The 72089-nt window shown below is 35.9% G+C and overlaps 2 protein-coding genes, 1 long non-coding RNA gene and 1 pseudogene across 5 annotated transcripts in view; 3 read left to right on the top strand and 1 right to left on the bottom strand.

The window, feature by feature from the left end:
* LOC140887566 (MLO-like protein 3) overlaps window positions 1–4915 on the top strand; it is a 5472-nt gene extending 557 nt beyond the window's left edge. The window contains exons 3-15 of the mRNA XM_073294889.1: window positions 19–254; window positions 1243–1359; window positions 1834–1894; window positions 2113–2201; window positions 2600–2674; window positions 2782–2870; window positions 3046–3095; window positions 3245–3285; window positions 3429–3602; window positions 3718–3753; window positions 3863–3930; window positions 4047–4107; window positions 4231–4915. Of these exons, the coding sequence (XP_073150990.1) occupies window positions 19–254; window positions 1243–1359; window positions 1834–1894; window positions 2113–2201; window positions 2600–2674; window positions 2782–2870; window positions 3046–3095; window positions 3245–3285; window positions 3429–3602; window positions 3718–3753; window positions 3863–3930; window positions 4047–4107; window positions 4231–4587 (1454 nt within the window). The 3' untranslated portion in view covers window positions 4588–4915. The remainder of the gene's footprint in view (window positions 1–18; window positions 255–1242; window positions 1360–1833; window positions 1895–2112; window positions 2202–2599; window positions 2675–2781; window positions 2871–3045; window positions 3096–3244; window positions 3286–3428; window positions 3603–3717; window positions 3754–3862; window positions 3931–4046; window positions 4108–4230) is intronic.
* Window positions 4916–5357: 442 nt separating this feature from the next.
* Window positions 5358–11569, bottom strand: LOC140888990 (ATP synthase subunit gamma, mitochondrial-like). Of its 2 annotated transcripts, none has more exons than XM_073296687.1 (9): window positions 11345–11569; window positions 11024–11060; window positions 10752–10904; window positions 9719–9832; window positions 9477–9604; window positions 8180–8302; window positions 7974–8093; window positions 7659–7780; window positions 5358–5741 (listed from the first exon to the last, which is right to left on the bottom strand). In XM_073296687.1, the coding sequence occupies exons 1-9, from the start codon at window positions 11444–11446 to the stop codon at window positions 5672–5674; spliced, it is 969 nt and encodes a 322-aa protein (XP_073152788.1). In that variant the 5' UTR covers window positions 11447–11569; the 3' UTR covers window positions 5358–5671. The 2 variants fall into 2 exon arrangements, with proteins under 2 accessions (XP_073152788.1, XP_073152787.1); XM_073296686.1 differs by having other exon boundaries at window positions 11024–11067; window positions 11349–11567.
* Window positions 11570–19071: 7502 nt separating this feature from the next.
* Window positions 19072–28689, top strand: LOC140887742 (auxin response factor 4-like; annotated as a pseudogene).
* A 3255-nt stretch (window positions 28690–31944) lies between these two features.
* On the top strand, window positions 31945–35514 carry LOC140889088 (uncharacterized). Of its 2 annotated transcripts, XR_012152107.1 has the most exons (7): window positions 31945–32149; window positions 33485–33624; window positions 33788–33816; window positions 34220–34281; window positions 34910–34984; window positions 35110–35333; window positions 35425–35514. It is a non-coding gene; the product is annotated as an uncharacterized lncRNA (long non-coding RNA). The 2 variants fall into 2 exon arrangements; XR_012152108.1 differs by lacking the exons at window positions 31945–32149; window positions 33485–33624; window positions 34910–34984 and having other exon boundaries at window positions 33660–33816.
* Window positions 35515–72089: the final 36575 nt, after the last annotated feature.

Genomic DNA, 72089 nt, shown 5'->3' with positions numbered 1-72089 from the left:
TGGTCTTAATTTTCGTAGTTTTGATGCTTTTGGGATTCATGTCACTGCTACTGACAGTGACTCAAAGATCCATTTCCAAGATTTGCATATCCAATCACGAAGCAGATATGATGCTGCCATGCCGGAGCCGCTCAGGGACCAAAACTACCAAAAGTCTCGACCATTTTTGGGCAACACTTAATAATCATCATCGTAACGACAGAGGATTGAAGGAGGAGAATTCTTACAATTCTCTAGATCATTGTAGCTCCAAGGTATTTCTTAATTCATTACACACATTTTCATTCCCTGTAATCATTAATCAAGTAGTGTACGTGATCTTTGAATTTTTTTTTTTCCCCCTTTACTCTAATTATAGAAAAATGTTTTCAAAAAAAAAAAAAAAAAATGTTAATAGGCACTCAAGACACGGGTGGGCGAGGGGTTTTTTCGTAATTTTGATAAAGTGGTGAGATATTTCATGCTCGCTTTGAATATGGCGGATTTATTATATATATCTGGCTACACAAATTAAACTATACTAGGATCATCAGTATACATAGAAGAGATCGCTTCACGAATGTAGCTAGATGGTATAGATTTGTCGCGAGGTTGTCATCATGTCGAGCATCGACTATATGATATATCCATATCTAATGTATAGTATAGAAATTGTTGTTTTCGATCTCTCACCTCTTCTTTCCCATTCCTCTAATGTATTTCGTTTTCGATATGATTGATGCATTTCATGAGACAACTTCTTGTATTTTTCTAAAGAAAATTTATTTATGCATAAAGGGCAATAAGCTGTCACTAATTTTTATTTAAAAACAAAACAAGAGTAGAATAACTATGCTTCACTCTGTTCGAGTACTGGGAATTAACAAATATTATTTTGTATATATTATTTGATATTACGAAATTACCCTCTTGTTTTGCATCAAAGTTTTTGGACCATGTATGTCTTATTATCTGTCTGGGTGGTATTACAGGATCGATCGGTCTGTTTATCTGGAAATAGACCCAAAACCATAAAAGGAACCAAATTCAAAATTTGACAATAATAAAGTGAGAATCAAAATCATATCTTAGCAGAAATTATAATTTCTTTTTTTTTAATATGGACTATTTGTAATGACCTATGGGCTAATGGAAGTAGTGGGACATATATATATAGTTAGTTTATTGAATATGATGTATTTGTCGAATAATTGACCCAAAAAATAGGAATATAATATATGTATATGATGGATGAATGGACAGGGAATGACTTCATTGATGTCGGAAGGGGGAATTAATCAGTTGAATATTTTCATTTTCGTCATAGCTGCCATGCAGATCATCTATAGCATAGCCACCATGGCACTTGGAAGGGCCAAGGTATTTTTATTTTTATTTTTATTTTTAAATTGCATCGAAATCTTCTATAAATTTTTTTTTTCTAAATCGTGTAAAATTAACCAGTATTTAAAATTGACGTTTCTAAAAAATCAGTCATAAAAATGAAATTAAACTAAAAATTTGTCACTGTCACATTCCTTGTCAAAGGGGTTGTTGATGGATGACCAATGGATGTCAATTCCAATGTTTTGAATTAGTCAACAAATGATCGATCCAATTAATCATATATATTACTGATATTTATATTAAATTCAATTATATATTTAATGAAAGAGCAAAACAATTATATATGTATGTATGCACAATCATGTACGTACGTACATGCATAAATAAAAAGAATTAGAAAAATTTTATTTATTATGTTATATTTTCTTGTTAAATTAAATTTTATTTTAAATAACAAACACATTGAATATGATAACAAGCCATTCACCTTTATATTCATATTCACAGATGAAGCGATGGAAAGCATGGGAGAAAGAAACCCAAACCGTGGAATACATGGCAGCCAACGGTACTTACCTCACAGTATTGGCCATTGGGATATTATTATATTATATGTCTTAAAAATAATTTATTATTTTAAGTTCTCTTTTTTAAAATAAAATTAAAGCAGTTTTTTTTATGTGCCAAAAGCCATGTTTTTTTCATATTATTTTGATTTAAAAAAATTCTAAGAATAGTAGGAAACCATGGAGTTAATATTAATATAATATTTATGTATACTTGTAGATCCTGAAAGATTTAGATACACGAGACAGACAACATTTGGGCGACGACATGTGAGCTCCTTCGGATCAAATTCTGCTCTACTGTGGACTGTAAGTTTAACATTTTCTTTTTTTAAAATTTTTAGGTGATAAATGTACTTTTTTTATATCTTTTCATGTTGACGATAAAATAATCAAGTCTATTCGAGATAGTTTGAAAAATGACTTAGGTAGTGTTTACAATCTTTAAAAATAAGTGATTATGAAATTTTTTTTAATAAATTTGTTAAAAAAATCTTCATAATCACTTATTTTTAAAGATTGCAAACACTACCTAAGTCATTTTTCAAACTATCCCAATTTGTTAAAAAAAAATTCATAATCACTTATTTTTAGAGGTTGCAACTTGCAAATTAAACACTACCTTAATTCTAGTAAACGAGCCAGTAATATGTATACTGAAATGAAACAAGTAAAAACTACTTGATTATTGGATTAATTTGGTGCAGAAATGTTTTATTCGGCAATTCTTTCGCTCTGTGGCGAAAATCGACTACTTAACTTTGCGCCATGGATTTATTTCGGTCAGTACTTACTACTTTCGTAATTCTTTAAATAGACATTCGTTGATCGATCTCAAAATTATTTGGACACAAGGGATTTTCTAATTCGAATGTGTGTGTTCTTGTAGGCTCATTTATCTACGAACAATTCATTTAATTTCCGGAAGTACATCCAAAGATCTTTGGAAGAAGATTTCAAAGCTGTTGTTGGCATTAGGTATATCTTGCTCGCAAAACTATTAGACACCAAAGATATTGTACATATTGAAACTAAAAAATTTATATGGACGCAACGTGTGCACGAGATTACTAGTCATCAGTTATGTCGGATCGATTCATTGATTTCGTATAGTTGATTTAACTTTCTTCATCGGTTGTGATTAAATTTGCAGCCCCGTAATGTGGTTCATAGTCGTTATCTTCCTGCTCATCGATGTCCATGGTATGACGACACATCCAATAGATATTCATGTTTTAATTTATTTCAACCTTAATATATATATTTCCAATACTTTTTGCCTCATGTAATAGTTACTTCATCAAATAATTAGTCTCCATATGCTATTTTTATATATATTGGTTTTGTAACAGGTTGGAATGCCTATCTGTGGGTCTCATTTCTTCCCCTAGTCGTAAGTTTTTTTTTTTTTTTATCCTTTATAATTTGTATATTGAGTATGATTTTCATCTGAAATATATATCTCGACAATGTCCAAAGTCGTGTCAGCACTCACAACATAATTGATTGAATTAATATATATATATATACATGTAGATAGTTCTGGTAATTGGAACAAAACTTGAAGTGGTAGTGGCAAGAATGGCAATGCAATTGACAAGTCAAAACACAGTGATAAAAGGGAGTCCATTGGTGCAACCCAACAACAATCTCTTCTGGTTCAATCGCCCACAGCTTGTCTTAACTCTGCTTCATTTCACTCTTTTTATGGTACGTACCTACTTTTATTCCACCAATCAAAACTATATACACATGCATATTCTATAAAATTTTAACAAAATTTCAAAGATATGATCAGACTAATTTGGGATAATCTTTTTTGCAGAATGCATTCGAGATTTCGTTCTTCATATGGGTTACGGTACACTCTTTCTCTATCATATATACGACCACGTTAATTTAGTCTGGTTTTTGCTCGAGTGACATGTCAGTACTGCGATGAAAATAAATCGTTACATGCATGCATGCAGTGGCAGTTTGGGATCCATTCTTGCTACCATGAGAACGTAGAAGTGATCGTTATCAGGGTGGTGTTGGCGTAAGTTTTTGGACAATATCATTAAACATATATATTTTGTACATCTTTATGTAAACATGAATTATCAAAAATTAAGATGAACTAAGTTTTGGTGGGTTATATATATATTTATGCAGGGTAATGGTTCAAATACTTTGCAGCTACATAACTCTACCCCTTTACGCCCTCGTCACTCAGGTTTTTAATTTACAAAGTCATCGATCATTTTAGCTATCTGATGAGTGTTTTCTTGACAATTCTCTTCAAAAATAAAAAAAATTACAAATAAAAATTTATGTTTTCGTCGTATTTATAACACAGATGGGGTCTCAATTCAAGAGTGCAATATTGGAAGAACACACCATACACAAAATCAAGCAATGGCATGAAGATGTAAAGCACAAGAGGAAGAAAGAATCACACTCATCGGAATTGCATGCTGGGGACGATGCATCGACCGTGCATAGCCACGGCGAGATAGTTTCACTGGATGAGGGTTCATCCCACAGACGAGTCCCCACCCTCACGGTTTTCATTCCTCCCGATGATGTTCGCGGTGATGAGATAACTGAAGTCGTCGACGATCGCCACCAAGACACGCAGCAAGGTATCGTAAGCCAGCAGATTAGCCAAAATGAACTACATATTGTCCATGATCGATCAAAGGGTTTAATTTGAATTCCTCTATCATAGGATATAGGGACTTAGGTTATTGCCGTCATGAAGAATCTATTAGAGACGATCGAGATATATTTTACGTATATAATAATAATCTATAAAAATATTTTTAAAAAAAACCCTGAGATTGAACGACCACTCTACAAGCCCTTTTGGATCTGCCACCGGGTTACAGAGCCTATACATGAATTACAATATTGTTGCCTCTTTTTTTGTATATATAGAGTGTGTATGTATCATGTTATTTCACAAAATCTAGCATTTATGAATGCAGAACGATTAACTTCTATGTATAATTCAGTAACTTGTTACTCCTCCGCACCCAAAAGATAAATTGATCCAATATATCAGTCGGTGTAAATTTAAAATCTCAAAGATACAAAAGATTTTCATTTTTGTTCAACTATGTGGCATAACCAGGGATTTTGGTTCCGTGTGCACATTTAAATAATATATTCTAGTGAGAAGGATGTAATGTATTTGTTATTTTATAAAAATAGTTATCACCAAATATCAAGAAAAATAAACTGTACATTCGGTTATTTTGTGCAAAAATATTTCCCATTACAATATCAAGTTATATCATTAATTATCTGGGAGCAGCATCACATCAATTACATTGAAATTTCGGTATATATATATATATAAGTGTTACATTGTTGAAACTATCATGACACTTAATAATAGTATTGATTATATTGAAGATCATGAAACGATAATACGTTTGTGTGTGTGTGTGTGTGTGTGTGTAAAATTTAATAAAAAAAACAGCCAAGAAAAACTTCATACATTAACAAATCTGTAGAAAATCTCTCATACTAGTAAGGTCAACAGAGACCGCAAACACATTGTGCAGGCCAGAACAGACATTTGGTATCATAAAGAACCGGAAAGCACGCAAAACAACTGACCACAACACAAGTTTGTTTCCCGAATTATAATGTTAACCACGGAGAATATTATTATTTAAAACAAAAAATCAAGCTCCGAACCGAGCGTGTCGTCGAAGAGTACGAAAATAAACGATGTTCAAATTATTTTTATTTCGCCGTCGTCTGATGAGGAGACAGAAGACAATGTGGGATTAACCCTGCAGTGCCGATGCTCCTGATATAATCTCTGTCAGCTCAGTAGTAATCGATGCTTGACGGGTTCTGCGAGTGAACACAAAAGACCGAGTTAAGAGTGTAAGAAAATGAAGATTTGAGGCTATCAAATCAACTTCAGTTTTAAGAACCCAAATTTGTATACATCACTTAATCAAAATTCAAGCCAATAGATATATGGTAATTATCTGCAAACCCCTTTATTTATTTCTTTTCGTAGTAGAAAATAAAATATTTACAATATCATGTAATATAATTATTCATCAAACATTAGATGACCTTCCCAGAGGTGACAGTACTTTTTCTTCCTAATTTATAAAGAAATAAACTTCAGTTTGAATCATAATTGAACCGGAAACGAACATGTAATTCCACCATCCATAGAGCCTCAAAAGTAGGTCTTGAAACCAGGGATAGATCTAATAATTCCAAATCATCCATGCATTTAGAGATCACTAATACGAAGCGTGCTATCCGTAGAGACCAATTATTAAATATATAAAATATAATAAAGTTCAAAATTTTGGAGTCAAAAATACAATTTCAATCATTGTATCATATTGAATTGTTTTAATTCTTGTTCTATGAGTAGAATGAATAACTGTTTTTTAAAAAACATTCTAAACAATAAAAAAGTTGGAAAAGGTGAATTTCTCTTAATCTTTGATGGCAATATTACATCTACCTCCACTTCTCCACTCGTCCTTACAATGCAGTTGTGATATGAAACGTGAAATTTTACATTATTTTGTTGTGCTTGTTTTTCTTTTGAGGATTTATGTATCTTATTACTATTTGATTTATCATATTTTGCTATTTTGTTTGTAGGGGTGTTCACGGATCGGTTAACCGTCCGAACCGAACCGAAACCGAAAATTCGGTTTAAATCGAAAACCGAACCGATTTCGGTTTTTTGTTTTTCGGTTTGGTTTTTTGTCCTGGTTAACCGAACCGAACCAAAAAACCGTTTTTTTTTATTTTTTAAACATTTTTGCATTTTTTAAATTATTTTTTTATTTTTTATTAATAAATTAAATAATAAAAAATAAAAAAAATAAAAAAATTGAATTTCGGTTAAAACCGAAAAACCAAAATATTTTCGGTTTTTAACCGAACCAAACCGTTAAATTCGGTTCGGTTTCAGATTTTGGGTGAATTTCGGTTCGGTTAACCGAAATTTCGGTTTGGTTTGGTTCGGATTAAATGAATATCCCTATTTGTTTGGTACTTCAACACTAAAAACAAATACTCATCACTTATCACTATAGTTCATAATACAAATTAATATTCTAACAAATACCAATGGACTTGTCACAACGGATTTTAGTGACGCAACTCCTATGCTTTTTATGGAGTGTTGCGATCACTAAAATAAAGTGAGTCTTGACTTCTGGCTTTGCTTCCTAGAAGCTCTCTCAAACACTGCCTTAAATCTAAATACTGCATTAGCTTGTGCTTAATTTAGTTGAAATCCAAAACATAGTGGGATTTTGATTCTGCTTCTACAAAACTGATTCCAGTAAAATATTAAAATCAATTATTTATCCATCACTATTCACGCTTTTTAGTTTTATACTTTTATTATTACCATTTTGTTTTTTAACACTAAATACTTCTGGTTTTTCTTCAATTCTTAATAATATATATATAAATTTAATCACTTCTTTTAAAATAGAATCTGTTGCTGATAAAATTTCCATGTCCTTCAATTTCTGGCAGGTGCCCATACATATTAAAACACTTAATCCTAATCCATCTTCAGTTAATTTGACCGCAAACTTTTATCTCATAAACTCATTTCTGATTTCGTCAATTTTTGTGAACATGACAACATTTAGTAAAATTATCAAAAAACAAGACAATGAAGTTGAAGCGCGTGGATATCAGGATACGCAGGTAACAGAAATAAAATGCATCTGTGTGCACAAAAAATAAATGGTCAATGGGACGAGAGATTGACGAAACCTGTTATAAGTAAGAGTGAGACGATCAAGCATTTCTCCTGCATTTCGGCTAGAGCTATCCATTGCAGACATTCTAGCACCTTGCTCACTGCAAGCATTCTCTAAGACCGCATTGAACATAACCTGACGAAATCATTAACCACCTTTACAACGTATAACATACGAATAAATTGATCCTAAACCTTCACATACCAGTTGAAGTAAACTGGAGATATGATTTATTGATTACAAAGGTAAACCAACACAAAAAACCTAGGTATAGCGGTCGAAGTTAACATTGGGGATATTGAATTATTGATTAGAAATGTAAACCTACACAAGAAAACTGGAATTCGGTAAGATTCTGAAGCACTTCTGACTTTGTTTCGCCACCTTCAATCTCATAAGAATCTAATTCCCCAAGTTTTCCCCCAGCTTCAGCTTCTCTCTCCACAACCTATATGAATGTCGTATTACAATAACATTGGTCGTTTATCACAGACAGATGGCATCATTTCAATATAAAGCTGATGCAGTGCTGACCTCGGGAGATAATACAGTTGTAGTTGTTGGCTGGAAGGATACAACTGACTGGAACTTGTTGAAAACAATTCTCAAAGCATCGTATTCAACATTCTTCAGGATATCATCTGCAAGCACAGCAACCTGCAATCAACAGAACTTACAAATCAGATGACAGAACAGATTTAAGGACAAAAAAAGCTTCTTCTAATGAATTTACATTTCCTGTAACAATCACAGATTGACAAGGTTGTTCCTACTTCCTAAACTTTCCGCTGGATTAAGAAGAGATACTGAAAATCCAGGTAAAAGAAAACTAGGTAAGCAAAAATCAAAATACATATAGATATCCAAAAATCGATTGAAATATCTAAGCTAATCTAGATAACTACTACCTAGAGCGTTAAAATGTTTCACGCAACAGAAAGTTCAGCATTGCATTGAATAACACTAGAAACAATAATTATTTCATTATACTAGCCCGTAAACTATCAGAGATGGCACATCTGCCAGAAGTAAACATTCTCTCACACACATCTATAGACGGTGGATGTGTGATTATGAATTTAGGCAAGAATTAAAATACTTGAGAGCTGTACATATCATGTAATAATATTACGAATGACTGGGACTTAACCAAACTGGAATTAAAGTGAATTTGGTGGAGTTCAGATAGTAGTCATGACAAGATATTATTGATTACATAAATACAATGTTTTTCTCAGCCAGTGTTTTAAAAAGTGTAGCATTGGCCCATAGTGTTTTTGTCTTGTCATGGCGTAGCATAGAGCAAGCTATATGTGCATGACCATAATTTAATTAATTTAATTAAAAAATATAAATATACTTGTATATATAAGTAAAAAAGTGAGATAATTAGCTCTGAAACATCATTACATGATAAAATATAGTTTCAACATCCATATAGTCCTTTTACACATCAACAAGACCCAACCTTGCTTTTTTGGGCCTTTAATTTTGGTCAAAATATGTCAATTATGAGCCTTTAATTTTGGCCCAAATAGCACTATAGTGCACGCTATATGCGAGATAGCGCACTTTTCCTGAGAATAGTGTGCACTATTCGTGAAAAACGCTAACCCAGTAGCGCTAGGTTATAAAAATGCGCTATATCACGCTATTTAAAACATTGTTCTCAGCTAATGCAAGCAAGAACCAAAAGTAGCTGAACTCAAAATAAGATATGAGCTAGAAAAAAACTCTCCAAGGAGACTCTCCTTTTTTGATTAATTTGCAAGCCTCAATTATAAAGAACAATCACCAAAACTGTACCCATAGAAAAGGCCAGAAATACTACCTGAGTATAGTTCAGTGGATTTTTCTGCAACTCAGTTATTGATAGCTCAATATGTTTCTTTGAATCACGCACAAGTTGGGCCTTAGCCTTTTCTCCCAAAATAACATATTTACTTTCCTTTTCCGGACCTGTGGTCCAAAATATCAAGATGCGTATGATCATATGCCCACTAATGATAAGGGAGGAAACAAACACGAAAACAGAGAGCTTGAGCTCCAAGCATAAGCAAAATTGTTACGTGCCTGAATTTATCTTATAAAGGCCCCGGCTTATTTTGACAGAGGTAGAATTGATTCCACCACAAAGACCTTTGTCAGAAGATACTGTCACGATAACATTCTTCTTGACATCAACACCTGATAATTGAAACACGAGGACAGATAAGTACTAAAACAGTAACTGTCTTGGCAGAATAAATAACATAATACCACCCAAGTTCCCAACAAAGTAGTCAAAGAAGAAGCTAATCATATCATATAATCTAAAATGGCTAATGCAATGGCCAGCATTCTGATGTGAAACAAGAAAAAAACCATAACAGAGATACAGAAGTTATTAAGCATTATTTTGATTTGTTTCAATTTACAGTCAGCATGAAACTGTGATACATAGGAAAAGTATCAGCATCCCCACCGTACGAAACAGAAGTACAAACACATCATGCAAACAGAAAACATATGAACCACTCCCCAACCACCCTTCCATCCACTAAAAAAATAATAACACAGAATGTGAGACACTGAACAATTCAATTTGATATTTCGGGGTCAAATTTCCATTTAGACATTACAATAACAAATTTGATGATTAAAGGACTGAAAAATCGTTGCGTGCTACTTTTTATTTTATATAAGACAAGAGATGTGCAATACAAAAAAGCCCTGAATATGAACGGGAAGCTACAGCATAATTAACAAAGGAAATGAAAAACCCTGTCTGCAATCAAAGTCCAGAAAAATAATTCAAAAGCTGAACATGGCCAATGCAAAGAAATATTCATTTCATACAACTTCATACCATCTATACCAGCAATAAACTCTACGTTTTGCGGTTTATCATAGATCCACTACAGAATTCGTGTTCAGACACAACCCCAAAGTTAAATAACCATTGTGGATCAGCAAAAAGACCATTCATGTTATGTGTATCATGCTTCCAGCGGACAGTTGCATGTTGACACAAATAAAGAAACAATTTAAATTTTAACAGAAAATCAACAGAAACAACAGCCAAAACACTTGGTAAAATTGAGATAAAAGATTATTTTGTATTTACTTGGAGTGTCACCAAGCAAAGCAGTGAATGGCTGCCATATTCCACGTGATTTTTCAGCTCTCGTTTGAATAGCTCGGAGCTTTGAAGCTGCAACCATCTTCATTGCCTTGGTGATTTTTTGAATATTTTTAACACTCTTCATTCGGTTGCGAACTGCAATATTGCCATAAGCACAAGAACATTTCTAAAATTTCTAGAAGATTAACAGACAGAATGGTTCAGATTTTGAAGTTAAAAAAATAACAAAATAAGCATCAAATGCAATAAAATACCAATTTGAGTTGAAATCGAACGAACCCCCGAAACAGCCTGCTCCCTGTCAGCATACACTGATTGATTTAGATGCAAAGAAAATTAAGCATAACTAAATGATGTCAAATCAAACTTCGTAAGTTCTTTGAGTGTAAATTTGCAAGGAGCAAACTTTTTAATGATTTTCCCTTTATTAAGATTAGACGAATAGCAAGTTCCATGCGTAGACCACAGAATCCATTGAAATACAAACGAGCAAATCGCGCGAATGTATCCATATATATATAAATCACGAAATAAATCCAAACACTAAAACCTACAATGCATTCAAAAGATATAACATACATGGTCTCGTACTCAGAAGGAGCGAGAGATGAGCGGAGAGGAGAGATAAGAGGAACGGCGAAACGCCTCCCCTCGCGTCTAAGCGCAGCCATAGCCATTGCTACTTCCTTTCGATCCGATTCAGTATTCCCTTATGCTGATTCGATCAAACAACGTGAGCTTTTAGGGTTTTCCCTTTTCAATATCGGAAATGGTGATTGCTCGCTCACTGCGATGGGAGTTTCTGAGACACGAAAAATTGTTTCCAATAGGCCCTTAAAAGATAAGAATTTGCATTTGGGTGGAATATGTTTGGTTAAAATTCAGTGTGGTCCTATATGTTATTTTTTAACCAATGATTAAACCAATGTTAATAAAGTTTGTCGAGCCCAGATTATGTATCAGACAAGCCCATAATCTAGCCCAATGGGCTTCTTCAAGCGATTGAATCAATCGTGCTCTTCCAAAACATTTCCCTTATTCTGGAGTTGTATATGAGCAAGAATAGACCATTTGTCGAATTATTAGCACATCCTAATAAAAATATATATATATGTAATAATAATATGTAAATCAGTAAATATATGAAACATGTTTCGGAATCGGACGTCCGAAAATAGTGCATTTTGATGCCATCAAATGTTCGATTAATTTTATTTGCATATTCATGCTTGAATTATATCACAAAAACTCATATAAGGCTGTGTCATTGGTCAATTTTATGAGACATATATCTTATTTGACCTCGCACATGAAAAGGTATTAATTTTTAGCCAAAAGTGTTACTTTTCATTATAAATATGAATGGGTCGAATCGACCTATCTCACGAATATAAAATCCATGAAACATACTCTAAAATGCTATTACGTACTGTAAGCTTGTTCCACAAATGAAGACATGGTTTGAATAATAAGACAATTTAACATTATTGTTGTTTTATCTTTTTATTTTATTTGAGAATTTACTAACATTCTGTATGAATCAAACAAGTCAATTCTTGTTCTGTACTTTTGAGTAACATTTCCATATTCTTAAGCTATTAAACTCCCAAGAACCCGAAGACAAAATGGGATTCATGATTATGATATTGACAAGGAAACATGCTATGTTTGAACGAGGACTAAGCATGGGACAAGGACATGACTTATATTATCAAATTGTCATTCAAAGTGAGAGGCCCGCAATTAATAAAATATTTTAGGCCCAATAAATTGGCAGGCCAACTCAGTGGCCTTCTATCAGAGGTAGACATCAATCGAATAATTAAAAAGCAAAAGGCCCACTTCTTTATCTTATACAAGACATGTCGGCCCATTGTTAGTGACAGGAGACCACTAAACTTCATTTTTGAAGACGACATTTCTATATGCAATGGAAGGAGAAGGAGAACCGGAAAGAGTTCCAAGCTCAACCACCATATGTTGTTTACCTAATTTTTCGTTTTGTTATTGTTATTACTCTTATCGATTATCCGAAACTCGGAAACCCTAATTTTTTTTCCGGACGATAAAATCCTAGTTGCGTCGGGTGCATTTTTTTTATTTTCGTAAGAACCGATCGGAATTGCTGAAAATTAAATAAAATTTTATTTTCCCTTATTTCATTTTAATTTTCAAAAATGATATCAAATTTTAATACTGTTGGCCCAACATGGGTTATACGTTAGAAAGGCTAGAATTGAATGCATTGGAATTATATATGGCCCACCCGATCCGTTTGGAGAGAGAGATCTAACGTGGGACAATTAGTACTGTAGTCATATCCTTCAGATTTTTAAAATTTAATATATATATATATATATATATAAACAAATTTATTCCAATGGTGAACGTTACAAAATGTTTCATTGCGTAAGGCCATGGCTCTAAATTTCGAGGATATATACTTTATTTAAAAAAAATAAGAATTTTTGTATTAAATTGAATTTTGGTCCTTTGATTAGTTAAAAATAGTTCTTGATACAATGTTGTCTTTTCTATTTTTTGCATTGTTAGTCATTTTCTCCAAAATGTTTACATAGCTCAGAACACATCCAATTAATGTTGTGTTATTGTTGTCGGAAGGGTCGATGCTACCCTGAGGATAGCACCCCCAAAGTGATCTGGACGGACCAGATTACACAGCAGATTAAATCATTTAATATGTTGTGTAATCTGGTCCGTTCAGATCATGTTGGGGTAGCTACCCTAAGGGTAGCATTAATTGTTTCATTGTTGTCATGTCAGCATTCTAGAGTATAAATTATTAATATTACAGAGCAAGACAAGTCATTTCACTAAGACTTGATTTTTTTCACGGACTAGTCGAATAAATCCGATCTAAACTGATCATGCATGCTTTTCGGTAGATGTATCACTACAAGTCATCGATCCGTTGGTAGACGGGTACTATCATGTCTGTCAGCATCAACGGATCCGATCACTCTTACATATCAAATCAATTGATCTGCAAGAGATCGAGTCCGTTCGATTGCCCTTCGGGCAGTGCCCCCGAAGAGCAGCATAGACACGGGCCCATCCGCCATGGATCGAGCTTCCCGTAGAACAAGGGTCACATAAGTACTACTCCTATTCGAAACGTAAACATATTGAACTCGATTCAAGATACATGTCACTCTACATATAACCTGAAACTCAGACTCGAGTTGATAGATCCATATACGAAAATCGTTCTTGGATCGATTGACGACTAAAGACCAAAGTTACGTACACGTATAAATGAATGGAAATTCCGGATCTTGTGATAAATTTGTTATCATGATATACAGCTCAATACACATAAACAAACCAATATAAAAATTACATAGAATATATATTTGTAAAATTTATGTGATACATACATTCTGAAACATTAATTAATTAGATTTGTCTCCCTAAATAACAATACATAATATGATCATGAATATAAAATGAATGATGATAGATCCAAGTCCAACCACGGGATTGATTAATTTATTATCATCCCATCATATATAGCGACAGGTACATAGTTGAAATAGGACACGATAAAAGCGGGCGATATCTATTAATTAATACATATATATCATTCAAGAAACATGGAAGCCCTACACATGCAACCCCCCGACAGAGACACGGTTCGATTAAAGCACATAAAACACAAACACACACCCCCACCCCATGTATATGTATGTGTATGTATATGTGTTGTGTTCATCAGAAAACAGTGAATTTGTGACAGAAAGATATCTAGTCTTTATCTTAATTCTGGGCTGCAGCAAGAATCTCGAGGGGTCTTTTTATTTATCTCTGCCCTCTTTGACTGGTTCGGATTCGGTTATATATGTATATATATATTGCATGTATATATGTTTCATCTCTCCCTTTCCAGCCACTGAACTCCATTGAGTTAATTGCAGTGTACGTATCTTTAATTTAGTGCTTTTTTTTCTAACAATGATCTTTCTCTGTTTTTGCCTTTAATCAATAAGTTTGTGGACATTGTGACTTTAATAAAGTCTCACTGCCATTGCATTATTTTCGACATGGACAGTCCATTGAGAGTGACGTTTCAGGTATATATATGTGTGTGTGTGTCAGATTAATAAATCCAAGTGTCTAATTAGATATGTATATTATATAGGTGCATGTGATTAGGAGAGATAATTGGTCAGATATGTATATATATATTAGCATTTTAATTTACTCATGTTATTATTATTATTATTATTGAGTATGTCTCAAAGAGTTCACACGATTCACATTCGTCGATTCATCTTCACAATGAAAAGAATATCGATTTCATATCTTTTGATTATCTTATCATACTTACCAAACAATACATTAGGGTCTAATTAAAACTATGTAATATCTCTAAGCCATGCCAATACCGAAACACAAAAATTAGTGGAAGAGATGGATCATGTGTAAATTATTATCGATCACGGTATTCTTAGGTTGTATTTGGATTAATTGAATTTCAAATGCACATATTTCAAATATATATGTAAACGTAGTTTTGTTGTTTAGATAATTAAAATCATAAACTTCAAATTTACCTCTGACGTGTTTATATATAGTATTTTATGTTAATTAAAATTGATTTCAAGTTTACGCAATAATCATATCATTTTAATTTATTCTATTTTGTATTGCTATATATAAATCAGTAATTTGGGAGTTTAACATTTATCTATTGTAATATATCATTTGCAACATTAAAAAGCATTTAACAATAGTAGAACTGAGATTTTTTTTTTAAAAAAAATAGAATTGAGATCATTATATTTAAATATAGTATAGATATATATTAGATTCCGCCCTAAGAATGGTCACATCGGAATTTATTTTATATAAATTTGCCATCACATCACATGAGAAAAAATACAGGCTTTTGAGAGACTCGTGCACCGCCGCTAATTAAAGAAAAGAATAAAAAGTAAAAAGAATTAAGGTATACAATTTCCGTAAATAGTGGGAGCCTAATCAGTGGCATTCTGGTTATTTTCTGGAGAACATCTTGGAGGTCAATTCCGTCATAATACATGTACGGTTCGTGTACACACTACACACATTGAATGAGAACCGTGTATCATAGTAGATGTATCAAAATGAGTTAGGTTTTTTGGGTTACCACGTCTCGTCATACAAAATAGTTGGATTGTGTTGACAATTTTCAGTCTAATAGCGGGTTGCAGGTTGACCCGCCAAAACCCACCAAATTGTATGTAAGTCCATCGGATTAACTCGTCCTATCGCGTAAAATAGTTAGTTGGTGGTGTTTTTTCAATCCGTTTTAAATGTGGATCGTCCCGTCCTACCAGCCTATTTTGACACCTTTGGCCCATAGCCTATGAACCATGGGGAAATTCGATTCTACAGAAAAGTACACTAAGCATGTAGGGCTCACACAAAAAATATGTGTGGTCAAATTTTTGCCACACCCTGTTGGGTGATTGAACTTCCCGAGCATAGGTGCAGCTTCAATTCTACCCATCATTATAAGCAATTTACTAGATAAATTGATCGGAATTTGATTTTTAATGATTTGATTTGATTTTTATTTTTTACAGTTAAACCCGACAACCCACTCTACATTCTGATATGTATTGAGTAAATTCCTATCAATAGTTTGTAAATTATGTTAGTCAAATTAAGATTACATTCCTTTTTTTTAAAATTTAAAATTTTGAAATAGGGCAAGTGGGAAAAAAAATGAAAGAGATGAAGTGTGCAAATTATAAATAACAATGTTGGGATATAGGGGTACAATTAACCGTACGCCATAATTTGAACATGTAATGGGGTTTAAATAGGGGTGGGCACGGGTCGGGTAGTTCGGGTTTCGGGTAGTTCGGGTCGGGTACCCGATTAGTCGGGTAGTATTTTATACTACCCGAAACTGAACCGATAACATCGGGTACCCGACTCTTCGGGTAACCGATTAAGTCGGGTTCGGGTCGGGTTCGGGTTCGGGTAACCTAGTTTTTAAAAAAAAACAAAAAAATTAATTTTTAAAAAATAAAAATAATCAAAATAAATACAAACTTTCTCTCATGAAAGAATAAGAACACAGTCCCTTCCCTCATTCACCAAATCATGCATATTTTGTACTAAAATAATGGGCCTCATAATAAAAGTCCAAACCAATAGCCCAATTAATTTTTATATTTTTAAATAAAGTAATAAAAATCGGATAGTCGGGTACCCGATCGGGTAATTCGGGTAGCAGTTTGCTACCCGAAACCGAACCGACTTAATAATAGTCGGGTTCGGTTACTACCTGAACCCGATTAAAAAACCGAACAACCCGATTTTCGTATCCGATCGGGTTCGGGTCGGGTCGGGACCCGAACTACCCGATCCGATTGCCCACCCCTAGGTTTAAATACCCAACAAGTGTGACCCCGAATTTTATAGACACGCAACTATGCAAGAATAGTTTACGCATATATTTTTTTTGTCTGAACGTATATTCAAATTATTTGTTCTTATAAGTATCCATGTAATATCAATATGGCGAAAAGTCTATGCATATTGCATACTAACTTGTAGGATCATATTTATTGTTATTTTTATCAATATTGTCGTGAACCATGACACTAAAAAATGAAAAAAAAAATTATAATAATGATTTTGTAGCTTGAATCACTTGATCGTTTTTTATTTTACTTTATTGTTATTTTTATCGATATTTTCATTAAACATGACACTGAAAAAAATAGAAAAATTATAATTATGGTAACTTGATCGTTTTTCATTTTATTCTCATAAGTTTTCAAACTGCAGTTTTAATTTTGTATGTTAACTTTATTCTCATTTGTAGTGTTTTTTTACCGGAGAAGTTGGGCGACATGGAAATTATGTGGTAGCATTGGAAATTGCCAATGCGTATTCGGGTGGCAAAATAATTAAAAGTGATAATGGATATAACTCAAATAAAACTAGATATATCCGCAATTGAAAACTTTCCAAACTAAAAATGAAAAACGATCAAGTTTTAAGACCAAAATTATATGAATAATGATACGTGTACATCTTATTATAATTGTGAAATCAATTGGCATAAAATTGAGAACTACCTAATTCGTGTAAAGTATTAATTAATTTATCACTTCTGTGTTTTTCGCCCTAGCCAGTCATTATTAAACTAATTTAGAATAAGCTAGCAAACAGCTCCCTTACATGTAATTAATGATCACAACTGAGAACACACATTGTGGGATCCAGTTTCCCTACTGTATACAGTATGTAGACTTTTGGAAAAATTGGAATACTATTTTTAATATTGATTAAACATTTTATTTTTTCTTTTTTTTTTTTTGAAAAGTTAATTAAACATTTTCATAACGTAGAGTTTCGTAAAAGAAAGTAACCCATCCCCAAATTGTCCATACCCCTTTTATCAATACTTGCTGATATACATACGAGTGCTGAGAATAAATAAATTAGACTATAATTGGCCAAATACGAAGATCCGTGCCTGCCTATCCTCGAAATCTCGTGGAGTTGTTAGGAAGTGTTTGCAATCACTAAAATAAAAAAGTGATTGTTTGCTTTTGACTTAAAAAAATTATTTTTGTGTGTTTCTTAAACCTAAATTATGTGTTAGCTTATGCTTAACTTAATTGAAATCCAAAAGCTAGTCATGAAGTGATTATGATTCTCCAAAAATGATTCTAATAAGAAGATCATTGTTAAAATCACTCTAATCACTTATTTATCAAACACTACCCAACTTTGATTTTTAGATTTTCACATTTGTTTCCAAACACTACCAACTTTTGATTTTTCTTAACTTTTTTATAATCTATAAATTAATCACCTATACAAAAGTACAATCTATTACAAACACTCCCTTAGCTATTTCCATCGATTTCGATGTAACTATGATATGTTCACACACAAAACACACTAGAGGCGTAAAAAAACGTGCACTCTATAAAAAAAAAAACAAGATAAAAAACGACAAGCACAAATAAGATGCAATCGCAAAAAATACGCATACTTCGATGATTAATAACGCGAGGTATGTATTTTTCTGTCTCATTTGTATGTAATTGTTCTCAAGTTAATATATACTTTTAACGAATGATCTATGACGCGAATCGTTCTCACTTCTCAGCACCGGTTCATGAAAAGATACCATATGATTAACCTATTCTATTCTCTTAACTAAAATAATTATACCACCAAATAAAACCAATTTTTTACTTTTTTTCCCCCCGAAAAACATAAAACCAATTTAAAGCACGCAAAGAGAAGAGTTGGGGTGGGCTTTGTGGGGGTCCTCTTTACTGTCTTCCTTTGTCCCCTCCACTTCTCACAGCTCTATCTCTCTCTCACACACACACGCACTGGAGAGAGTCTCAAGTCCAAAAAGGGGCGCCACCACGTTGGCTTCTTTTGCCTTTTGTTTCTGTGCTTCCTAAGCAATTGTCTATGTCTGCAGCTACTGCTCCCTCCTCACAGAACTGCAAATGGGGGGGCGAGGGAGGAATCATACTTTGAATTTCTTGTTATTATTTGATCCCCTTTTCTTCTTTTCTTCTCATCTTTCATACGCGACTAATCTTGGTGTATTATTTCCTTCCCACATGCCTGTTGTTTTCTGTTAAATTTCTTTTGCTATTGTTGCTTTAAAGGCGCCACCTTTACATTTCCCATGAGTTCAATTTGACTTCTTTTTCCCCCCAACATCCCATCTTGATGCTTTGTGGAAACACCATTAGAACAGCTTGCTTGTTCCACCCCATCTTCAATGTTTCTTGCCTCTTTCTTTAGTGGGTTCGTTGAGTTTTGGTTTGTTACTAGTGCTACAATTATGCTGGTGAGTGAATGATTTAGCGAGGGAAAGAAAGTAGTTAAATACCGAGGAGGAACGACAAACTTCTACTGGGTAATTTTATGGAGATTGACCTGAACCTTTCTTATTTGAGCGAGGTAGAAAATAATGTATGTGGCAAAGGAGGTGAATGTGACAAGGGTTGTGCTAATTGCTATTTGTCCACCTCTACCTCGTCTTGCTCTTCAAATGCTGCCTCAAATTCCTCTTCCCCTTGTTCGGTATTTGTCCCATTATCAATCTACATGGAGCTATGGCATGCCTGTGCAGGCCCTCTTACCAGTTTACCCAAGAAAGGCGATGTAGTGGTGTATTTTGCTCAAGGACATATAGAACAGGCTGCTTCTGCCTCACCTTTTCATCCCATTGAATCGCCTGCTTTTGATCTTCCTCCGAAGATCTTTTGTAGGGTCGTGGATGTTCAGCTACTTGTAAGTCATTAGACCAAGTTTTCCTGTTTTCGGATAATCCCTTTTCTTTTTTCATGGATTGATATCTTGGGGATGCATTTTATTATGTTTTAAACAGGCGAACAAGGAAAACGATGAGGTCTACTCGCAGCTAACTCTACTTCCTCTACCTGAGGTATGATTGTTGATTATAATGCTTTAGCCTCTCAGTCCTCTTCCCTCTTATTGCTATATTTGCCATAATTATGTGTAGTTGATGAGATATTGAGTTGATTAGTGAGAGGATTGAATATTCCACTCATAGAAGAAGTTTCATCTCGTAGGCTTCATTTTTTTCTGGATATTTGACTTCTACAGTTCTACTTTGTGGATGGGGCTCTGGGTGAAGAATTGGAGAGAATTTCTGTTGCTTGTTATGTTTTTTTCCCACCTTTAGCATTTCGGATTCTTTGTGCTGCTAATTTAAAGTTTTAAAAGTCATTCATATATTTCTTGATCCACATCAAGTTTGGACATAATTCTTGATAATGTAAATATATTCATGTAGCTGGTAGGCCTCGAATTAGTAGGGACAGAGAATGGGAACGAAGGAGTTGATGATGATGGGAATGTAGCTGGGGCAGTAAAGTCTACTTCCCACATGTTCTGCAAAACTCTCACTGCTTCTGATACAAGTACTCACGGGGGATTTTCAGTCCCTCGTAGGGCGGCCGAAGATTGCTTTCCCCCTCTGGTTTGCCGCTATTTTGGCCTTGTGCTGATCACTCCATCAAGTTTTTTTTGTTTTGCTCCATGACATATTTTAAATCGAGTTTATGTTCTGCATTTAGGATTATAAAGAACAAAGGCCATCTCAAGAACTCATAGCCAAGGATCTTCATGGAGTGGACTGGAAATTCAGACACATTTACAGAGGTATAAGTTTAAAGTCCACATATTGTGTTGTTAGAAACTCTCAACAGCGCGATTCTTACCTCGCAGGCCAACCTAGGCGACATTTGCTCACTACAGGGTGGAGTATCTTTGTCAGCCAAAAAAATCTTGCATCAGGTGATGCGGTATTATTTCTGAGGTACATTTCATTTCAACATTGGTATTCAGAGCTAGTAATTTTACGAGTTGAGCATGGAAAATATTTGATATCCTGGGTCTGTATCTTGAAATTCACCAAGAATCATGACCAATGAAATAAATCAAAGAAAACTGAATTGCAGCTCTGTTTCATTTGCCATGTATTCTCATACTTTTGAATAGTTGATAGGGGCACAAAACATAAGAAGATTTTCATTATGTGCCTTGAGATGTAAAGAAGGTCAAGTATATGAAACATGAATTTTCAACTTGGTGTATGACAGAGAAATGAAACATAATTTCTTTTGCCATTTCTGTTTTACTAGTGTTTCTTTCATATCTAGATTAGCATGCTAAGTGCCATCTTGTGAGCCATTGTAGGGGAGAATCTGGAGACCTGCGTTTGGGGATTAGAAGAGCAGCTCGACCAAGAAATGGATTGCCTGACTCAATACTTAAAAGCCAGAATTCTTATACCAATGTCCTCTCCCCCATTGTGTATGCCTTATCAACCAACACCACATTCAATGTCTTTTATAGCCCAAGGTACTTTAACACATCCTTGCTTGAGAATTTTGATTTCTCTGTTGAGCCAACTGACCTGTATCTTACTCTATTCTAGTGATCTATCGAGCCACAAATGATTTTCTGCTATCGTGATCTGAAACCTTTTGAAATAGTCGTAATACTTATTTGCGTGGATTGGTTCTATTTATTTATTTTAGCTATATGTATTTGATATTACTTGATGACTTTGCGGTTAATGAGTTATATCTTTTAAAATGACTAGTATGATAGAAAATAGGATTTGGGGCAACTATCCCAGATTGGAAAATGATTTAAACTAGTCGACAACATTAGGAGTTGATTCAAAATGCAATTAGCTGTCCAATTGAACCCATCAAGCCTCAATCATCTCTTGGCACAACCTGTGTATTTCATGCGTAATATGTTGGAAACATGAGTCTCATCTCTCAGTTTGTGCATTGCATTAGAGTTTTATGCTGTAGATTCTGTTTACCCCTTCGTGAATATGGATTCTTCAGTTTCTCATAAAAAAAATGGATTCCTTCAGTAATGATATCATTTAACAATGCTTGTGTACATGATCATCATATGAAATTTGTCCTTGCTGCATGAGGAATGTTATTTAGTTTTGCGTGAATAAAGTTCAAGAAATTATCATAAGACAGGATGCGCATGCGCATAATTATTTACCATGCCGCAGAGTATCTGAGTTAAAGATTTTAACAAGGCAACAATGTTTACCAGATCAAATGAAAGAAAGGGTAAAATAGATCCTTAATGATTACAAGAATCCATGTCATGACTGCCGTAAAATTTAGCATTACAAGTATTGTTTTATTAAGATTTAATTGATATGGTCATAGACATCCAACTAATCTATTCTATCTGAAAAAAATATTAATAGAAGATCAAAATATTTTCATTGTATCTTTTCTAGTTTGCCTTTGGTCCTTGATATGTATGTTGTCTGGATTTATTGCATGGGCATTAACTAGAAAAAGAGTGCCAAAAATTTTGGCCAAAAATGTGTATTATATTCTATCAATAAAAGTATTAATAGAAGGACAAAATTATTTTATTGTGAATTTTCAATTTCGCCCTTAAATGGTGTGACGTTTGGATTGATTGCACGACATTGGGTAGAAAATGGGTGCAAAAGTTAGGGTCTAAGATGAAATATAAAATTTATCCATGCATTGAAAATGGCTTCAAATCCATTAATGCACTTAGGAAATTGAATATACATTGATCAAATGGACTGCACTTATTTCATTTAGATTTTTATTTGGTAATGAGAGGTTGGTTGAAAGATGTAGTTTAGAATTTTTGTTATCAAATGATATTTCAACTATCAATTCATTCAAGGTTGGTTGTTTCTTTAGCTCAAAAAGTGGATATACACTTATATATATGAGAAAATGACAAGGAAGTGTATTAAGAGTAAGAATGATTAATATGCAAAATTTGGTGAAAATCTAAAATGGAATAGATGTTTGATAAAAAAAAAATACTTTTATGATATCACTAAAAAAAGGGAATATATATTTAATTGATGGAAAATTTTGCATATGATGAAAATAATGAATCAAAATATTATATGTAATTGATTAGTAATTTTTGTTTCAAATGTTAAATGGAATAGGCAAAATAGCACAACAAAGATCATCTTTGTCGGAATTCTGTTAAAACATGAATTGGGGAAGATTCGGAAATAAAGTTGAAGAGCATGTATAATTTAAAATATTTTGTCTTAGTATTTATTCATTGCTTTATATTGTAAACTTTCAGGAACTATTTGTGTTTTATATGTGATGGATTGCTCTCAAAGTTAAATAGTAAACAGAAACATTATCTAAATTGTATTATAGATCCTTGGACTATTAAAACATTTAGGCACCGTTTGATGTGAAGGATAACACATTGACTGATTAATAATCATTGCTTTGTCCAATGTTTGTCTCAAGTTTTTCCAAGGATTAGTTTCATGGACCATTGTCTAATTCAACTATATTGACTTAAAATCTTTATACTATTAATCTATCATCATCCAATCCATGAACCAAATAGTGTCTTAAGATAAATAATTAACAGTGAATATTCAAAGAGATGGGTATAGAATGAATATTCAAAGAAAGTCACATATTGAAAAATATACAAAGAAAAGATACTTCTCTATATAAATAATTTTGTTCTATTATTTTTAATAATAAAGTGGAAAATAAACCTAATTGTAGAAATATATGATCACTAACATTTTATAAGATGTAAATCATATTTCAGACTTATAAGTAGTACTTGAATTTAGTATATGCATTGGATGATTTGATAATTCAAAAAACAAATGGGGCAAATCAAATATCGGATATGAAATTTTAGATAAGTTCTAAAAATTAAGTTTATACTCATCCATTGATAAAGCATATTAAAAAAGTATATATACCGAACTGGTGACAATATAAGAGAGAATAATGATTAGGGTAAAAATATAGATCATACTTGACCAACCGTTTGTATATTAACAAATAGTGATAGATGAGATCCTACACTAAGGGTAATACCCAAATTATGCATCCAACGGTTCGTATTTTGACACATAGGAGTAATTAATGATACATTGTTGACGTGACAAATCATGAGACATTAAATCTATCAATGGATAATACCCATATGCTAGGTTGAACTCTACCACAAAGAGTGGTGACTCAATTTTAAAATAATAGCATGAATAAATATTGTATTTTTTGTGTGTACAAAACATATGTTTCAATTAATTTAAAGTTAACTTATAAAAGATCAAGAAATTATCTCTATACCACATCATACGAAGTAACAAAAAGACATGATGAGAATAATGTAGTTTTCATATTAAATATTCCTCTCTACAAGATTAATGGAGTTGATGTATGTTTGTTATATGTTTTAGGAGTAAAACAAATTTAGTTTAAGTATTGTGTTGTTGTTGTTGTTATCTGGACATTTGACCTTTTACTTTTTCACAATTTATCTTGGTCATTTTTAATTTATTTTGTTTAATCTCTAGTAAAAACTCAAAATAAATGAAGATAAATATTGTATACTCAAATTTATAGTAGTCGATATCGGGGGGCAATAATTTGCTTTAATAAGAGAATGATCAAGATGTGGCGCTCGAGTTTCTATAGAGTTTAAAATATTAAAGTTGCATCATTACCATTAACTATTATAAACGGCAAACGTTTTTTTCTACAATTGATATTTCAGGCAATCTCACATGTTTGATTATCATGGATTGCAAAATAGTGCAATATCGAGAGGAGAATTGTTGGGGTGCAATAATTGTCATGCTGGAGAGCAATCGATACGTAACGCTTGAATTGTACGATTTAAAAGATTGAAGGTGCTCTATTATCACTAACTATACCTTTTGGTAAGAAAAATAAGCATTTCTATGTGGTAAAAAAAGTAACTGTCACTAACTATATTTTAAGAGTAATGCTTAAAATGTTCTTGTGTGAATGGATGGATGACATGATAAATGTAAAAAAAAAAGTGACGGTTATTTTTATTTACTTAATACTATACAAAAAATTTCTATAGTAATTATCAGATTAAATTTTACTAATGAACTTGTCTACATAAATTTGGCAAGAGTGTTAAAATTTTCAGCCAATGACCTCTTGGTCAAATGGTATCACCTCTCCCACAATTGGGAGAGGTCTTGGGTTCTATGCCCACTAACCCCACCCCTTAGTAAAAATAAAAATAAAAAATTTCTACGTGCTCTAACGTGCAATGCACGTGTTTTTAACTAGTTCATAAACATGTAAAACTCTTTGACATTCTTAACTATGATTCCTAAATGTGGGTGACAGTGCCTGATAGTCTTGGGCATATGTTTTTTACTCTTTTCTTTTATTCTGAAATCGTATCCGTTATTGTATGTATCCATAACATTCTTATACTCTTACACTTACAATGCAGGGCGAGCCACTCTGATTTTATTGTCCCATACCAAAAATATGTGAAATGTACCACTAATCAGATACATGTTGGAACAAGATTCAAAATGAAATTTGACTTGGATGATACTCCAGAAAGAAGGTCCAGTGGAATTTAAGTAAACACCATTGATATGTTTCTTAGCTCTTTGATGCTCGAGGATAAAAGAAATATCTTTAAACAGGTTTAGCGGAGTCGTGGTTGGAGTTGGTGATATGGATCCTTACAGGTGGCCAAACTCGAAATGGAGAAGCTTGATGGTGTGTTGGAGTTTTACTAAATAAATCAGCACTTCTAATTTATTCCACCACAATGAAATTAGCGATAAACAGTTTCATGATTGCATTTACAGAATCAATTTACTCCAATCTTCCTCGGCCTTTTCATTTGCATGATTTCTGCTGCCACATCTTTTATAGGTTCGCTGGGATGATGATATCATAAGCAATCACCAAGATCGAGTTTCACCGTGGGACATTGATTTCTCGGGTAATTTTGCACCTCTAAGCATCCAGTCCTCCCCAAGAAGAAAGAAACTGAGATCCAGTCTCCAATCAACCCCTCCATTTGGCAGCCCAATTTTTGGTATGTGTATATGCTTCTTTCAATATATTTTCCAGTCTCAGTCTTTTTATCGGATATAATGATTAGCTTAACAAACGATTCAGGAAATTTCCTGTGGTTTTGCTTTTAATCAGGAGGCAGCTCTCGTTTGGACTTTGAGGAGTCTGTAAAATCCTCTAAGGTCTTGCAAGGTCAAGAAAATGTAGCTTTGGCGTCACCTCATTATATAAATAATAGGATTAGCCGCCATCTCGATTTTGAAACTCGACCCCCAGCATCTAATCCCATTCTGGACCGGATGGATAAAACTAATCACCCTGTTTTTTTGAGAAATCCAGCTCCTACCACATTCACAAGCTTTCTGCAATCCAATTGGCTTCCAGAGGTCTTGCAAGGTCAAGAAATATGCTCACTGAGATCACTGTCAGGGAAAACAGATGTAAATCTTAGTGTTGGGGAAAAACCTGAACTTGGTTGCAATGTTCTTAATGCATATCAAAGTCCTCCACTCAGCTTTTATCCTCTAGCTTCTGAAGGAGCCCGAAGCTTGTCGTTTTCAGAGAAAGGCAACTACAGAGCCAGACAGAGACCTCTAATGGTTTCCAATTTTTCCAATTTTCAAAGAAGAACTTCTGTGTTAAACCAGAATCCCATTTTAATTACGGATGTAGGAGATGCCAGAAGAATTCCATATCTTGGAAATGAGCTGAGAGCGGTAGAGCAGACATCACCTCCTCCCGCTTCTATGATGCATCTGAAAAATCTGAATGATGACAATTACTCAAAGAATAAAGCCCTACATGTAAAATTTTTGGCTTTTCATTGACTGATGATCCTGATGCAGTTAATTCACAGGGTTCAAGTAAGAGGAGCTGCACAAAGGTAAATTTGAAAAATGTGTCCACAACTAATTTACTATGCACTTCTTGAGAACATGGTGATTATTTGTGTAAGTAGGTTCACAAGCAAGGCAGCTTGGTGGGGAGGGCAATTGATCTTTCAAAACTACTAGGTTATGAGGACCTGTTGACTGAACTAGAAAGGTTGTTTAGCATGGAAGGCCTTTTGCGTGATTCGAACAATGGATGGCATATATTATATACTGACAGTGAGAATGATATGATGGTCGTTGGTGACGATCCTTGGAAGTAAGTCTCCTAAATGATGAGCATTTCTTTATCTTTTATGTTCTCTTTTATCCATAGATTTGAATTGTTGAAGACGCTGCTAGTCATTTCCTGCCTTTTAACACTTGACCAAGAAAATTTTGTGATAGTAAACTGCAGGATAGCTGACTTTTCTCTCGTAGTATTGTGTTGGGATGTAGAAATATGTGTGGTAAAATATAATTTAATAAATATGCATTTTCAAGTTTCAATCTTAACTCATAAAGATCAATTTAATGAATCAGATTCGCACATGTTCTTTTTTCCTTAATTTTCAATTGCAAGAGACTTTATCCCTAGTATGTAATCCCCACAATCTCGCATTATACACCTAGATACAACTTGATTTTTCCAGTTTCACGTGTCCTTGTACCATCGTTATGCCCCTTGTATTTGCACTGATCCCATACCTTCGTATGCTGCTCGAAAAGTTTCAACACATCGTTATTCTCCCTTTCATTGATTCCTCCTAAATTGCATTGATTTATCCTAAAGATTTTCATTACAATAGGATACTGACATCCCTGGCTGAATGGTTAAAGAACTCATTCTCGATCTCTTTCACTTCAAAAACCTTGTATTTGAATTGATGTCCTTTCATTGATTCTTCCTAAATTGGATTGATTTTATACTAAAGATTTTATTTCAATTGAAATTTGGATAATCACCTTGTATGTGGACCCCCACTAAGCATCCATGGCTGAATGGTTGAACACCCAACTCATAATTGACGAATTTGTAGATTCAATTCCTATTTGATGCATGCCAATGGGATCCTCCAAGAAGTTTTCTCATATTATCCACACCTTTGTGTTTGCCCTGACCCCTGCTTTTGTACATAGTCTTATTTTCCTTGCTTAAAGTGATCTAGTTTACACACCAGCTAAATGGCACCAAACATAGAGCTAAAATTCTATCTTAAGCCAAAAGGTGCCGATTCTGTCCATGCATATCAAGGTCTTAGTTCTTTTTCATATTTGAACTTTGACCTTTTTATCTATGAACTCAGTTGTTAACTTTGGTTGGCAGTGAGTTTGTGGAGGTGGTGACTAAGATCCACATTTACACACAAGAGGAAGTGGAGAAACTGTCCATTGGAATCAACAGTGATGACACTCAAAGTTGTTTGGACGAAGCGCCGCATGTGACAGCAGTGTCAAAGGATTCTTCCGTGGCCCGGCCTCATTCGTCTCCATCTGTGATCAGGATGTGAGAACTCCGGTTATTTCTGTAATAGTATGTGCTGCTAAATAAACTTCGGTGATTATCATGCCGAATATGTTACCGGACTTTTAAGCGGAATTATGTTATTGGTGCACATCCTTTGCTACCTTTTATGTTCATGATTGTTGTTAAGTGTTACTATAGTACTAGTGTTGCATGAGTTGTGACACCAAAACTTTTGAGTTGAGTACGCTAGAGACGTACATTTGTGGTAATGAACTGTTTTTTATTGGAAATTTGATTGTGGTATCTGGCTACCATTCTGTTTTGAGGTACTTTATTTTTCCCTTTAAAGAGATTTGCAGTTTGTTTGGTTAATGGAAACAATATGCATATGAAAATATAATTATGTTATTATTATGAAGGTTCACTTAATGTACATTGAATAATAGCAATGACGGTCACCTAATGTACATTGAATGGTACATTGACGATCATCATGTGCTTTTGAAAAATATGCTCTAAATCTATGGCGAAATTGTATCAACCTTCAAAAAATAAATAAAACAAAACAAAACAAATTTGGTGTATGAAAGGAAAATATGTCTTGGCATGCAAGACATATTTAAAAGTGTTGTTTACTAACAAAATAATAGTTTCCAACTTTACGAGACTCTATCAAATGAATCAAATCTATCTATTTATGTGAAAGTGTGAAATAACAATTGAACTACGTAGAATAGAGAAATCAAATCTATCTATTTATGTGAAGTGTGAAATAGCAATTGAACTACATAGAATAGAGAGAACAAACACAAATAATTAAAAGAATGATTCTGAAGACCAAACAGTTGAAGATCAAAAGTTCCGGTTGAAGAATTATCGCCGTTTTTTGGTGTTGCATGTGTTGTTGCACAACCTCATTACACAACATCATGATAATTGTCTAGTGAAGATCCTTCAGGCTTATCTCTCCTACTACATCCCTTGGTTTTTCTATACTTGTTTTATAGTTTTAGAATGTGGTTTTAATATCTAACGTGTTGAGATATTTGAATTTTTTAAAACATTTTTAATGTTTTTTTTTTCAATCTAATATTGATTTTAGAGCGTAGTTAATTCGGATTTCTCAAGTTGCTGAGAATTCTGAATTTCTATTATAATTACTATTATTGATTTTGTAATGAATCTTACTTCATTCTAGTAATCGTTTTTGCAATAAGACATCCACAAATGATTGCACTTGTGCATATTAACATTTGTGTTAATTGTTTATTATTTTAGTATTTATTTTGGCTGTGTAATGAATCATAATTAATTGTTTTTACTTATTTGTTTCAATTCAAACTAACAACATGTATTGTCGGCTTTGATGTTTTCAACATCATACGATAACACCAGCATTTTAAACTTCATAAGTATATGTATTATGTCATGTCGATACCTTTTAGTGTTAAATTAATTGCATTCTCGAAATATCGTGTTGTAAAATTTGGGCATAAAACTCTTACAAATAGGATAAATATGCTTTTTTTTTCTTCTGAAAACGAGACGTAAAAGCTGATTAATTTTGTACATAGTATTTTACTATTTTGTGATTTTTTTTTTCATTTTTATAACGGCATAAAAATATTGTTTGCATTTTGCACAACTTAATAAATTTAGGTCATCTCCTTATGAAAAACAAACTCAAACAAATTAATTTGTTATCAGATATATAACTCGTGAATGTATCGATTCTATCATGGAAGCGAAAAAGAGAATGAAAAATTAATAGGAGCTGAAAATAGAGACATATGAGATGATTTTTTAAATTTATAAATGATAATTTTGGGTGTATACTTTAGGTTCTATCTGAGATTATATTTTGTATGAAAAATTATATTTTTTCATTTACATTTAAGTAATGATCGTATAAATTTGCTTTAAATCCTCAAAACTAAACATAGCTTTGCTTTCAATCTCTATCATAAAAAATTATGTTTTCGCTCTCTGATCCTTAGTAAAATGTTTACGCACTACCTATGTCTATATATTTTCTCGGATGAAAGTTGTTACCAAAACATTGAAAATACAGTACAACTGTATGAAATTGGAGCATAAATTGTTTCAAATTTGATACTAATATATGATTTTTGAGTACTCAAATATGTATGTAAGTATTAACATTAATTACATATTTGTCTTTTTTAATTGAACAACGGTACAAAACACTGAAAATATGATATTGAAATATTAATTGTTTTAGATCTGATACTAATATATGATTATTGAGTATCCAACATGTGTCGCACATGTTGATATAAATAAAGTTGCTCAAATTGTGTACCCAAAATTTAATCTTTTGTATTATATCTAAACCAATAAATACTCAAACATTATATGTTAGTATCATATTTTTAATGTTTTAAATTGATTTTTACCCGTAAAAAACATGTATGTCCAGGGAATGTAGAAATTTTTGTGTGGACCAAAGAAATTAAATATATTTATTTTATGATAAGGATTAAATGCAAACATATGTTTGAGGATTTAATGCAAGCTTGCTCGAATTTTTTCCCCCTATTGTTGGAGTATATATCCATAAAAAACTATTTTGTTTTATTTCAATATTAATTCTGCATACATGTCATTGATATTTTATAATTATTATCGAAAATCCCCATATTAATTTCATGTGATTTTGAATATTGTAAAAAATCTCATATATATGAAGATAATATTTTAATAATAATAATAATAATAATAATAATAATAATAATAATAATAATAATAATAATAATAATAATAATAATAATAATAATAATAATAATGTCGTTCTTTAGAAATTGAGATATTTGACTTGAGTTTACATTGTAATCTGAATAGAACAACATTATCTGGATGGTTAACAATTAGATTATTGAAATGAAAAAACACTTTATATAATTATTTGATCATGCATGAATGGATTTTTAATCTCTAGTAATTTCTATCATCGTGTAGAGAATATTTATTCAATATTAAACTATGATGGACGTATATGAGTCGATCTTGAATATTCTAAGGCTGTGTTTACTTGCCTTGATAAATGAAGGATAATATAGATAATATCAATTAATCCTATATTTACTTGCAAAATTGAAAAATGATATAAATCTTTAAGCCCGTTAATGATAGGATTGAGAGATGATTTTTAGTCCTAAATTTTTAATAAGATTATAAAATTATGGAGTGAGAGAATGAAAAAAAATCAATTATTTTATATGATCAAATGTTTATTTTTTGTATTATTTAGTATTATATTTTCAATGTTTTGTACTGAATTTGTTCGTCTGAGTAAAAGAGTTCAAAAATATGGAATTTAATATTATGTTTGGATTTAAGATGTAAAGAAAATATGAACAATTTTATTCTTAGAAGCCAGTTCTTCATTGGGCCTGCATCTTTTGGACGATTCTCATTGAGCCTGCATCTTTTTCGACGGGCTTTAATTTAAAGAAACACAATTCTCATTTCGTTTCGCTTATCACGCAAACCCTAACCAAAGCCGATAAAAGGCGGCTATGGAAGCACAAAATTGCGAAAGAGTCTGTGAAAGCAGCAGCTGTCCGGAGGCACAAAACTTCCAAAGATTTCATGGAAGGCGTTGCCTACGGGGTGAGTAAATATTTTTTTATTTATCTGCATTAGCATTTAAGATGGTCATCCATTCACCTTCAAGAAAGTAGGAGCTTGAGTGATTTTATAAACCTTGCTTTTGAAACCAGAGTCAGAGGCATCAGGATTAAGATTAACGATGATTTAATTGTATTTTATTATTTATTCAAACACACGCGGTTATTATTATTTTGGTACTTATTATTATTTTGGTACTAATAACAGAAAAAAAGTTTCTATCGCACATGATATAATACTAGTTTAAGAAAAAAACTCTATAGTCTCACCCTACTCATAAAATAATATTATTTTTTATATCCAAAATATTATTTTTAAATATAAATATAGGTCAGACCAATATAATGTGGATAAATATGTAATATCAGACACGGTTAATTTTATCAAGGGTGAGGGAGGGGAAACGGGTATGGTTCAGGTCCATTGGGCTCATTAGGAACCCAATGACTTGATAAATGCCTATTCCATCGTCCATAGCTTGCATAGAAAGCCCAAGTTTACGATTTTATTTTTCATTTGTGAGTTTGCCCAAGTTCCTAACATCTGTTGATTTAGGCAATCGTATTTATTTTCTAGAGTTTTGTTCCATCCATCAGTCATGAGAATGAAACTATAATTTTTACCGACTACCTTGGATATAATTTTTTTTAATAATATGGTTACTTCTATTTTTTAAAATTATATAAATAAATTTCAGTTTAATCGATATATTTATTTAAAAAAGTCAAAACCGAACCAATTAAAACGACTTTACCTATTTTTTGCTAACTTCTAACAAGAACTCGATGGTTAACTTTTGATGTTAAAAGATATGCCACGTCCACTAACCACAATGAATTTTAAATGATTTCAATAATAAAAAGATCTAATAACTGTTTTGATTAAATCATTTATTGTGTATGACCAATTGGACCATTTTCTTTAAAGAAGAACGATTCAATCTTCGATTATGAGAACATCGTGTAAATAAATAGAAATATGAATTTGAAATTATTTTTGTGTAAGCTATATAAACAATGAATATAAATTTAAATTCATAGATTTCAAATTATTTTATTCAAACTCAACATTAATTTATTAATATTTTATTTATTTATTCAAACACTCACGCTTATTAATTTTTACAACTAATTACATTACATAAAAATAAGCGAAATACTTATCTATATAGTCTATAGGGCACGTTTGGTACGGTGGATTAGGGTAGGATTACAATTGCTTCTGTTGTTTGATTGGTTTTTTAGTATTTCATGAAAATCCTTTGACCCGTGATTAATTACCTTCTGAGCTGGGAAAACAAATCTTTTGTGGGGCAAGGTATTGAGAAACCCGAAGGCTGTGTTTGGTAGCATGGATAAAGATGTGACTAGCCTACAGTCCTTCGTTTGTCTCGTTTTTTCGCGCAATGAAGGATAACCTAGGGCCCGTGATTGTAGCACTATTTCAAGGATAAAACGGTACATTACAATCCAATTCATCCCCCTAGTATTGTTATCCGAATTTGAACAATAGTTTGGATTCTTTTTGGAAATGACCATTGTACCCTTCGCCCTAACATATCTACCCTTTCCTTTTTTCCAACTCTTCTCGCCGTTCTTATTACTTCTCTCGTTACCAAAGCATGGATTCTCGCGTTCGCGGTTAGAAAGGTAAGAAATCTGGTGTCTGTTCTCAATAATTTTCTTTATACTCGCTCGATTGTCCTTGGTGAAGCCATGAAAATTTTTGCTTATTACATCGCTCCAATTTTTTTCTTTTTTAAAAAACAAATCCCTATGACCTTTTCTTCTATTCCATCGTTTTTCCTTTGTGTTGGTGTGCATTTTTTTGGGTTCATTACTATCCAGTGTTAGGACACTTGTCCATTGATTTTTTTTTCCAAATTAAGGAATTGAAAAGTATGTTATTTTTAAATTCAAAATTTTGTACAGTAGGCATAAATCTTTGTGAGATATTCGTATTAACCGTTACAAAAATTGTACGATATCGTGAGTTCGAAATCTTATCAGTTATAATGTTGTTTCAATTTCACCATTTTAGTATTTTGTACAGTGGGTAGGAATGCTTCAGTCGAAATTTCATTGAACGGCCATATCTTCCACAAGATTCCTCCGGTAATGTCTGAAATTCATTATGCTATTTTCATATTGCATATACTTGTCTTTCAATTTATTTCATAAATTCCAGTTTACTTGTTCATGAAACTTTTGTGACCTGCGTGAATTTCTCATTCATATGTAGCAATTTTGTTGAAACATCCATTGTTCTTGGTTTGTTGAGAGTTTTGGCAACATGGAGAATAGGCGTGTAAAAATATTACTCATTCTCGTCATATACCAGTTGCTGGTTCGGAATGTTTTGATGTTGATCTTTTTAATTCGACAACGCTCAAGAATGTTAAGAAGTCGAAGTACCAACCTGCGCAGAGAATCTTTGTCCTACAGAATGATAAATAGAATTAAGGGTCAATTGAGCCATTTACGTAGGATTATTGACGCCGGATATTACCAATGCATTATCAATTTGAGAATGAATCGGAACGCATTTGGAAGGTTGTGTTACCTGCTCACTAACATAGGGGGTGTCGTTGATTCGAGATATGTGTTAGTTGAGGAAAAATTAGCGATGTTTTTGTCCATCCTAACTCATCACAAAAAGAACCGAGTGACTGGTCACGATTATATATGTAGCGATCAAACTGTAAGCGCTCATTTTCATGAAGTTTTAAATGACATCTTGAAGTTATATACGATTCTGCTTGTGAAGCCTACGGCGGTCGATGAAAATTGCACAAACGATACTTGGAAGTGGTTCAAGGTAATAAAAAATGTAATGATAACTTCGTTCATATATGACACAAGCTATTTTCCATACAATTGTTTTTATACTGCCTTGTCACGTTTCTTGACATTATTAATCTATTTTCTATTACTTAACGACAGGGAAGTCTTGGTGCGTTAGATGAAACTCATATTCCGGTGCATGTCCCTTCACGAGATAAAGCAAAGTACAGGAATAGAAAGGGCACTATTTCGGTGAACGTTCTTGGTGTATGTGACCGCAATATGAACTTCAAACGCTTTCACAGGGTGGGAGGGATCTGCTGCAGATGCTCGAGTTTTGAGACATTCTTTGACTCGAGATGATACTTTTAAAGTTCCGAGAGGTATAAACATATTGTGCTCGGTTTCAGAATTAAATAAACTGTGAATTCCTGTATTTACAACCGAGTAATTGAATATTTACCAATCGTGCAGGTTGCTACTACCTATGCGATAACGGATATTCCAATGTCGAGGGATTTCTTGCTCCTTATAGGCGAGTACGATACCATAGGGACGCTTGGGCCACCGTGCATCTGGGCCTAAAAATTACAAGGAGTTGTTTAATTGGAGACACTCTCAAGCAAGGAACGTAATCGAAAGAGCATTTGGGTTGCTGAAAAAGAGATGGGCCATCCTACGGAGTCCTTCTTTTTACCCCTTGGCAGTGCAAAATCGGATAATTCTTGCATGTATTCTATTACATAATTTTATCCGTTTCGAGATGTCTGAAGACCCCTTATTAGATGAATTTGAGGAAGACATAGGTAGCCCTGCTCACGAAACTCAACACGGTTATATTACTACATTGGAGTCTTCCAATGTGTGGGACGATTGGAGAGACCATTTTGCGATGGAAATGTGGAACACGTTCGAGAATTAATTTGTGTTATCATATCATTTTCTGTTATGAGGATTCATTAAGATATTCCTTGTTTTCCAGTGTATTGATGCTAAACAGTTTGTTGTAATTTTAAGTCGTATGTTTTGGATTTATGTGTGATTAAAATTTATGACTTCTTCTGCCATAATTACTTCATGGAAAGCATGCACGACATTGCTCATATCCATCTTCAAGATATTATCTACTTCCTAACATAGAGATTGTTCATCTTGTTCATTGTATTTTGATCTACAGATCAGTTGACAATGGATAGTGGAACGAGTTCTGCGAGCGGCATTGGTAAAAGGAAGACAACTGAGAAGACACGAAGAAGTTGGACTGAACGTGAAGAAGAATGTCTTATAGAAGCTTTGAAAGAAGCATGCTTAAAAGGATGGAAAAGCGAGAACGGATTCAAAGCAGGCTACTTGACGTTTCTGGAAAATTCAATGAAAAATGCCCTTCCTGGTTGTGAGCTTCGTGGGAATCCACACATCAATTCCAAGATTCATGTTTGGAAGAAGAACTATGGATCGTTGGTGACGATACTAAGCCAAAGTGGTGTTGGTTGGAATGACAGTAACCACACTATTGATGCTAATGATGAAACATGAGATTCAATCATCAAGGTATGTTCTTGATATAAATATCATTGCCTAGTAGCATTGGGTGGTCATGTATTTCTATGCTCTTTCACAGTCAGATCCATCTATGAAGACGATGAAACACAAGCAGTGGACGATGTACGATGATTGGTGTCAAATATTTGGAAACGAACGAGCTACTGGTGATTCTTGGAAATCATTCCGGCATGCGGTGCATGATGTCTTACAACTGGAGACCGAAGTGGATACTGACTTCTTGAGTCCTCATGTTCCAATCATTAATGTACAAGCAATTGGTGACGACTCGGTATCAGACACTAACACTCCCTCTTCTAAACCATTAGCAGGTGCAACATCAAAAAGTAAGAAACGGAAGCAGTCCAATGATGTTGACGAGTCCATACTTGCTGCTATAAACAACATTGCTAATATCACAAAAGATACAATGGGAGAACTGATCAAAGAATTGGCTACCACAAAAAAACTTTCAGTAACACAAGATAAAGTTTTTGAAGCTCTAGAGGGGTTACATGAATTCACGGAGGACGAAACGGTTCGTGCTGCGAAGATGCTATTCAACAATCACAATGACCTTGCACTTTTCAAGCGTCTCGGTGAGAATGGAAGAATCTCACTGCTCAACACTTTGTTGCGCAATCCTTAAGTCATTGCTTCCTGTCTTGGTATAATTATCAATCTTTTTGTATCGTATCACGATTAAAGAATATGCCATTTTGGGTGTATGCATGTTCATGTAGACTTTTATCGTCCATGTTTTTGTTATTTTTGGTCCAATGAACAGGTCACATGTAAACGTATGAATTTTGCATGCAATCCATGGTAATGTAAGTTTGAATGACATGATATTGACTTAAGTATGAATCGAAATTCGAAGTTTATGTAATGTAAATTCGAATAACATTAACCCATTATTGTGTTCTATTAACATAGTAGAGGTGGTTTTGATTTATGGTAAATCAAGTATTTGTTCAACGTCAATCTATTTATTTAATCATTATATGAGTGCTACAGTTAAACTATTTAATCATAAAAACTAAACCAAATTAAGGGTGATTCTACATAGTTTTTTCGTTCAAGTACCCGAACATCTCATACAAATAGCCCACTGTTGCATGAAGCACCGCATAATAAAAAACAGTTAACTAACTCACATGAAAACCAAAATATTTTGTTCTGCTTCTACTTTAGTACTGTTAGGCTTGTAAGAGTGGGTGCCCAGTGAGCCAACTTTGTGGCTATGGGCTTTGATGACTCTTTGTATAAACAATCTTTTGTTTAATATTATTTACACTTTTATTAATGGCAATGACTTTATATTACTTCATATTGTTATATTGTGATATACTATTGTTGTTTTGATAAAGACCTTGAATATACTATAGTGTATGTAAGATGTGGTAGAACATGGGGATGTCTATCATGAAATACATCTTATAGTCACTGTATATTCTAAAAACCGTTCCTAGTCGATTGAGCCGTCCGATAATAAGGATAAGGATCGCTCGAGTTTGAGACTAGCATTTGCGATGCGGAGTACCACGTTTCATTGGTAGGGAACATGGAGATGTTCGAAGCATGCAAATGGATATTCATAGGATGAATAATCGAACTACCCTATCCGGACTTTCCAAGTGGTTATCACTTATCGAGTGGATAAAGTCCGCGGTTTTGGTTGTACACCATTAGTCCTTACGACTTGAAACATCATGGAGACTCTATATGCTAGTACTGTGCTTTGACTCGTTTACCGACTCTGAGGGGGTCATCAGGTGTCGAGATTGGGTACAGTTACGACACATATAGGAGTCAATGCATTGTTGTCAAGGATTCACCACATACTTGCGAGTGTGGATATCCATGCGATCTGAGGAGATATTAGTGTGATAAATCTCTGGCCAGAGTAATTGATGTGATTTAAGAAATGGTTTCTTAGTAGCACATGCGATGTCACTAATTTGATCTTCAAGATGTATTACATAGTTATCGAATCTTGAGCGACTCTCGATATACCAATGGTTGTTGATTCGATCGGGATATATGGATGAAGGGACCGTACTGTACGCTAACCAAAATCTACTGGTTCTTGTAGGCACTATCAGTGATACCTAGGGAATCATGGGGCGATGTTGCTAGGCGCTTTACCATGATTCGTTGGGCAAGTCGGAAAGTGTTGTTCCGAGTCACAAGGAGTTGTGAGCCCACGGCTAGCTGTATCCCTGAACCATTGAGGGTCACACAGTGTAATGGAGTTTTAATCCCCGTTGAGATAGTTAAATTTAAAGAGTTAAATTTAATGAACTAAGGAGTTGGACTTCTTAAATAAGAGTAAGGGAGTAGGATTTCCTAAAATGACATAGGGATGGACATTTTTGGAAACCACTGAATTCGGATTCAGGAAAATTTATTTTGACTTTAAAATGTGCAGAAATGGTTTCTGTGCACATTGGTGAAATCAGTTCATCAATCGGAGTCACGATGAATTTTATATTAATTTCTGAACGAGCGGGCTTTGCTTGTCGGGCCCAGCTTATGACTAATGGGCCCTAAGGTGTTAGTGGCCTGCATTATAAATAAGTTATTTCAGTACAGAAATTACACACAACAGGTCATAATTTTGAGACAGGATTTTCGAAACCCTAGCCTCCTCTCAAAAGAAATCGGCCGAACCCTCCCCATACTCTGCCCGAGATTTTCCGGTCTGTGATTTTGAATCGCAGTAAGGAATAACGAATCAGATTCGTTTATTCTCTTCGCAGAAAACTTCTGATAGATTTTCTAGTGCAATCTATCAGAGGGATTAAACCTCTGTTCGTGGACCTGATTGAAGGAGTTCATCGGTTCCAGGGAGAGACAACAAGAGCAGATAAAATCTGTTGGTGTCCAGTAATCTCGTTGCGAGATTGAAGGTAAAATTTAATAACTGTTATTTAAATTTTACACACACAATAATTTAATCGTTGAACGGTTGATACCCACACTATGGAATTGTTCCATAACAAAATTTTAAACTTCCGCTGCACCGGGTATCAATCGTGATTGATCAGAGAGCCGCGTTATCCAACAATGGTATCAGAGCCAGGTTGCTCAGATCAAACGATTAAATTAATCGATTGTACAAAATTTTTGAATCTCGGTTTTTAGAAAACAAAATAAATATTTTTAAATAAAAAAAAAAAAATTTTTCCGGGGCAAAACCCGGGCAGCGATTGGATCGCTGCCCGGTGGGGCAGCAATTGTTGCTGCCCCGGGAGCGCTGCGCAGGGCGGCGCTCGGCGCCGCCCAGGGGCGGCGCCAGGCGCCCTAAGGGGGCAGCCGGGCTGCCCCCGGCCCGCGCCCGGGTGCGGGCCGGCCCGGGAGTGTCCTGGGCGGCCCGCGGGAAAAATTATATTTTTATTTAAAAATTAATTTTAATATTTAAAAATTTTATTTTTGGTCCGGTCAAAAATTGTTTTTGATTGGTTCACGAGATTTCGGATCGAATTGTTCGAGTCCGTAAATTTTAAAATTGATTTTGGATAAATTTGAATTTTTGGAAAATTTTAATATTTTATCCGTAAATTGAATTTTGAAATCAATTATTTTGGTACAATTGATGATAAGATATGATCTTATGATATATTAAGTAAAATATGATTTTATTTGTAAAATTGGATTTTATAGATAAAATATGATTTTATTTGATATAGAGATAAAATATGATTTTATATGTGAAATGAGATTTTATATATAAAATATGATTTTATCTTGTTTAAATTTGAATTGCCACAGCATGTTATCCAATAAATTAATTTTGAATTAAAGGTTATTGGATAAGGATGATCGATTGCCATGACCAATTTTGTAGGTGTATGTTAGGAATTTACATTTTGTTTTTATTGTTGTTGGTTTTATTAATGGGCCTGGTTTATGGCCCGATATGAATGTCATATGTAATAAAAGTGGGCTTGGTTTATAGCCCGTTCCCACCCCTAAAAATGTATCCCTACTTGTCATTGTTATTTATTGTAAATACATTAGATTTAGTGGGAGATCAAGATTTGAAGACGGTGGGCCCAGCAGACAATAAAGACTGAAGAAATGTAAATTGGAAGCACATGTAATAGGATTGCATTGCATACTGCATATCACCTAGGATTGGACTAAGACCCGTGATTGGCAACCACGGGTCAATTAGAAATGGAATCGATCATCCTATATAATATTTGATATTATGATTGTATGCATGTTTAGACATAAATTGCGTGAATCCGGCAATGCATGCAATAAATTAAATATGATGAGACAAATATTTTTATAAATAAAATCCCTCATTTTAAATATGATTTAAAATTTATATCAAGATAAATAAAGGAAATTTAAATATTGTTTAAATGTTCCTACCTTCCATCAACGGTCAATGTATGTGATGCTACCCGCGGATACGGTCCGGCTCATATTATTGGGGGGGCCCGTCCGTCGGAAAGCTGTACATTGGATCGACAAATGTTGTAAGTTGGGTGGAACTCCCATGGGATCGGCTCATATTATTGGGGATCCACATGGCGACCGTCCATCACAACTTAATATTGATGGGTCATCTTGACATGTCACTTTAAACGGCGTCATATTATTGGGCCCTTATTGGACATGAGGTAAACACATGGGGGTTGCTTTGGAAGCAATTGGGCTCTACCTTTTGAGAATTATGGTTGGCTGATATTATTCGGGACCATAAGTTTGTCAATTGGACTCCATGTTCTCACTAAGGAAAAAGTTTCCCGTTTTCACTAGAGGGTGGTGAAATCGTTAAAATAGTGGGAGTGAGATTCATAAAATTAAATTCGCCTATTTTATGTCTTAGTAAATTGTTAAACAATCATTGATATATGTCTGTTTTCCTTTTCAGTATTTCATACAATGAATTCGCGAAATCCTTTATTCTCGATCCTCGAACAAAACAAGCTGACTGGCGCCAACTATACGGAATGGTTCCGGAAGTTGAAGATTGTCTTAACTTCGGAGAAAATGCTCTATGTGTTAGAGAAAGCACCTCCGAAGGAAGCACCAGCTGATGTTAGTCCGGAGGAATTGGCCAAGCTTGATGCATGGTGGGACCATGACATCAAGACCAAATGCTATATGCAAGCCTCGATGTCTGATGAACTCCAGAGGCGATTTGAGGACACGGTGAATGCTGCTGACATTCACGCGCAACTCAAGGAACTTTTTGGGGCTCAGTCGAGGGCTGAAAGGTTCTCTACTGTTAAGGAGTTGATGACGTGCCGCATGCGTGAAGGGACTTCGGTCCGTGATCATGGGGTACGAGTGATTTGGCTCATACAGAAGTTAGCGACCCTTGATTTGGTGTTGGAGCATGAACTCAATGTGGACTTGCTGCTTCTATCTCTTCCTTCTTCATTTGATGGATTCGTGATAAATTTTAATATGAACAAGATAGAGGCCACCCTTGAAGAGATGGTCAATATGCTCGTTACATATGAATCCACACTTAAGAAGGATAAGCCAGCTTTCTTGGTGGGCTCCTCATCTTCTGCTAAGAAGGGGCCAAGTATGAAGGGCAAGAAACGTTCTGCCCCACCCAAGAAAGTGGAACCCGAGAAGAAGCAAAAGACAAAGGCTTCAAACAATGGAAAATCCAAGGATGTTTGCCATTACTGCAAGAAGCCGGGTCATTGGAAGCGCAACTGCAAGGAGTATCTTGAGCAGTTGGGAACTGCAAAGGTATGTTCTATATCGAAATAAACATGTCACTTAATACAACTTCTTGGGTATTGGATACCGGATGTGGATCTCACATTTGCAATGATTTGCAGGTGATGACAAGAAGTCGCAGGCTTAGAATGGGTGAGACCCAGCTGAGGCTCGGGAATGGTTCCAGAGTTGAAGCTACGGCCATTGGAGATGTTTGTTTGATTTTGCAGAATGGTTTTAAATTATTGTTGAGAGATGTTTTATTTGTGCCAGATTTAATTAAAAACATTATTTCTATTTCTATGCTTGATAGAGATGGTTATTCTTGTAATTTTGTGAATGGGATTTGCAATATTTACAAGAATGAATGTTTAATTGGAAATGGACAACTTGAAAACGATCTATACAATTTAAAACTAAAAGACGTTCCAGTGAATTGTATTGACAAACCGGCGACAACAAACAAAAGGAAAATCGATAGTCAAAACCCGGCAAACCTTTGGCACGCTAGACTAGGTCATATTTCCTCAAGGAGGATGAACAAGCTAGTGGGAGAGGGCATGTTTGATATGTCTCATATTAACTCTCTACCTACTTGTGAATCCTGCCTAAAAGGAAAAATGACTAAATCTCATTTTAAGGGGAAGCCTGAGCGTAGTCAAAATCTGTTGGATTTGATCCATACAGATGTTTGTGGTCCATTTAGAGTAGGGACTCAACATGGCCACACCTACTTCATTACCTTTACTGATGATTATTCAAGGTATGGGTATTTATATTTAATGAAATATAAGTCTGAAGCATTTGAAAAGTTCAAAGAATTCAAGGCTGAAGTAGAAAACAAGCTAGGTAAAAGTATTAAAGCACTTCGATCGGATCGAGGTGGAGAATACTTGAGTACCGAGTTTTTGGACTATCTGAAAGAGAATGGGATTCTCTCTCAGTGGACTCCTCCTATGACACCACAGCTTAATGGTGTATCGGAGCGTCGTAATCGAACTTTGTTGGACATGGTTCGATCCATGATGAGCTTCACTGAGCTTCCACCTTCGTTTTGGGGCTATGCGCTTGAAACGGCGGTATTGTTGTTGAACAACGTCCACACTAAAGCAGTGGACAAAACACCATACGAGTTATGGAATGGCAAAGCTCCTAAGTATTCGTACTTGAGGATTTGGGGATGTCCTGCTTACGTGAAGCGGACAGTGGGAGATAAGTTGGATAGTTGATCCAGCTTATGTTATTTTGTAGGGTATCCGAAGAATTCAATCGGATATTATTTCTATTATCCTGCTGAAACAAAGGTGTTTGTTTCTAGGAATGCCACCTTCTTGGAGAAGGAGTTCTTATTGGATAAGAAAGGCGAGATGATGGAACTCGAAGAGGTTCGAGAAGAACCCGAAATACAAAATAACGATCCACACCTCAGGAACCATTGCTGGACACGCCTGTACCTAGAAGATCCGAGAGGACTTCTAGACCTCCTATTCGATATGGTCTTCTTCTTGAAGGGGATCAAGATGAACCCGACATTGGATGTGATCCAAGAAACTTCAAGGAAGCAATTTCTGATGCGGATTCGAATTTATGGCTTGAAGCTATGCAGTCAGAATTGGATTCGATGCATACAAACCAAGTTTGGTCTTTGGTAGATCCTCCCGATGGAATTGTTCCAATAGGGTGTAAATGGATCTACAAAAGAAAGCTTGGGCCTGATGGTAAGGTATTGACCTACAAGGCGCGATTGGTGGCGAAAGGTTATACTCAAAGGCAAGGAGTTGACTATGATGAAACCTTTTCACCAGTTGCAATGTTCAAGTCCATAAGAATCCTTATTGCCATAGCTGCATGGTATGACTATGAGATATGGCAAATGGATGTGAAGACTGCTTTTCTTAATGGAGACATTAAGGAAGAAATCTATATGAAGCAGCCTGAGGGGTTCACATCCATGGGAAGCGAGCATAAGGTATGCAAGCTTCAGAGATCAATTTATGGTCTAAAACAAGCATCAAGAAGTTGGAACCAGAAATTTGATGAAACAATTAAAGATTTTGGTTTCATCAAGAACCCGGAGGAACCTTGCGTGTACAAGAAAGTAGTTAAGGATGCGGTGACATTCTTAGTACTTTATGTTGATGACATCCTACTCATTGGGAATGATGTAGGGATGTTGCAGTCAACAAAGATATGGTTATCAGGTAGATTCTCGATGAAGGATTTGGGTGAGGCATCCTACATTCTTGGGATACAGATCTATAGAGATAGATCTAAGAGAATGATAGGACTCACACAATCAACCTACATCGACACCATATTGAAACGGTTTTCAATGGATGGGTCCAAGAGAGGACATCTACCCATGTGTCATGGAGTTTCTCTATCCAAGTCTATGTGTCCCAAGACTGATGAAGAGATAGAGAATATGACACATGTACCATATGCGTCAGCTATAGGTAGTATCATGTATGGGATGATATCTACCAGACCGGATGTAGCATTTGCTCTGAGTGTCACGAGCAGATATCAGTCTAATCCTGGTCAAATGCATTGGAAAGCCGTGAAGGACATTCTTAAGTACTTACGAAGGACTAAGAATATGTTCATGGTTTATGGAGGACGAGAACTCAAATTGGAAGGCTATACCGACTCTAGCTTCCAAAGTGACGTGGATGACTCGAAGTCAACCTCTGGATTTGTGTTCATGCTCAATGGCGGTGCTGTCTCTTGGAAGAGTTCCAAGCAGGACACCACAGCGGATTCCACCACTGAGGCTGAATACATTGCAGCATCAGCTGCTGCTAAAGAGGCCGTTTGGATGAGGAATTTCGTCCAAGAGTTGGGCGTCATTCCTGAATTTGTTGGTCCAGTCCCGGTGTACTGCGACAACACGGGTGCCGTTGCTCAAGCAAAGGAACCAAGGTCTCATCAAAGATCCAAACACGTACTGAGGAAATACCACATAATCCGGGAAATTGTGGAAAGAGGAGACATCATTGTCGAACGAGTGGCCTCTGCAGACAATATCGCTGATCCGCTTACTAAGCCTTTGCCAGGACCATTGTTTGACAAACATCGCGAAGCAATGGGTCTACGTAGTATGACTAGTTGGCTATAGGGCAAGTGGGAGATTGTAAGAGTGGGTGCCCAGTGAGCCAACTTTGTGGCTATGGGCTTTGATGACTCTTTGTATAAACAATCTTTTGTTTAATATTATTTATACTTTTATTAATGGCAATGACTTTATATTACTTCATATTGTTATATTGTGATATACTATTGTTGTTTTGATAAAGACCTTGAATATACTATAGTGTATGTAAGATGTGGTAGAACATGGGGATGTCTATCATGAAATACATCTTATAGTCACTGTATATTCTAAAACCGTTCCTAGTCGATTGAGCCGTCCGATAATAAGGATAAGGATCGCTCGAGTTTGAGACTAGCATTTGCGATGCGGAGTACCACGTTTCATTGGTAGGGAACATGGAGATGTTCGAAGCATGCAAATGGATATTCATAGGATGAATAATCGAACTACCCTATCCGGACTTTCCAAGTGGTTATCGCTTATCGAGTGGATAAAGTCCGCGGTTTTGGTTGTACACCATTAGTCCTTACGACTTGAAACATCATGGAGACTCTATATGCTAGTACTGTGCTTTGACTCGTTTACCGACTCTGAGGGGGTCATCAGGTGTCGAGATTGGGTACAGTTACGACACATATAGGAGTCAATGCATTGTTGTCAAGGATTCACCACATACTTGCGAGTGTGGATATCCTATGCGATCTGAGGAGATATTAGTGTGATAAATCTCTGGCCAGAGTAATTGATGTGATTTAAGAAATGGTTTCTTAGTAGCACATGCGATGTCACTAATTTGATCTTCAAGATGTATTACATAGTTATCGAATCTTGAGCGACTCTCGATATACCAATGGTTGTTGATTCGATCGGGATATATGGATGAAGGGACCGTACTGTACGCTAACCAAAATCTACTGGTTCTTGTAGGCACTATCAGTGATACCTAGGGAATCATGGGGCGATGTTGCTAGGCGCTTTACCATGATTCGTTGGGCAAGTCGGAAAGTGTTGTTCCGAGTCACAAGGAGTTGTGAGCCCACGGCTAGCTGTATCCCTGAACCATTGAGGGTCACACAGTGTAATGGAGTTTTAATCCCCGTTGAGATAGTTAAATTTAAAGAGTTAAATTTAATGAACTAAGGAGTTGGACTTCTTAAATAAGAGTAAGGGAGTAGGATTTCCTAAAATGACATAGGGATGGACATTTTTGGAAACCACTGAATTCGGATTCAGGAAAATTTATTTTGACTTTAAAATGTGCAGAAATGGTTTCTGTGCACATTGGTGAAATCAGTTCATCAATCGGAGTCACGATGAATTTTATATTAATTTCTGAACGAGCGGGCTTTGCTTGTCGGGCCCCAGCTTATGACTAATGGGCCCTAAGGTGTTAGTGGCCTGCATTATAAATAAGTTATTTCAGTACAGAAATTACACACAACAGGTCATAATTTTGAGACAGGATTTTCGAAACCCTAGCCTCCTCTCAAAAGAAATCGGCCGAACCCTCCCCATACTCTGCCCGAGATTTTCCGGTCTGTGATTTTGAATCGCAGTAAGGAATAACGAATCAGATTCGTTTATTCTCTTCGCAGAAAACTTCTGATAGATTTTCTAGTGCAATCTATCAGAGGGATTAAACCTCTGTTCGTGGACCTGATTGAAGGAGTTCATCGGTTCCAGGGAGAGACAACAAGAGCAGATAAAATCTGTTGGTGTCCAGTAATCTCGTTGCGAGATTGAAGGTAAAATTTAATAACTGTTATTTAAATTTTACACACACAATAATTTAATCGTTGAACGGTTGATACCCACACTATGGAATTGTTCCATAACAAAATTTTAAACTTCCGCTGCACCGGGTATCAATCGTGATTGATCAGAGAGCCGCGTTATCCAACAAGGCTGATTAATATCGAACCATTAGATAAGTGAAATCTTGCTTTGTGGATTTTATAATTACACGAGAAAAAATAATAAGAATAAATTTGGAGATGTACAAAGCATTCTCCTTCGGAGCAAAAAAATGGGATTTGGAGCAAAATAAAACAGAACATTGCACATAAATAAAGAACCATAAAAAGACAATCTGAAATACATCAGAACATTAACACATATATATGCATACACATTACACAGTTGAGTGCACCACTACATAATGTCGCTTACATCTTGCCCTCAAAACAAACCCAATGGAGAATATCACAACATACCATCTCCCATACTAACAGTAGATGGAAAGTTAATACGACAAAATTCGGGCAAGATAAGATGACAATCTTCTTAAGGAGTTAGCCACTAGAGTCATCCGAAATGTCGATCACCGAAACGGATGTTGAAAGCTTCTTTCGTGTTAACACGTTATTCTTATTATTATTCATATCCCCATCATTTACCTTGTTAGCAAGAGCAGTAGTTGATGCTGCATACTTCATTCTTTTTGTAGGTCTTTCTTCGACTACTGCTTCCTTCCCATTTTGACATCGTTTTCCTTTTGTTGCTTCTTTACCAGTGCCGCCATTCAAATATTCATCATCATCAGACACAAGATCGACGAAAGTTACAGTATGTGGACTGGTCACAGTTTCCTCAGAACAATTTGGTAACCAAATGGACATGATGAAAGCCTGAAAGTGAATGAGAAAGAAAGCGACACTCTTAAACAAATGCATTGATAGAACATATATTTAAATAAGAGAAAGGGTGGAAAATGAGACAGCCAACTGCTATATTAAATACAATACGTAACTTGTACACGTTATCACAGGTCATGAGTGCATACAAAATTTGAGAATCGATTTGGGTAAAGAAAATTAGAGTTAGGGCAGATATGAAGCATTTAATGATGTATAGAATAGAGGAAGGTAGTCAAATCTTCATTAAAGAACATGTAAATCAATGAACATTATACACCTGTACTTGCAAATTAATACATGTAAATATCAGGATACAATTAATGTATACACCAGAAATGTTTAGTGAAATAAACGGTGTACGTGTTTGTTATGTAAAATAAGACAGTGTTGTACTTCGTGTCGTAACACCAAAGACAACACAGTGCAGCGGAAATTTAAAGCGTAAATAAAACTCAAGTAATAACTTTTGCACGAGTAAAAACTCGTGCGGGTGCCTTAGGGCTAAATATCACTAGTAAACGTAAGAGCAGTCTTACAAAACAATCCTAGTGATTTTACGAAAAGTCATTAAATACTAAATTTCTCAACACGTTGAGAAATCAAACTTGCATCCTAAAATACGACAAGGTATAAAAACTATTGGATGCAACTCCCGTGGCCTAAATTGAAGAGACAGTAAAAATCTTCGAACAACACTATTCCCACAGTGTTGTCTCTGATGTCTTCAACACGAACGGCAACACGGGGACATGCAACAACGATGGTTGCAAACCTTGCTTCAGAATTCTTCAAGATCTTCACTTGAATTCTTCAGAGTATGCGCAGAGTGGTTTTCGTCTGAAGCCTCACTTTTTCTTGTGCGTAGAAATCTCCTTTTATAGATAACCATCCAAGCTTTGAAGATTTCCTTAGATAGAGTCCTACAAGAATTTGTAACAACCTTTTAGTAGGAAATAAACTCTATCAATACATGGAAATCAAATCATGATAATATCAAATTATATTTTATCAAATAATCACATTATCACGATATGATTTGAACTTTGACAAATATATCTTTAACATATACGAGATATACATGGAATATTTACCAAATAATCTATCTTGTCTAGAAAGCAAAATCTTCTAATTTCCAATTAATTGGTGCCGAAATATACAAGGAATAAAATTCCTTTCAATCTCTCCTTTTTTGCTTTTTGGACAACACAATGCACAAGTATGAGATACTTATAAACTCCCCTTGAGTTAAAAACTCTTCTCCCCTTGAATTTTAAAGTCTCCCCCTGAAGTGTTGTCCCTCATGTCGTAACACGGTGGATAACATGAGCAAATACCCATGGGATTCTTTAATTCGAATATCAGAGCATAAGTGGGGTAGAAGATGTTAGTCTAGTTAACACATATATGAGCAATTAAGACACGTAACTAGAACGAATAAAAACAGCTATATTAAAATCAGAATGAAGCAATTAAAATAAAGAAAGAAAGGATGAGAGAAGAAACAAAATCTAAATTTGATCACTATCAGAGCTATCTTGATCATAAGCTTCATTCTCATCATCCTTAGTCCCAGATGGACCAGCTTCATCTTCATCTTGTGCACTATCTCCCCCTGTTTGGCCAGAAATGCCAAGTTGTCGCCGACAATCAGCCAAGACCGTACTATAGAAGGCAATGTCTTCCTGAGATTGAGCAATCTTTTCCTCGGCACGAGTCATCAGGAGCTGAATGGTGGCAGTGGTGAATTCCAGAGAGGTAGGAGTAGGCACTGTTTCTTCAGTGTTGTCTCCCGTGTTGGCAACATCGGGGGCAACACCAGCCATGTCAGCAGCAGGAGTAGGAGTGGCAGTCCAGGGTAAATCCATTACGCGATTCCCCTTTAGAAGCCCAGCTGCTAACTTCAAAGTCTCAGGCAGATCAGTGAGATCTTCTGTAATATTGCGAATGAACGCCTGAGATTCCAAAATGCCATAAATCAGAGATGGGAATGGCATCTTGGTAGACTTGAGACCTCCATCAGCAAACTGGAGTACCGTCTTGAATACCAACTTCCCAAAATTAAAAGGAATCCCAGTCCCAATGGCATATAGAATGATCGCCTGAGGTCTTGTGATAACGGTGGAGTTGGAGGAGGGCGTCCAATTCCTCACAACTATCTTGTGCAGTACAGAATAAAATGAAGTGAGCTTGGCTACAGAAAAATGGTCAGAGAACTTTTTGACCATACCTCTAGTGAGAACAGTAATCACTTCGTTGATCTCTGGAGGATTTCCTTCATCAACATCTGGGGTTGAGTAGTGAGAGTTGATCATGGCTGGAGTGAACTCGAACAGCCGACCCCGTAGATACACCAAGCCATACTTTGCAGACTCTGGATCTTCAATGCTTGATGTTAAGTTGGCGTAAAATTCCAGAATCACCCTCTTACAGTAGGGTATTACAGCAACAACAGTAGAAGATAGCTGTCGAAGCTTCAAAAAGTCAATGAGATTGTACCTATCGTAGGAGCGAACATCAATGTTCCTCTCATCCAGTAGACCTCTGTGAGCAAGGAGAGGCCAAGTTGCAGCAGCATCACCAGAGTAAAATTGAGGGAATGAGCAGCATCCATGTCATAGTCCTCATCAACAGTGTTGTTCGTGGTGTTGATGACACCAACAGCAACACTGACATCAGCAGCAACAGAAACATCCTCTTGGTCTAGAGGGTCTTCATCAGCATCCATGCTGGAAACATCCTCAGAGTCTTCTTCTTCTCCAATATCAGTACTCTTATCAGAAGAGTCAGCAACCGAATTGGTAGAGGAGGAAGAGGAGGAAGAGACAGAATCTTGTTGAGCTTTGCCTTGTGAAACTCCTCCATCATCTCTGCATCAGGCTCATCATCGGAGATATGAGCAGAGGGAGGAACAGAAGAGGAAGCCTTTCCTTGCTTGAGGCTTTCCAAAATTTGTGCCAGAGTGGCATCTTCATCCGAATCAGCACCTGCTTGAGGCACAGTAGCTGCAGGGTGTCATTAGAAGGAACACCATCAGAAGATTTTGAATCTTCGCTATCAGAAGCGGATTCAACTATGGGAGCGGAGGCAGAGGCAGAGGCAGCAGTCGAACCAGAGGGTTTTTTCCTTGCCACAAATTCATAGTTGGCATCATCAGAATCATCACCGGAGCTGCGGTCTTCTTCAGCCATAGATATGCGTGGACCCTTGTAAAAGCGTTTGGATTGAGTAAAATCAGGGTTGTATCCAGCCTGCCTTTTTGATCGGCGAGCCATTGGTGCAGCAGGATTCACCTTATTCAAAACGGAGAAATCAGGAAGATTTTCCACATCAATTGCGTTCCCTGGTTCTCCAGGCATGAGAACAGCGAGAGGAACAGGTTCCATGGGTACTGGAACTATCGGCATAGAAGGAGTGGAAGATGGGTTTTCTGGTGTTGTAACACCGGCAACAACATTAGGCTCTTTGTAGCCCATCTCACTTCGAATATCCTGTGGATCAAATCCTGCCATTGAACGAAAATTTGAGAGTGAGAGAAGGGTAGGGTTCGCAGAGAAAAGCAATCGGGAACAAAGAATTTAGAGAAGATGATAATGCCCGATGATTAAAAAAAATTTATAGAATCCTTATCTCAAACGGTAACAAAATCCTAACAAACCCATAATTACCCTGATCCCTGATCTCTCTTCAGTTACAACGGTAACTTTCCTAACAGAGGAAAATTAAAAACCGAGATTAAAGAGATAAATTCCCATAATTAAGGCAATAATCTGAGATAAATATTTCAATCCAAATATTCCAGAATTACCTCCACATCAGCCTAACTCCACTGAACCAAAAATCAATCACGAAAATTTAATTTTTTAGTAAATGTTGGAAAACTGGCGAGTTCCCAGACCAATTACGATTGATACCCGGTGCAGCGGAAGTTTAAAAATTTTCTCATGGAACGATTCCATGGTGTGGGTATCAACCATACAACGATTGAATTATTGTGTGTGTAAAATTTAAATAACAATTAAATAAATTTTACCTCAAATCTCGCAACGAGATTAATGGACACCAACAGAACAATTCTGCTCTTGTTGTCTCTCCCTGGAACCGATGAACGCCTTCAATCAGGTCCACGAACAGAGGTTTAATCCCTCTGATAGATTGCACTAGAAAATCTATCAGAAGTTTTCTGCGAAGAGATTTCACGAATCTGATTCGTTATTCCTGACCGCGATTCAAAATCACAGACCGGAATTTCTCGGGCAGAGGTAAGGGGGGTCGGCCGATTGCTTTTTGAGAGAGAGGAGGGTTCGAAATTTCTGTCTCAAAAATTATGACCTGTTGTGTGTAATTTCTGTACTGAAATAACTTATTTATAATGCAGGCCACTAACACCTTAGGGCCCATTAGTCATAAGCTGGGGCCCGACAAGCAAAGCCCACTCGTTCAGAAATTAATATAAAATTCATCGTGACTCCGATTGATGAAACGATTTCACCAATGTGCACAGAAACCATTTCTGCACGTTTTAAAGTCAAAATAAATTTTCCTGAATCCGAATTCAGTGATTTCCAAAAATGTCCATCCCTATGTCATTTTAGGAAATCCTACTCCCTTACTCTTATTTAAGAAGTCCAACTCCTTAGTTCATTAAATTTAACTCTTTAAATTTAACTATCTCAACGGGTTTTAAAACTCCATTACACTGTGTGACCCTCAATGGTTCAGGGATACAGCTAGCCGTGGGCTCACAACTCCTTGTGACTCGGAACAACACTTTCCGACTTGCCCAACGAATCATGGTAAAGCGCCTAGCAACATCGCCCCATGATTCCCTAGGTATCACTGATAGTGCCTACAAGAACCAGTAGATTTTGGTTAGCGTACAGTACGGTCCCTTCATCCATATATCCCGATCGAATCAACAACCATTGGTATATCGAGAGTCGCTCAAGATTCGATAACTATGCAATGCATCTTGAAGATCAAATTAGTGACATCGCATGTGCTACTAAGAAACCATTTCTTAAATCACATCAAGTACTCTGGCCAGAGATTTGTCACACTAATATCTCCTCAGATCGCATAGGATATCCACACTCGCAAGTATGTGGTGAATCCTTGACAACAATGCATTGACTCCTATATGTGTCGTAACTGTACCCAATCTCGACACCTGATGACCCCCTCAGAGTCGGTAAACGAGTCAAAGCACAGTACTAGCATATAGAGTCTCCATGATGTTTCAAGTCGTAAGGACTAATGGTGTACAACCAAAACCGCGGACTTTATCCACTCGATAAGTGATAACCACTTGGAAAGTCCGGATAGGGTAGTTCGACTATTCATCCTATGAATATCCATTTGCATGCTTCGAACATCTCCATGTTCCCTACCAATGAAACGTGGTACTCCGCATCGCAAATGCTAGTCTCAAACTCGAGCGATCCTTATCCTTATTATCGGACGGCTCAATCGACTAGGAACGGTTTTAGAATATACAGTGACTATAAGATGTATTTCATGATAGACATCTCCATGTTCTACCACATCTTACATACACTATAGTATATTCAAGGTCTTTATCAAAACAACAATAGTATATCACAATATAACAATATGAAGTAATATAAAGTCATTGCCATAAAAGTGTAAATAATATTAAACAAAAGATTGTTTATACAAAGAGTCAACAAAGCCCATAGCCACACAGTTGGCTCACTGGGCACCCACTCTTACAATCTCCCACTTGCCCTATAGCCAACTAGTCATACTACGTAGACCCATTGCTTCGCGATGTTTGTCAAACAATGGTCCTGGCAAAGGCTTAGTAAGTGGATCAGCGATATTGTCTGCAGAGGCCACTCGTTCGACACTGATGTCTCCTCTTTCCACAATCTCCCGGATTATGTGGTATTTCCTCAGTACGTGTTTGGATCTTTGATGAGACCTTGGTTCCTTTGCTTGAGCAACGGCACCCGTGTTGTCGCAGTACACCGGGACTGGACCAACAAATTCAGGAATGACGCCCAACTCTTGGACGAAATTCCTCATCCAAACGGCCTCTTTAGCAGCAGCTGATGCTGCAATGTATTCAGCCTCAGTGGTGAATCCGCTGTGGTGTCCTGCTTGGAACTCTTCCAAGAGACAGCACCACCATTGAGCATGAACACAAATCCAGAGGTTGACTTCGAGTCATCCACATCACTTTGGAAGCTAGAGTCGGTATAGCCTTCCAGTTTGAGTTCTCGTCCTCCATAAACCATGAACATATTCTTAGTCCTTCGCAAGTACTTAAGAATGTCCTTCACGGCTTTCCAATGCATCTGACCAGGATTAGACTGATATCTGCTCGTGACACTCAGAGCAAATGCTACATCCGGTCTGGTAGATATCATCCCATACATGATACTACCTATAGCTGACGCATATGGTACATGTGTCATATTCTCTATCTCTGCATCAGTCTTGGGACACATAGACTTGGATAGAGAAACTCCATGACACATGGGTAGATGTCCTCTCTTGGACCCATCCATTGAAAACCGTTTCAATATGGTATCGATGTAGGTTGATTGAGTGAGTCCTATCATTCTCTTAGATCTATCCCTATAGATCTGTATCCCAAGAATGTAGGATGCCTCACCCAAATCCTTCATCGAAAATCTACCTGATAACCATATCTTTGTTGACTGCAACATCCCTACATCATTCCCAATGAGTAGGATGTCATCAACATAAAGTACTAAGAATGTCACCGCATCCTTAACTACTTTCTTGTACACGCAAGGTTCCTCCGGGTTCTTGATGAAACCAAAGTCTTTAATTGTTTCATCAAATTTCTGGTTCCAACTTCTTGATGCTTGTTTTAGACCATAAATTGATCTCTGAAGCTTGCATACCTTATGCTCGCTTCCCATGGATGTGTACCCCTCAGGCTGCTTCATATAGATTTCTTCCTTAATGTCTCCATTAAGAAAAGCAGTCTTCACATCCATTTGCCATATCTCATAGTCATACCATGCAGCTATGGCAATTAGGATTCTTATGGACTTGAACATTGCGACTGGTGAAAAGGTTTCATCATAGTCAACTCCTTGCCTTTGAGTATAACCTTTCGCCACCAATCGCGCCTTGTAGGTCAATACCTTACCATCAGGCCCAAGCTTTCTTTTGTAGATCCATTTACACCCTATTGGAACAATTCCATCGGGAGGATCCACTAAAGACCAGACTTGGTTAGTATGCATCGAATCCAATTCTGACTGCATAGCTTCAAGCCATAAATTCGAATCCGCATCAGAAATTGCTTCCTTGAAGCTTCTTGGATCACATCCAATGTCGGGTTCATCTTGACCCTCTTCAAGAAGAAGACCATATCGAACTGGAGGTCTAGAAGTCCTCTCGGATCTTCTAGGTACAGGCGTGTCCAGCAATGGTTCCTGAGGTGTGGGATCGTTATTTTGTATTTCGGGTTCTTCTCGAACTTCTTCGAGTTCCATCATCTCGCCTTTCTTATCCAATAAGAACTCCTTCTCCAAGAAGGTGGCATTCCGTGAAACAAACACCTTTGTTTCAGCAGGATAATAGAAATAATATCCGATTGAATTCTTCGGATACCCCACAAAATAACACAAGCTGGATCGACTATCCAACTTATCTCCCACTGTCCGCTTCACGTAAGCAGGACATCCCCAAATCCTCAAGTACGAATACTTAGGAGCTTTGCCATTCCATAACTCGTATGGTGTCTTGTCCACTGCTTTAGTGTGGACGTTGTTTAACAACAATACCGCCGTTTCAAGCGCATAGCCCCAAAACGAAGGTGGAAGCTCAGTGAAGCTCATCATGGATCGAACCATGTCCAACAAAGTTCGATTACGACGCTCCGATACACCATTAAGCTGTGGTGTCATAGGAGGAGTCCACTGAGAGAGAATCCCATTCTCTTTCAGATAGTCTAAAAACTCGGTACTCAAGTATTCTCCACCTCGATCCGATCGAAGTGCTTTAATACTTTTACCTAGCTTGTTTTCTACTTCAGCCTTGAATTCTTTGAACTTTTCAAATGCTTCAGACTTATATTTCATTAAATATAAATACCCATACCTAGAATAATCATCAGTAAAGGTAATGAAGTAGGTGTGGCCATGTTGAGTCCCTACTCTAAATGGACCACAAACATCTGTATGGATCAAATCCAACAGATTTTGACTACGTTCAGGCTTCCCCTTAAAAGGAGATTTAGTCATTTTCCCTTTTAGGCAGGATTCACAAGTAGGTAGAGAGTTAATATCAGACATATCAAACATGCCCTCTCCCACTAGCTTGTTCATCCTCCTTGAGGAAATATGACCTAGTCTAGCGTGCCAAAGGTTTGCCGGGTTTTGACTATCGATTTTCCTTTTGTTTGTTGTCGCCGGTTTGTCAATACAATTTACTGGAACGTCTTTTAGTTTTAAATTGTATAGATCGTTTTCAAGTTGTCCATTTCCAATTAAACATTCATTCTTGTAAATACTGCAAATCCCATTCACAAAATTACAAGAATAACCATCTCTATCAAGCATAGAAATAGAAATAATGTTTTTAATTAAATCTGGCACAAATAAAACATCTCTCAACAATAATTTAAAACCATTCTGCAAAATCAAACAAACATCTCCAATGGCCGTAGCTTCAACTCTGGAACCATTCCCGAGCCTCAGCTGGGTCTCACCCATTTCTAAGCCTGCGACTTCTTGTCATCACCTGCAAATCATTGCAAATGTGAGAACCACATCCGGTATCCAATACCCAAGAAGTTGTATTAAGTGACATGTTTATTTCGATATAGAACATACCCTTTGCAGTTCCTAACTGCTCAAGATACTCCTTGCAGTTGCGCTTCCAATGACCCGCTTCTTGCAGTAATGGCAAACATCCTTGGATTTTCCATTGTTTGAAGCCTTTGTCTTTTGCTTCTTCTCGGGTTCCACTTTCTTGGGTGGGGCAGAACGTTTCTTGCCCTTCATACTTGGCCCCTTCTTAGCAGAAGATGAGGAGCCCACCAAGAAAGCTGGCTTATCCTTCTTAAGTGTGGATTCATATGTAACGAGCATATTGACCATCTCTTCAAGGGTGGCCTCTATCTTGTTCATATTAAAATTTATCACGAATCCATCAAATGAGGAAGGAAGAGATAGAAGCAACAAGTCCACATTGAGTTCATGCTCCAACACCAAATCAAGGGTCGCTAACTTCTGTATGAGCCAAATCACTCGTACCCCATGATCACGGACCGAAGTCCCTTCACGCATGCGGCACGTCATCAACTCCTTAACAGTAGAGAACCTTTCAGCCCTCGACTGAGCCCCAAAAAGTTCCTTGAGTTGCGTATGAATGTCAGCAGCATTCACCGTGTCCTCAAATCGCCTCTGGAGTTCATCAGACATCGAGGCTTGCATATAGCATTTGGTCTTGATGTCATGGTCACACCATGCATCAAGTTTGGCCAATTCCTCCGGACTTATGTCAGCTGGTGCTTCCTTCGGAGGTGCTTTCTCTAACACGTAGAGCATTTTCTCCGAAGTTAAGACAATCTTCAACTTCCGGAACCATTCCGTATAGTTGGCGCCAGTCAGCTTGTTTTGTTCGAGGATCGAGAATAAAGGATTTCGCGAATTCATTGTATGAAATACTGAAAAGGAAAACAGACATATATCAATGATTGTTTAACAATTTACTAAGACATAAAATAGGCGAATTTAATTTTATGAATCTCACTCCCACTATTTTAACGATTTCACCACCCTCTAGTGAAAACGGGAAACTTTTTCCTTAGTGAGAACATGGAGTCCAATTGACTAACTTATGGTTCCGAATAATATCAGCCAACCATAATTCTCAAAAGGTAGAGCCCAATTGCTTCCAAAGCAACCCCCATGTGTTTACCTCATGTCCAATAAGGGCCCAATAATATGACGCCGTTTAAAGTGACATGTCAAGATGACCCATCAATATTAAGTTGTGATGGACGGTCGCCATGTGGATCCCCCAATAATATGAGCCGATCCCATGGGAGTTCCACCCAACTTACAACATTTGTCGATCCAATGTACAGCTTTCCGACGGACGGGCCCCCCCAAATAATATGAGCCGGACCGTATCCGCGGGTAGCATCACATACATTGACCGTTGATGGAAGGTAGGAACATTTAAACAATATTTAAATTTCCTTTATTTATCTTGATATAAATTTTAAATCATATTTAAAATGAGGGATTTTATTTATAAAAATATTTGTCTCATCATATTTAATTTATTGCATGCATTGCCGGATTCACGCAATTTATGTCTAAACATGCATACAATCATAATATCACATATTATATAGGATGATCGATTCCATTTCTAATTTGACCCGTGGTTGCCAATCACGGGTCTTAGTCCAATCCTAGGTAATATGCAGTATGCAAATGCAATCCTATTACATATGCTTCCAATTTACATTTCTTCAGTCTTCATTGTCTGCTGGGCCCACCATCTTCAAATCTTGATCTCCCACTAAATCTAATGTATTTACAATAAATAACAATGACAAGTAGGGGATACATTTTTAGGGGGTGGGAACGGGCTATAAACCAAGCCCACTTTTATTACATATGACATTCATATCGGGCCATAAACCAGGCCCATTAATAAAACCAACAACAATAAAGACAAAATGTAAATTCCTAACATACACCTACAAAATTGGTCATGGCAATCGATCATCCTTATCCAATAACATTTAATTCAAAATTAATTTATTGGATAACATGCTGTGGCAATTCAAATTTAAACAAGATAAAATCATATTTTATATATAAAATCACATTTCACATATAAAATCATATTTTATCTCCATATCAAATAAAATCATATTTTATCTATAAAATCCAATTTTACAAATAAAATCATATTTTATCTAATATATCATAAGATCATATCTTATCATCAATTGTACCAAAATAATTGATTTCAAAATTCAATTTACGGATAAAATATTAAAATTTTCCAAAAATTCAAATTTATCCAAAATCAATTTTAAAATTTACGGACTCGAACAATTCGATCCGAAATCTCGTGAACCAATCAAAAACAATTTTTGACCGGACCAAAAATAAAATTTTAAATATTAAAATTAATAAAAAAATATAATTTTTCCCGCGGGCCGCCCGGGACACTCCCGGGCCGGCCCGCACCCGGGGCGCGGGCCGGGGGCAGCCCGGCTGCCCCCTTAGGGCAGCGCCTGGCGCCGCCCCTGGCGGCGCCGTGCGCTGCCCTGGGCGGCGCCGAGCGCCGCCCCTGGGCAGCGCCGAGCGCTGCGCAGCGCCCAGCGCTGCGCTGGGCAGCGCACAGCGCTTGCCCTGGGCGGCGCCGTGCGCCGCCCTGGGCGGCGACGGTCGCCGCCTTGGGCGGCGCCGTGCGCCCCCTTTGGGCGGCGCCGTGCGCCGCCTGGGGCAGCAACAATTGCTGCCCCACCGGGCAGCGATCCAATCGCTGCCCGGGTTTTTTTTTTTTTTATTTAAAATATTTATTTTGTTTCAAAAACCGAGACTCAAAAATTTTGTACAATTGATTAATTCAATCGATTGATCTGAGCAACCTGGCTCTGATACCACTGTTGGAAAACTGGCGAGTTCCCAGACCAATTACGATTGATACCCGGTGCAGCGGAAGTTTAAAAATTTTCTCATGGAACGATTCCATGGTGTGGGTATCAACCATACAACGATTGAATTATTGTGTGTGTAAAATTTAAATAACAATTAAATAAATTTTACCTCAAATCTCGCAACGAGATTAATGGACACCAACAGAACAATTCTGCTCTTGTTGTCTCTCCCTGGAACCGATGAACGCCTTCAATCAGGTCCACGAACAGAGGTTTAATCCCTCTGATAGATTGCACTAGAAAATCTATCAGAAGTTTTCTGCGAAGAGATTTCACGAATCTGATTCGTTATTCCTGACCGCGATTCAAAATCACAGACCGGAATTTCTCGGGCAGAGGTAAGGGGGGTCGGCCGATTGCTTTTTGAGAGAGAGGAGGGTTCGAAATTTCTGTCTCAAAAATTATGACCTGTTGTGTGTAATTTCTGTACTGAAATAACTTATTTATAATGCAGGCCACTAACACCTTAGGGCCCATTAGTCATAAGCTGGGGCCCGACAAGCAAAGCCCACTCGTTCAGAAATTAATATAAAATTCATCGTGACTCCGATTGATGAAACGATTTCACCAATGTGCACAGAAACCATTTCTGCACGTTTTAAAGTCAAAATAAATTTTCCTGAATCCGAATTCAGTGATTTCCAAAAATGTCCATCCCTATGTCATTTTAGGAAATCCTACTCCCTTACTCTTATTTAAGAAGTCCAACTCCTTAGTTCATTAAATTTAACTCTTTAAATTTAACTATCTCAACGGGGATTAAAACTCCATTACACTGTGTGACCCTCAATGGTTCAGGGATACAGCTAGCCGTGGGCTCACAACTCCTTGTGACTCGGAACAACACTTTCCGACTTGCCCAACGAATCATGGTAAAGCGCCTAGCAACATCGCCCATGATTCCCTAGGTATCACTGATAGTGCCTACAAGAACCAGTAGATTTTGGTTAGCGTACAGTACGGTCCCTTCATCCATATATCCCGATCGAATCAACAACCATTGGTATATCGAGAGTCGCTCAAGATTCGATAACTATGCAATGCATCTTGAAGATCAAATTAGTGACATCGCATGTGCTACTAAGAAACCATTTCTTAAATCACATCAAGTACTCTGGCCAGAGATTTGTCACACTAATATCTCCTCAGATCGCATAGGATATCCACACTCGCAAGTATGTGGTGAATCCTTGACAACAATGCATTGACTCCTATATGTGTCGTAACTGTACCCAATCTCGACACCTGATGACCCCTCAGAGTCGGTAAACGAGTCAAAGCACAGTACTAGCATATAGAGTCTCCATGATGTTTCAAGTCGTAAGGACTAATGGTGTACAACCAAAACCGCGGACTTTATCCACTCGATAAGTGATAACCACTTGGAAAGTCCGGATAGGGTTAGTTCGACTATTCATCCTATGAATATCCATTTGCATGCTTCGAACATCTCCATGTTCCCTACCAATGAAACGTGGTACTCCGCATCGCAAATGCTAGTCTCAAACTCGAGCGATCCTTATCCTTATTATCGGACGGCTCAATCGACTAGGAACGGTTTTAGAATATACAGTGACTATAAGATGTATTTCATGATAGACATCTCCATGTTCTACCACATCTTACATACACTATAGTATATTCAAGGTCTTTATCAAAACAACAATAGTATATCACAATATAACAATATGAAGTAATATAAAGTCATTGCCATAAAAGTGTAAATAATATTAAACAAAAGATTGTTTATACAAAGAGTCAACAAAGCCCATAGCCACACAGTTGGCTCACTGGGCACCCACTCTTACAGTAAATAGGGTAAATCATCAAAATTCGTCTATTTAGAACCTTACCCAAAGACAGAACCCTATTAGAAAAAAAACATATGCATGACCTATTTTATGCCTAAACAGAGTGTAACATAAAATAAAAATGCAATCACAAGCAAAACACTATGTTGACGAGTGTAGTGTTGCTTCTCGTGTTGTCAACATCAACTCCAACACCATAGTTTTTCAAAAAGCATTTGAGACATACACACTTGATTACCCTTGATAAAGAAAATTTCAGAAGTGGTAGCTTTCACACTAATCGAACAGTTTTCATTGGACTCAATTAGGTAGCTTTTTCCATTTTCTTCCAATTTGGATAAAGTTCGTATTTATGACATTGGTCAACAAACTTTATAAAAGATTATGACACTGAATTTGCAAAACCACCTTTCACATGGAACAAGAACATGGAATACACATACATCCCTCAACTACTTAGTGGTTTAGTCAGAGTCTATTTTGCAAGGGCCAGTGTGTTTCAATAACAGTTTGCAGAAAAACTTGGCATTGAGTGAATCAACGAACCAGAGAATTAAACACCACACAAAACAGAATGAGTGCAGAATGTCTAAAAACCAAAAAAAAAATGCATGACAAGAAAAACAACAGTGTTGTCGGTAGTGTTGTAACACCGAAAACAACACATGCAAGAGATTATAATGCACACATGCTGAGAGACCTTCGAAGAGTTGAAAATCTCTCATTATTTAATGCTTTAGTAAAGATGTCTGCCAATTGGTTATTGGTTCCAACAAACTCCATTTGAATCATACATTTTTCTACCAAATCTCGAATAAAGTGATGACGAATGTCAATGTGTTTTGTGCGTGAGTGTTGAACTGGATTTTTTGATATATCAATAGCACTCGAATTATCACAATAAACAATGGGGGGTTCACTCTTAAAACCATAGTCTTCAATCATTTGGTTAATCCAAAGAAGTTGTGAGCAACAACTTCCGGCTGCCACATATTCAGATTCAGCAGTCGAAAGTGACACACAATTTTGCTTACGACTATACCATGAGATCAAATTATTGCCAAGGTAAAAACACCCACCCGTAGTGCTTTTTCTATCATTCACATCACCAGCCCAATCGGCATCACTAAAACCTACAAGGTTAGTGTTGGTTTCCCTTGTATACCACAATCCCAAGTCCAATGTACCCGAAACATATTTCAAAATTCTCATGACAGCTTTTAAATGGGTTACCTTTGGATCAGATTGGTATCTAGCACATAAACACACACTGAACATGATATCAGGACGACTAGCAGTCAAATACAAAAGACTCCCTATCATGCTGCGATACATGGTGTTGTCAACACCAGCCGCAACACTGTCTTTTCCTAATTTTTCACTCGAGCTCATAGGAGTTTTCATGTTCTTAACATTCTCTTTGCAAAACTTTTTCACCAAGTTCTTTGCTTACTTACTTTGACAAAGAAAAATTCTTTCATTTGTTTGCTTAACTTGCAATCCAAGGAAAAAAGTTAACTCTCCTACCATGCTCATCTCGAAAGTAGAAGACATGCATTCAACAAAATTATCAACATGTTTTTGGGAAGACGCACCAAAGATAATGTCATCCACATATACTTGAAAAATAAGAATTTCACCTTTGGCTTTTTGAATAAAAAGGGTTTTGTCAACTTCACCTCGTTTGAAGCCAATTTCGAGTAAATACTCGGTCAACCTACCATACCATGCTCGTGGGGCTTGGTTCAAACCATAGAGTGCTTTCTTCAACTTGTAAACATGATCCAGGTGATGTGGATCCTCAAAGCCTTTGGGTTGCTTCACATACACCTCCTCATTCAAAATACCATTCAAAAACGCACTCTTCACATCCATTTGATAAAGTTTTATACCCATATGACATGCAATGGCTAGCAATAGTCGGACTGACTCAATGTGGGCAACAGGAGTGAAGGTCTCATCAAAATCAACCCCCTCAACCTGCGTATACCCTTGAGCAACCAACCTTGCTTTGTTTCTAATGATGTTTCCTGATTCATCGGTTTTATTTTTGAAAATCCATTTTGTACCAATAACATTACCATGATCAGGTGGTGGAACCAAAAACCAAACATCATTTCGGACAAATTGCTCAAGTTCTTCATGCATGACATTTACCCAAAATTCATCATTCAAAGCATCATTGACATTCTTGGGTTCAATATTGGAGACAAAACAGGAATGCATTACCTGAGAGTACACAGAACTCATGCATACTAAACCAACCATCTTGCGGTAGTCAACCTTGTCCTTACCTCGAGTTTGCCTTGTTCCATGCACATCTCCAATAATCTGTGATGAAGGATGATTCTTCTGTATCTTGCTTGGAAGGTTCTTTTCAGTACTCATTTCAGCTTCCTCATTATTTTGGAAATTTTCCTCATGAATTTCTGAAGGAACCAGTGTTGTGTTTGGTGTTGTAACATCTGAGGCAACACTATGTTCTTCGGGAGGAATTTCTAGCAAGCCTTCAACATCATCTTCAGCAGTTTTTCCTTTGAGATCTGCACCATCATAAAAAACGACATTAATGGATTCCATCATTGTTCTGGTCCTAAGGTTATACATCCTATATGCACGACTATTAGTAGAATAACCAAGGAACAAACACTTATCACTCTTGGAATCAAATTTTGTTAGGTGATTTCTATCATTCAAAACATAACACACACAGCCAAATATATGAAAATAGTTAAGATTTGGTCTCTTTTCCATGAGTATCTCATAGGAAGTCATTGAAGAACCACTTCTCAAATAAACCCGATTGGAAATATGGCACGCTGTGTTCAATGCTTCTGCCCAAAATCTTTTGGAGATATTTTTTGAGCTCATCATCACCCTAGCCATCTCCTGCAACGTTCTATTCTTTCTTTCGGCAATTCCATTCTGTTGAGGAGTTTTTGGGGCAGAGAACTCTTGTGAGATGCCCTTCTTATCACACAAAGAAGAAAACAATGAGTTCTCAAATTCCTTTCCATGATCAGTTATGATCCTTGCTACAGTCAAAGTATGTAGGTTAGTAATCTTGGTAAACAACTTCTTAAAAACACCGAAAGTATCTGATTTTTCTCTAAGAAACCTTATCCATGTAAAACGAGAAAAATCATCAACACATACCAAAGAATACTTTTTACCTCCATAACTTTCGACTTCCATGGGACCCATCAAATCCATGTGCAAAAGTTCAAGACACCATGTTGTCCCACAGTGTTGTAACACGGGATGCGCAACACGGGTTTGCTTACCTTTTTGGCATGCACCACAAACATATGGAGCACCAGTCTTTAGATTTGGAAGACCTCTGACAGCTTCATACTTACTCAGATTCTTTAAGGTCTTGAAATTCACATGTCCAAGTTTTTGGTTTCCATAGACTAAACTCATCAATCTTTGAGTGTCTACATGACAATTCTTCACATAGTTGGTAGCAGTTATCCACTGATCGTGTACCTGTGATAACACAACGATTAGCATTATCAAAAACTTCACGTATTTTTATCAAACTTCACATGCAAATCATCATCACACAGTTGACTAATTGAAATTAAATTTGCATTAAGTCCTTCAACATGTAAGACGTTGTGAAGCTTTGGAAACCCTTCCACATTGAGTGTTCCTTTGCCAACAATCCTTCCTTTTGCACCTCCTCCATAGGTCACTCTACCACCATTCTGTTCAAGGTAGTCCGTGAGGTGATCTTTCAAACTTGTCATGTGCCGAGAGCTTCCACTATCAAAATACCAATTACCTGCAGTGTTAGCTTTCAAGGAAGTATAAATAACAAAACATCTAACATCAGGCTTTTGTATCCAGACTTTCTTCATAGTGGGCCTCTTTCGACCAGTGTTGCTCTTGGTGTTGGACAACACGGAGGGTAACACTTGCTTAGATTCCCACAAAACATAGTCATTTTTAAGCTTACGACAAAAAGGTCTGATATGACCAGATTTGAGACAATAGTGACATACAAAAGGACGCTTCCATTGTTTTGGTTTAGGAACAGAAACATCTTTTTCACTAATGAGTTTCTTACCTTTCAAAGCAGTTGAAGGATGGTTCAAGGAATCATTACCTTCCTTCACAAACACTGGTGTTTTGGAGCATTCACCAGTTTCAAAAACACTTTATTTAAAACCAAGTCCAAACTTATCATTCTTACCCATAGTCAAAATGGAATCAAGTTTGCTTGAACTGGAATTAAATTTATCAAGTGTAGTTTTTGCTCTTTCAAGTTCAGAATTCAGCAACCCTAATTCCATATCTTTCTTACTCATGAGAATTTCCAGTCTAGCCACAACAGCTTTCAATTCAGTATTCTCTTTTGTAAGAGTTGTGTTCAACTGATTCCTCTTGTTCCAATCACTGTATAACTCTTCATAGAGTTTTTGAATACCTTCCAGAGTATAAGGATCAGCTACCTGTTCTTCATGATTGCTGGAATTGACAAGGTTAGAAGCAACAAAACAAACAGATTTTTGAATAGTGTTGCGTCCTGGTGTTGCAACACCGGAGCCAACACCAAGAGGATTAATCTGAAAATTTTTCTTACTCTCCAGTAAAGCAGTAAAAGATATGAGATCTGCCTGTTCAACCTTTTCTTGTTCTTCTTCAGAATCATCATCACTCAGAAAAATATTCATACCTTTCTGAAGGCGATTTGCGCGTTCATAAGCATAGTGGCCATATCCCTTACATTCCCTGCATTGAATGTTATCAAAATTTTTGCTTGAGGACTGAACCTTACTATCATACCTTTGACGAGGTCCTCGAGTATCAGTAGGTTTTTGAGGCTTCTCTGAAGTAGGCAGTCTAGGAAAATTTGAGGATTGTGCACTTTTCACACCCTTCTTTTCTTTCATTACCTTGAGATAATCAGTAAATTTCTTCGAGATCAAGGCAATAGAATTTTCCTCAAGATCAGAATCCTTTACTTCCTGTTGAACTTCAGCAAAATCATTGTAAACATTATTAGATACTTGAAAAGCAATAGACTTACCTTTCGAGTCATCTTCGGCTTCCAACTCCATCTCATAGGTGCGAAGAGAACTAATTAACTCATCCAAACCCATTATAGATGTATCTTTTGATTCATCTATAGCACAAACCTTGGTGTGAAATCTTTTGGGAACAGAACGAAGCACTTTCGATACAAGTCTCTCGTTCGAAATAGGATCACCAAGAATAGATGCTTCATTAGCAAGGCTCTTCAACCTTCCATTGTATTCCATGATGGTCTCTGATTCCTCCATTCTTATTTTCTCAAATTTTGAAGTTATGAGACACATCCTTGTCTTCTTGACACTAGCCGAGCCTTCACAGTGGGTTTGTAGTTTCTTCCAAGCATCCCTAGCACAAGTACAAGTACCAATTAGATTAAACATGTTCATATCAACTGAAGTGAACATAGCATTAAGAGCTTTAGCATTATAAATAGCCGCAGTATTCTCTTCGGCTGTCCATTGTGATCTTGGCTTTGGTCCTGGTACATCATCATCTCTCATCGGTGGTGTCCAGCCATCAAGAACACGTTGCCAAGCCCTGGACTCAATGGATTGAATATACATGCTCATCTTCAATTTCCAAGGGCCGTAATTTGTTCCATCCAAAATAGGTGGACGAATTGCACTTGTGTACGGAGTGTCCATAACTAACCTGTAACACAAACCAGGAACTCACTTAGTAAAGTCAAGTGGTGACTCTGATGCCACGTGAAATAAATGGTGTACGTGGTTGTTATGTAAAATAAGACAGTGTTGTACTTCGTGTCGTAACACCAAAGACAACACAGTGCAGCGAAAATTTAAAGCGTAAATAAAACTCAAGTAATAACTTTTGCACGAGTAAAAACTCGTGCGGGTGCCTTAGGGCTAAATATCACTAGTAAACGTAAGAGCAGTCTTACAAAACAATCCTAGTGATTTTACAAAAAGTCATTAAATACTAAATTTCTCAACACGTTGAGAAATCAAACTTGCATCCTAAAATACGACAAGGTATAAAAACTATTGGATGCAACTCCCGTGGCCTAAATTGAAGAGACAGTAAAAATCTTCGAACAACACTATTCCCACAGTGTTGTCTCTGATGTCTTCAACACGAACGGCAACATGGGGACATGCAACAACGATGGTTGCAAACCTTGCTTCAGAATTCTTCAAGATCTTCACTCGAATTCTTCAGAGTATGCGCAGAGTGGTTTTCGTCTGAAGCCTCACTTTTTCTTGTGCATAGAAATCTTCTTTTATAGATAACCATCCAAGCTTTGAAGATTTCCTTAGATAGAGTCCTACAAGAATATGCAACAACCTTTTAGTAGGAAATAAACTCTATCAATACATGGAAATCAAATCATGATAATATCAAATTATATTTTATCAAATAATCACATTATCACGATATGATTTGAACTTTGGCAAATATATCTTTAACATATACGAGATATACATGGAATATTTACCAAATAATCTATCTTGTCTAGAAAGCAAAATCTTCTAATTTCCAATTAATTGGGGCCGAAATATACAAGGAATAAAATTCCTTTCATTTATATAACACGAAGTTCAACTGGAAGACACTAGATGTGTACAAGTAGCTCGATATGTTGCTATTAAAATGAAGAAATCATATTAAAATTATCGAATTAATAACTAACCGAATAATTTATGGGGTACTTCCAATATAATAACGGGCCAAAGATTCTTAATGGAGATCATCAAGTCCCGAATATGAGAGAATAAACCTCCAACTCCTTGCTCTTCAAAAGTGATCAGTACATCCTAATATATCTGTGGTCTTGCAATTCCTGTGCAGAAGAAAATTCATTTTTAATATATTAATGCAACAAGGTTCGTGAGAATAACTATAGACACACTTTGCTTTCATATGGAATTGACATCTTTTAACGTACCTGCACGTACACGTAACAGTTCTTTCTTAATATGTATGCGTACTCAGTATCTTATTGGCTTCATTGAGTTCTCATACAAAATAAATTCAACATACAATGGCTTAGAATAAATAACACCAAGTTTCACAAGAGTTTTAAGCACAAGAAACCAGTACAAATACATTCAAATAAACCGTTCGAGGATAACAAAAAAAAGTTTTATCAAAAGATCAACAAACATAGATAACGAGAGTTCAGAAAATCATTCAGCAAATTGACTCAGGTCCTTCCAATTCCTCTTTTATTTTTGCGCATAACTTTTCCATTTTCAAGCAAAGATTGCGAATGTCCGAAGCTAGTTCTGATTGGGCTTTCAAAGCAGTGGCTAACTTTGAAGATCCATTAACTCTTCCAGTTGATGTAGCAGTGGATGTGGAACTTGAAGCAGCTCCAACATGGTCGTCGGGTTCCTCGATAATTTTCTGATTGAAGACATCTTCGGCCTCTTTTCTACTGTTGTACCCTTTGTAACAAGCACCCGGATACCTATTACCCTGGGCGTGCGCGTCAAACCATTTCTCATAGATGCCTGAATTTCTCCCAACAAAAACCACATATGTTTTACCCTGCAAAAAAATAAGCACTTGGAGGGCAATAACATGTACTCTCACAAAAGAAAATGACAAAAGATAACTTCTCAAATCTCAATTCAAATCTCCTAAAATGTGAACACAATTTTCGAATGTCGAATGTCGAATGGCGCATAATGTTTGCAGATTGAAACAAGTAACCAAAGTTGAATAACAAAGTACTAACAATAAAATTTGATTTACGGAGGAGTACAATATAGACATAAATGATGACATAGTACAACACAAATAAACAATGCGAGACATAGAGGCAGAGAAAATACCAAATTCCAAAGGGGAATTACAATCTAAAAATGTGAAACATTATATATGTTTCTTGTGAATGGTGCAAACGAGAACCGTAGAATTAGTAAGTTTACCATCGATTATCTTTTCACGTCAAATTGATAACACTTCAATTCCACGAAACAAAAGTCGATCTTAGCACTGCACAATTTCAATGTACTTGTCAACAAACATTGTCGCTGAAAAAAGAATACGAAAAAGTTGGAAATAAGAAGACAGAAAGCTTTATTTGTGTTCTTATATTTGCAGCAAAAAGTTTTCTATCACAGATGTCATCGTAAATCTAAGAACGACACAGGATATAGAATAATTTCTTACCGTATTGAGCAACAGATTTGCTTCGAATTGCAAGAAGAATGATATCGCGGGCAGAGATGGGAGGTGGTATTCTAGTGGGACGGCGACGCTAGGGCAAAAGGAATTTGAGTTTTCAACACCAGGGCAACGAGGGGCAACGAGGGGTAGGATGGTCTTTTCACCACAACAAATACACTTTCTCCCTCCTACAAAAAATTGTACCAAACAACTAATTAAATTATCACAACTTTTATATATCCAACCAAACAAGTAATTAAATTATCACAACTTTTATATATCCCAACTTTATCAAACAAAGTCCGTATACATTATTAATCTCATCACACCTACCAAACGCAGCCGAAGTGCACAATATTTAGGATTAGGTGTGACATTGACCGTTTCACCCCTCACCCTCACAAAGTCTGTTCCTTCTTTTTTCCACCTACAAGAAGAACGAAGTGGAGATCTAGGATTCGGTTATGACAATGTGTAGGAATTCCTTGTGCTGCTTTAACAAATCTTTCAAAAATCTTAAGTTGTTTGAGGTAAGTGGTTGTACACAGAAGCTGGATTTTTGGTTGCAAATTTGAAATGAACTTTGACATCAAATTTGAGAATTAATTTCAAATAAACAATCTCACAAAATCAATTCTCGAAGGTTGTGCGACAATAATTTTTCTGCGAGTTCATTTACGAAGCTAGGGTTTCGAATGGATGTTTAGTATGAAGTTCGAAGCTTGAAGTTTGAAGTAAGATGTTTGGGAAGGGAATGGATAAAGATTCAGATTGAAGATGACGTTTATTTAGGTTTTATTTAATATAGTTTAGAATACCCATAAAAATTTGGTAATATTTTTAAGTGAACAGTGGTATTTATGTCATAAAAAATTTGTACACACTTTTATCCTCACAACAAAAATCACACCACAAACGAAATCAAATTTTATCACCATTACTATCACTACATGCAAATCAAACAATCACACAAAGACAATATCCATTAATTATCTCATCACACGTACCAAACGCACCCACGCACCCTTTATATAAAGCAAGAGAACCTTAGTGGTTTTTTGGTATGCTCACCTAATTTTTTTTAATAAAAAAATAACACAAATTATCAATTGCAAAAATAGAACATATTAAAATGTTTAATTTAAAAAAATAAATCTATATTTTATACACACATAACCTAATATATGTATATAAAGTTACATATACAATGTGTGTGCCAAGACCGCTAGTTATTATAAAGCACAAAAGGATCCCAACCCTAACGTAGATGGTGTTTGGTAGAACTTATACGCTCTTGAAAAATTTATAAGCTGTTTTAGAGTTTGTTTTTAAGTCCTTTAAATTTATTTGTCAATTTATTTGTCAAACAGTTTGTAAGCTGTCAAAATAAGTTGTCCTGTCAATTTGACAACTTATAAGCTGTTTTAAAAATGTAAGGTTACCTCTAATTTTTTTTAAAAAAGATCATATTTTGATATTTTACTTTTTTATATTATCCTCATATGTTTTATTAAATTTCCACCATGTTCTATGCCCATTTTTTTGTACATAATTTATCAATTTTTTTTCTAAATTAAAATTAAAACTAGTTTTATTTTTTAACATGTTTAACATTTGTGTTAAATTTAAAACTATTTTTGTATATAGATAACTATTAAAACTACTTTCAAAATATTATATTCTTTTTGGTAATTTTGACAAGAAAAAGATGTTATAATACCAATCACATCATCTTTAAGTTGTCTAAAATAAGTTTATCCAAACACTTTTAACAACTTATTTTTAAAATAAGACCTGACAGCCCTAGAGCTTATAAGTATTAATAAGTTTAACCAAACATTTTTTTAGACCTTCTTTGTTTAATTTAAGACCGGTGTGAAATGTGAATTGTCCTAGGCTTAAGATAATTATGGTTTTTTGATCATTCTAACGCTATTTTTATTATATATTCTCCTTTTATACTTCTTCCGTCTTCCATGTTCTTATCGCCTCCCCTCTTCTCAATTTGCATCTGAGACTCGGCCCTCTTCGTTTAATTTTCTTTTCAGTTCCGCCATGGATTGGAATTCTATAGTTGGTAAGGATATATTATGTATCTGCCTCCAGATCTGTAGCCTTGCTTGCTTGATTTTTTTTTTTTTTTTTACATTGACTCCGTAGAGTCAAAAATTAGATCTAGTATATTCAATTGAAATTACATTTTTTTTGTGTATTGATGTTTGGTTTTCAACATCAATACGCAAACATCCGAATTTAACTTTTAAACATAAGCTTTATGAAGTTCTTTGATCACGAAAGTAGTTCCACTAGTTTCGAAATGTTTTTAATCTCATGTTATATTATACAATTATAGGGACGTAGATAATTTTTTAATTTCCTCTTGATATACAGAAAACGGATGTTCGCGACGAGTAGCAAGCATGAAGAGATCGACTCATTATATTTTCGCACTGTTAACTAATTCATCTTATCAATTTTTCAATTTTTTTTAAATA

Source organism: Henckelia pumila, chromosome 3 (assembly GCF_033568475.1).
Source record: "Henckelia pumila isolate YLH828 chromosome 3, ASM3356847v2, whole genome shotgun sequence".
NCBI lineage: Eukaryota > Viridiplantae > Streptophyta > Magnoliopsida > Lamiales > Gesneriaceae > Henckelia > Henckelia pumila.
This window is presented reverse-complemented; position numbering and strand designations above follow the sequence as displayed.

Excerpts from the sequence above, each read along its gene's own strand:
- LOC140888990 (XM_073296686.1), bottom strand. The coding sequence starts at position 11,446 with ATGGCTATGGCTGCGCTTAGACGCGAGGGGAGGCGTTTCGCCGTTCCT. Across the intron at positions 9,833-10,751 it reads TTTGCTTGGTGACACTCCAA|GTGTTGATGTCAAGAAGAAT; the intron begins GTAAATACAAAA and ends TTCAATTATCAG. Across the intron at positions 5,742-7,658 it reads CTCACTCTTACTTATAACAG|AACCCGTCAAGCATCGATTA; the intron begins GTTTCGTCAATC and ends GTTCACTCGCAG.